This window comes from Microtus pennsylvanicus, chromosome 3, assembly GCF_037038515.1.
Source record: "Microtus pennsylvanicus isolate mMicPen1 chromosome 3, mMicPen1.hap1, whole genome shotgun sequence".
In the NCBI taxonomy this organism is placed as follows: domain Eukaryota; kingdom Metazoa; phylum Chordata; class Mammalia; order Rodentia; family Cricetidae; genus Microtus; species Microtus pennsylvanicus.
Window position 1 is genome coordinate 30,682,223 of NC_134581.1, and position 72,089 is coordinate 30,754,311.

At 40.0% G+C, this 72,089-nt stretch overlaps 2 protein-coding genes across 4 annotated transcripts; both read right to left on the reverse strand.

Moving 5' to 3' along the window:
* Window positions 1-1,003: 1,003 nt before the first annotated feature.
* LOC142845724 (phospholipid scramblase 2) lies at window positions 1,004-25,791 on the reverse strand. 2 transcript variants are annotated; one of them, XM_075964999.1, is made up of 8 exons: window positions 25,610-25,791; window positions 18,481-18,561; window positions 14,357-14,592; window positions 12,965-13,007; window positions 10,444-10,664; window positions 10,168-10,329; window positions 4,546-4,707; window positions 1,004-1,505 (listed from the first exon to the last, which is right to left on the reverse strand). In XM_075964999.1, exons 2-8 carry the CDS (start codon window positions 18,557-18,559, stop codon window positions 1,476-1,478), a joined length of 933 nt encoding a protein of 310 aa, XP_075821114.1. In that variant the 5' UTR covers window positions 18,560-18,561; window positions 25,610-25,791; the 3' UTR covers window positions 1,004-1,475. The 2 variants fall into 2 exon arrangements, with proteins under 2 accessions (XP_075821114.1, XP_075821116.1); XM_075965001.1 differs by lacking the exon at window positions 25,610-25,791 and adding an exon at window positions 19,883-20,021.
* A 6,333-nt stretch (window positions 25,792-32,124) lies between these two features.
* Window positions 32,125-55,081, reverse strand: LOC142845726 (phospholipid scramblase 1-like). Of its 2 annotated transcripts, XM_075965003.1 has the most exons (9): window positions 54,915-55,081; window positions 46,385-46,410; window positions 44,697-44,777; window positions 40,368-40,696; window positions 38,705-38,747; window positions 36,836-37,056; window positions 36,560-36,721; window positions 33,422-33,583; window positions 32,125-32,433 (listed from the first exon to the last, which is right to left on the reverse strand). In XM_075965003.1, exons 2-9 carry the CDS (start codon window positions 46,395-46,397, stop codon window positions 32,374-32,376), a joined length of 1,071 nt encoding a protein of 356 aa, XP_075821118.1. In that variant the 5' UTR covers window positions 46,398-46,410; window positions 54,915-55,081; the 3' UTR covers window positions 32,125-32,373. The 2 variants fall into 2 exon arrangements, with proteins under 2 accessions (XP_075821118.1, XP_075821119.1); XM_075965004.1 differs by lacking the exon at window positions 46,385-46,410 and having other exon boundaries at window positions 54,915-55,052.
* Between the last annotated feature and the right edge of the window lie 17,008 nt (window positions 55,082-72,089).

Here is a 72,089-nt window from a genome sequence, read left to right on the forward strand (position 1 = left end):
TCTCTCCAGCCCCTCTCTCCTTTTCTGAAGTTTCCCTTTTCACAAGCTGGAGCCTTTGATGGGAGGACTCTTGCCCTCGAGTCACCTGGTGCACAGAAGGAGGGTTGTTGTTGATGATCTTCATGTCTTTAACAATTGTAAATGCTTTGTTTTTCTGTTGTTCACAGTTCTGTTTAGATGCTTTTCCTCATGGAGCTGCCCGTTGTTTGTTTCTTTTCACTGAACTCCTTGCTTTTTCTCACAGAAGATCTGAATGTTTGTGGTGAGAAATCACAGTGAAACAGTCTCAACACCCTGCCTTGAAATGTCCTCTTCCCTACAAGGTAGGCCCTTACTTTTGAATTCAGGTTAACTCAAGTTCTCTGGATACTGTCCAAGTAAAGCCAGGCTCATTGTCAGAATAGAACATGAATGCCTCAGTTCTGATCTTAAGTGTCCATGTCGCTCCATGAAACTAGGCTTTTAGAGTTCAAATTTTCCACTGCCTTTTGGTCATTGAAACAGTCACTACAATGGCCAGTTCAGGACTCCTAACAGCATTTTTGGATTTTTTTCTAGCCCAAAATTTCAAACTTTTCTACATTCCTCCTACAACCCAGGCACAAAGACTTAAGAGGCAGGTAATGCGTTTTACCATAGGAACAGCCCCAAATTTTGGTAAAACTCCCTGATTAGTTATCATGGTTAACTTGGCATAAAATAGAGTCACCTGGGAAGACTGAACCTCACTTGAAGAACAGCCAAGACCAAAGTGTCCACAGGTCATATCCATGATAGTGTCTCTTGATAAATAATTGAATATAGATGTCAAATAGTATACCAACAGTAAAGTAGTAGATAGTGAGTCCTAAAAGTTAGAGTTTCTTAGCAGGAAAACATGTCGTTGTTCATCGAGAAAGCATTTAAAATTGGCAAGTTATGGACTTCTCAGTATGAAAATTTATACTAGAAATTGTAAAAGAGCATTTAATGTTATTTCCTACAGATAAAAGAAAATACAAGCTACTTTTTTCTTATTTGCATTTATTTTATTGAGAAATATTCCCCAGCCAACAAAAATAGTAACATTTAAAAAGCTTTCAAACTATTATTTTCAAAATAATATCACGTTTCTTGTAAGAAATAAACTAACAAGATTTGACAGAATTAAGTGTAACTTTATAATTAATACTAGCAAGTTTAAATTTAACAGAAGATGAAAAATAAACTACAATTAGGATGCAACTTTTCCATAAAACGTTATTTCTAAATATATATTTTTATCGTGAATTTAGTGAATATTTTAGGTGTGTGTAAAGATATGCATCCATGTCTATTTCAAACATGTAGAAAATCAACTATCATTCGGAAAACAGAACCGTATACATTAAAGAAAAATAAAGCCATCTGTTTCTCATTTACACGGTCTCATCACGTAGATGTCAGATCTTCTCTGTCTTCTTTCATTCTTCCCACCATGCTACTGAGTTTTGTTCCTACTCACAGCCTTCAAAAAACATGTAATCCTAGGTAGAAACAAAGCCAGAGAGTTTTTCAGAGACAAAGAGTGAGAATAGGTACAGATATATAAGGGCACTCAATGCCCAATGACGCAATGTCATCCATGTAATGAGTAAATAAATAAATGTTGGAAAGTATAAATAAGCATGACCTTTCTCTTCTGATTACAATAGCAATTAAATTCCATAATTCAATTTATTTTTTCAAGTCTGTATCAGTTTAATAAATTCCCATGTACTTTCTCTAAATATTTATTTTTATATTTCTCTTGAAATCTATCCATCTTTCTTCCTAAGTTGCAATTTTTTCATCAATGATATGAGTTTATGTTTGTCAGTGTTGTGTTTCTATGCATTTCTGTGCCCATGGAGGCCTGAAGAGGGCATCAGATCCCCTTTAAATGGACTAAGAGGTGGTGGTGAGTTGCCATGTGATGCTGGAATTCAAACTAGGTCCTCTGGAAGAGCTACCAATGCCCATGACCTCCCGCCCATTCCTTCACTTTTTCTAGTTTCCTTCTAATAATGTAATGTCTCAAGTAGCATGGTCAACTTTAGACTTGGGGCAAATGCAGACTTTTCATTCAGAATGAAATACAGATCAAGCTTTCCGGCGAGGGTCAGCAACTCTCTTGTAAATATGCCTAGTGTTTCCCATACTGTTTCCTTTCTATAACTATTAAATCTTACAGAATTTATTACTTTCCCATTTTTCCTGTTCTTCTATTTCACCAACAGTAATAACTCAGTTCTTTTGCTGATCACTTATATATTATGACGCCTGTGTTGCTGCTTTTTTCAACCTGTTCCTCACAGTTCCCTCAATATTTCTCTTCAAACCTGTATTCACAGCTATTTTATTCTGCTAGCTTTGAACCAAGCAATATCCAATTTTAAATAACTTACTCAATATTTATAGAAAACTTCCTGATGTTTAAAAGATTTTGAAAACAATTTTCTTTGAATCAATACAAAAATGTGATTATATTTATGGAATATGGGTGATGTTTCAATGTGTGTGCATATTGTATAAAGTTTAATAAATATATTGCCATAAAACAAAAAATATTTATTATATATTGTAGTGGAAACTTTTGAAATTCCTTTCAATGGTTTTGAAGTCAATGCTACATTGTAGCCTCTCCTTTGCCATAGCATTCAGAATTTTATTTTTCCAGCAATAACATTTCTTCTAGAGAAAACAATTGCCATTCCCCTTTCCAGTCCTGTTTCATATCAACATAAACTCTGCAGATTGTAGTCTTCCCTACATGAAGGGTCTTTCACATCCACAGACTCTGATTTAAAATGATTCCCCAAAATTAAAGCCAAACTTACCTTTTCATTGTAAAGAACACTTAACACGCACACACACACACACACACACACACACACACACACACACACACTTTCTTTACATAAAATGTTGGTTTTATTTAACCTTTTGGCAAACAAACAAGCATAAAACAAAGCATAACTCAAAGAACAGTTCTGTAAAAAAAAATCTCAGCACCTACTCATTTTGTTTCAATAACTACTATGAGCAATCTATATCTACCTGTTCCTTTACCATGTAAAGAATAGGTAACCCCATTCTCCTAGCCACATTATTTAAAAGCAAAAATCTTTTATTAAACCAGCTCCTATTCAAGGGACAGCTATGGACAATTGTTTTTAACTAACACACCAACATAAATCCTTCATACAGTCATTGTTTGTATTCACTTGAATTCTCATGAATGGCTTTTATAGTTTCCCTGAAATGACATCCAAACACGACTCCCAGTAGGTATTATGATCACATCCTGTTTTCTTTTAGCTTTATTTTACTTTGTATCTGCTTGTTAAAAGAACAGACTGTAGGGCTATACAGGATCTTGTTTTGTTCTTATTGCATCTCCAAACCAATGTTTAAGATATCTCATGCTTCAAACCTTGCTACATAGTAGAACCACCTAGGAACTCTACCCAGACTATAAAAGCTTGGATTAAACCTCAGAGAGTTTAATTTAGTAGAGTTGGGTGCAGTCTGGGCAGGGAGAGTTTGAAGTCTCCTAAGTGTTTGTTCTGGGTAGCTAAGGCTGGGGACTACTGCTTTCGTCCAGTAATGGTCAATCTTGGCTGCATATGAGAATCCACATGGGTTATATGAAACTACTGATCATGAATTTATTTGAACTGCCAAGATACCTGTGTATATAAATATATAAATTATTTTTTCTTATCAATCCAGGAATACTCTAGAAATTGAAGTTAAAGGCATGACTAGATATATAACTTTTTTATAATTTGTGGTTATATATTACATGATAATTTAATGATTGGACAAAAATTACATTTTAATTAGATATTTTCTAATTAAGTACAGATTTAACACTTCCCCTAATATCTAATTTTATGTTTTATTAAGAAAAAAAATCCTGAAAGACAAGAACCCCTGAATAATAAAATTTGTGTTTTGTCTTATGACAAGGTATAGTCTCCTCAGAGAGAAAGTAGTCATCCACATCTGGATTTCAGGATTACATGCAATTAAAGAGCTATAACAAATTAGAATCGCATATGAAACCCATTAGTATAATAACATCACTTTGGATACGCAATCTGCCCAATCATTATGTATGATGATATCTTGTTTGTGTTTTAACAAATAAAACACTTTGGTGATCAGAGTGCAGAGCTAAGCCACTAGAGGCCAGGAAGTGGTGGCACACACCATTAATCTCAAGAATTGGGGGACAGACAGATATGTTAGTTCAAGGCCAACCTGGGCAAGACAAAATTGATCCAGTCTGAAAGAGAAACAGAGCTCATACAAAGGTGATCCCAGACCTTTAATCCCAGCACTAGGGAGGTGGAAACAGGAGATCAATGCAATCTGAGGAGCAATGTAGTTTGAGAAGCAGTACAGTCTGAGGGAGTCAGTCTGAAGAGGCAATCTGAGAAAAGGATTATCTTTTTGATCTGAGCATTGTTAAAGATCATTCAGAATTCATGCTTACAATTATGGAACAATTCTGCTAAGGATTAGCAGGGACAGACTTACTAGGAGGAAACATGCTCCGAGGGTCACAGCCTTCATCTTCACATCAAGGTCAAGCGGGAACTGGATCCCAAAGTTATCTGAGTCTGTGAAGGCCTCTTTCACACACCCCGACCACTGCTTGGATATCTTGCCGATTCTGGATTGTTCATCAAGAGATCTGATCTACAGATGTAAATAAAAATATAAGGATTTGTGGAATGCGTATAGAAAACCTCCTTTCAAAACTGGAGTAAAGTCAGACAAATATTTTATTAAAATTATGTTCAAAAGTGTTTCTCTTCTGAAATTTCTAGAGTCTAATAGATGAAACTCCTGTTCTATATACTCTGCTTTGAGAAGTGTAGCTTTCACGCAGGCTGACCACACAAATGTGGCAGAGGCTCTTTGCCACCTCTGGGTGGTGGACAGGAGGAGCATGGAATACATAAAGCCATGAAAAACCTAAAGAATAGCTGGAGACTGGAAGGGACCAACAAGAAGCTCCATGGAAGGATCTCAAGGCAGAGATGGGGTTGGACTTGATAACAAGTGGGGAGTAAAGAATACAAGAAGAAAAGTGTGTAAAATAAGATTTCCAATGCAAAAAAGGTTCTAATTTGGAGGCTCTGTGGGAAGAAGGCCAGGTGTCACATTTTACAGTAGAACAGGTAGGACACAAACTAAAGCTACTCCACAGAGGGCAGGTGAACGCTCACCAAAATATGTAAGCACAGACTTAAGTCTAAGCAGGAGGAGGTATGTCCTTTCCAAACCTTCAAAAGGCATCAGAGCAGGAAGCAGCCTTCTTTAAAGTTCTTGCCTCAGATAGAATCTCAGGAGGGATTTCCTTTTGTATGCTATAAATATGTTTTATTACCATTGGTGATTAAAGAAGCTGTTTGGCCTATGGTTTGGTAGAGTAAAGCCAGAGGGGAAATCTGAACAGAGATTAAAGAGAGAAAGTAGGCAAAGTCAGGCAGACACCATGTAGCTGCTGAAGGAGTAACATGCCAGCACTGGTAAGCCACAGTCTAGTGGTGATACACAGATGAATAGAAATGGGTTAATTTAAGATGTAAGAGTTAGCTAGAGAAATGTATAAGCTATTGGCCAAACAGTGTTGTAATTAATATAGTGTGATTATTTGGGTCTGAGTGGCCAGGAAACAAACACATAGTCTCTTACTACAAGAATTCACCAAGCAAACATGATGGAGGAAGGTCATTGGTTAATTAATAAAGAAACTGCTTGGCCCTGATAGGTTAGAACATAGGTGGGTGGAGTAAGCAGAACAGAATGCTGGGAGGAAGAGGAAGTGAGCTCAGATGTCATGCTCCCCTCTCCCGGGCAGACACGATGAAGCAAGCCGCCAGGTCAGACATATTGAATCTTTCCCAGTAAGACTGGTGCTACACAGACTACTAAATATGGGTTAAGGCAAGATGTGAGAATTAGCCATTAAGAGGCTAGAACTAATAAGCCAAGCAGTGTTTAAAAGAATATAGTTTGTGTGTTGTTATTTTGAGGCATAAGCTAGCCAGGCAGCCTGGAGCTGGGTGGCAGGAACGCAGCCCACAGCTCCTTCTACACAAACATGGGGACATTCAGAGGCAGTCAACATCTTAATATGGCTGGAGGAGGATGGCACCTTACATGCTCTGATGTTTATCTCTAACGTGAACGAAAAGTCATAAACCATTGCTCATAGAGTAGTTCTTTCATTTCACACCCACATTGGGAAGAGTGCACTTTCTCTTCCTTGAGAACTAGGTTTTCTCCTATGTCTAATTTGATGCCAGGGTGTGGCAGATGACTTGAGAGTTTACCAAGGCTAACTTGCTTGGCCTTGATGTGCATCCAATGAGCAGTTATCACCCACTGAGCTGCTGTGGGTACAGTCCTGGGACACACTTTCCTTGAGCAGATGGGAGGTCACTTCCTGTTCCATGTGAGAATCATCAACATGAGTTTCCATCAATGCACAGAAACTCGGATGGACAAAAGGCCATGATGTGAGCATAGCAATGTCAGTTTGAAGTCATGAATCATTAGAGTTGTATCAGATATGAAATAGTGATAAGCTGCCCTAAAGCAAATGCTCTTTTGTAACATCTTAGCATCTTATATGCAATAGCTGTTGTAAGCACTTAAAGCCAGACATAAAAACTTCACATATGTTTGAAGTGTGAATTAAATTATGGAAGATAAACAGTCATTTATTAATATCATAAACCCAAAACTAAGATAAACACATGAGTAGTTACCATATTTTCACAAAGAAATAACTTAAAATTAGCTGACTTTATTTTCAAATGTACATGTAATTTTATTGGAGGGATGAACAGAAAAGTAAATTGTAAATTACAGACAAAAGTAACCAGAACAAAAGGATTTTTAGCTAAATTTGAGAAGTTTTGTTTTGTTTTTCATCAAGAGAGTGTGTGTTTGTGTGCATGTGAACTTGCAGATCTTGGTGCAGGTGCAGGAGTCTGAAAACAACTTGAAGATGTCATTTTCCCCCTTCCACCACGTTAGTCCTGTGGGTAGAACTCAACTGGGCAACCTGGTAGTTGCTAAGCCACGCCTCCATGCCCAGGCACATTTTAAAGGAGACACCTGACTATCTTTGAACTAATGCACTGGCCTAAGGACAACTGTAACTGTTCTACTCACAGTTCTAATGCTATTGTTATGGGCTAGTAATATTTCCCATTTCTAAGACATGAACACTGCCAACACATACTCTGCAGGAAACAGAACAAGTGGGTGTTTCTAAGTTCTGTCAAAGACAGGACATAGATAGCATTCTAAATATAACATAAAGGAAGCAACTCATTTAAGACAAGGGGTATTGGGTGGCATCATGAAGACGGAGGGCACAATAAAATTTAAAATCTTTAAGGATATCACAAAACTCCATTTTTTAAATTAAGCACATGACAGAAAAATTTCCCTTAATAGTGTTTCTTGATTAAAAACATAAAAAAAAAATCTATCATATGTTGTGACTACTTACTACCTTCTCTGGTGCTCACACAAGCATAATGTTCTGCATAAAGAATTATCATTACAAATGTTCTTGAGTGTTTTTTTACACACACATATCATATACATATTTTTCTGTCACAGGTATTTTCTTGAAACTCTCAGCTCTGCCCTTAGCCATGGATTCTGTAAGAGGAGAAAATTACCTATCCACACCCAAATTCTCAGAGAAATCAAATCCATAGGAATGGAGGAAGAGGCGGTAAAAACTGAATGAACCTGCTCCCATATCCACCCTTCCTTTATCCCAACCATCCCATTTCCCCAACTTCCCCCCATCCTCCCCTTCTCACTTTTCTCTCCCCATCTCCCCTTATTCCCATCCCACACCACCCCCAAGATCCCAATTTTTTGCCCGTCAATCTTGTCTACTTCCCATATCCAGTAGGATGAGAAGCCAAGGACAATGGCACTGGGTTTTGATCCTACTTCATGTTCTGGCTTTGTGGGAGCCTAGCCAGTTTGGATGCTACCTTCCTAGACCTGGATGGAGGGGGGAGGACCTTGGACTTTCCACAAGGCAGGGAACCCTGACTGCTCTTCAGACTGGAGAGGGAGGGGGAGAGGAGTAGGAGGAGGGGGAGAGGAATGGGAAGAGGGGGAGGGAAATGGGAGGCTGGGAGGAGGCAGAATTTTTTTTTTCAATAAAAAAAAGAAGGTCTGAGATGGCAGCCCATGGTCTAGATAGGGGCCAGCAGTCATGTTTTCTTTAGACTATGGTTTAAAGCAACAACAAAATTAACTGAAATATTTTTAATAAATATCTTTTCTATGGCTCTTTCTTCCAAAAAGAAAAAAAACTCATTGAACCTGTAAAACAGAAACCTTGGGGAGACTGGGATTGGGGTACCAGAGTTTCCTCAAAGGGGCAGCTCTACTCAGCCTTAGAGAATCTTTCCTTGTTGGGAAATAAGTTTAGGTTTGGCACATTTTGATTTTCTAAAAAAAAAATGTGGATTTTAGATTTAACAAATTCCCCATCCTTAAATACTTGCCAGTAAAATGGAGCAACGAGGCTGGTTAGGACGTTATAATGTCAGACATATTAAAGTGCCAATGTCCTAATTTGCTCCAAGGGTTTATCAAAGCCCAGAGAAGCAGAACTATGCCTTATGCAAGGGCCACATGACCAAGCCCTGCTGGAGGCCTATAGATGCAAATACTACTGAGTTCTATGTATGTGAAATTCCTATTAATGTATTTGTGGTATAGAGTTTATTTTTATGGGGAAGGGAGAACTGACCTGCTTTTTTTAAAAGAAAAAACCTGCTAGTGAAACAGAAAATATAATACTCTTTGAAAAACGTTATGGGAATGGGTGTCTCCCTCAAAAGATCTTATTCTTTGTTTACTCTTCCTTGATGAAGTAAGTTGAAGAGTGCCAGGCAGTGAGAGGAGTCACGTGGCTCCTTTAGGCTACTGAGAGAAGACTGTGTGCCCACTGTGCTGAGAAAGCATAAGAGCAGGCTTCGAGACGGCCCCTCAGAGGCTGTTGTGAAAGACCCTGTGGAGGGTGTAGAGGAAGATGACTCACATCCAGGCATGATGGAGCAGGACAGCCTGAGGTTAGTTCACACTACTGGGAATAGGGTGTGATTTACAACTCAAGTCCTGTTTATTTGAGGAATATTCTATTTCAGATTTCCAAGCCAGAGTTCAATAGTTCAAATGGAAAATTTGGAATCTGAAACCGCAGAGAAAAGAAAAGACATGGCTTCTATTCACCACACTGAAACTTCACAACGTCAGTGGGGTTTTGGCAGGAATTCCAAGTGACAAAATTTGTGTACTTTCCCAAGAGCTGGTGAGGTTTATAATGCAGAATGAAGGAGAAAAGGACCCTAGAATTATTTTAAGTGTTTTGGTTACTCTTAGGTGAATAATACTGTGTTAACAAAAGGAAGAGTCTCTCTGCTTTTGTCTCTCTGTCTCTCTCTGTCTGTGTCTCTGTCTCTCTCTCTCTCGTGTGTGTGTGTGTATTTATGTATTCATGTTTGTGCATGAGTGGGCATACTATGTATGACATGCTGGGTATAGAGGTCAGAGGTCAAAGTTAGGTGTCTTCTATTATTGAGCACCTTATTGAAACCCGGTCTCTCTCATTGAGCCAGGCTTTTCTTTCTTTTTGTTTTCTTTTTTTTTTTTTTGAGCTAGAATGGCTGACCAGCAAGTCTTAGGAAGTGCCCCCCCTCACACATACCTGAACTGGGAGTAGAGGTGGATACCAGCACACTAGGGTTTTCCTGTGGTTGTTGGAATCCCCTTTCAGCTCCTCATATTGTACACTAAACAGGGTAGCCATTCTGCAAATCACTAGCAAAACCTATAGAATTTTTCAATGCTTGAAGGTTTTCTTTTCTTTTTTATTTATCTGAATTGACCTCTGTTTGCAGGACACTGAGAATACTCTACATTAACCTTTAATCAGAATAATGATCTTTGCTCTGAATAATCAAATGACCATTATCTAGATGGATACACATCAGCTCACACTAGGTAACACATTAAGAACATCCTTAGGACTACATTCCTTTCATTAGGAATACAGTCTTTTCATGTCAGGAAAGCACATTCTAGGAACGTTGTGATATTTCTTACCTCAAAGTCAATGTCTGTACAGCAGGTGCATGCAACACACGGACCAACGACTTTTAGAACATTCTCCTTCTTCTCATTTTGAAGAGTCAGTTTTGGCAGACAAGGGTGCCAGTTCTGAGTCACATAACCTATGGGTACACCAGGAGGAGCTTGGATTTCTATCTACAAAAACAAAAGTGCATGCTGAATGGAGCCATGGCCATACCACACAGGGTTAATAGATTCTGGAAAACTTTGTTGCTCTCCTCTCATTTGATATGGAAACTTCACACTGACCTCCTGGAGACAGCAGGGAAAGCAGCAGCTACTGCATCTCAGGGGTCTCTCCAGAGTCATGACCTCTTGGCCCAGATTGTCCAGGATCCTCAAGGTGAAAGGTCTAGCTGCTTCACAGCAGTTCCGAGTGCAGCAGTCAGTATCTTCCACAGCTAGGTAAACCATCTGCCCGAGGCTGTTCTTGATTTCAAATTTATTATTTGTTTCAAAGCCTGTTAAGACTGAAAGCACACAGGGGAAGTCCCATTCACCACTTTGTTAGGAACAGCGACTCTCTCCTAGCAATGGGAAAGGTGCCTGAGACTGCAGGAGCAGCAGGAAGTGGGAGGGAACCAGTAGAGAGATGCTCTGGACCGGAACACGTAGGACACAGCAGTGGGAAAGGAGATGAACATTAAGGTATGAAGGAAAGACGGAAGACACCCATATGCGAGACTTCCTCAGGGATGAAGCTGCATGTCCACCTCCATGGACTGTATTACAAAGGAGCTTCAGTGTCTATGAGGTGCAGTGCTGAAGGGGAAGGTGTGTGCATAAAAAATGCCCAGTCATCTCTTCTGGCAGAGTGTTGCTTTAGGACCGAGAGGGACTTTTCTAAAAGCACAGATGGAATAGTAGTAGTAGTAGTAGTAGTAGTGGTAGTGGTAGTGGTAGTGGTAGTGGTAGTGGTAGTGGTAGTGGTAGTAGTAGTAGTAGTAGTATGTGTATTCTGTTAAGTTCTTTGGACTTTTTTGGGGAATCCACCACCCAGCTCCCAAACGAATCACACACAGAGGTTTATTCTTAGCTACAAACATCCAGTCTTAGCTTGGCTTGTTTCTTGCCCACTTTTCTTAACTTATCCCTTCTGTCTTTTTCCTTGGGGCTTTCCTATTCTCTTACTTCTGTGAATCTTATTCTTACTCTGTGGATTGCTGTGTAGCTAGGTGGCTGGCCCCTGATGTCCTCCTCCTTCTCTGGCTACTTCTCCAGCAGCCCCTTCTCTCAGCTTTCTCCTTCTATATATTCTCTCTACCTGCCAGCCCCACCTATCCTTTCTCCTGCCTCTCCTATTGGCCTTTCAGATCTTTATTAGACCATCAGGTGTTCTAGACATGCAAATATTCCCAACACAGAGATGTGAAAATGAAGAGTGAAACTGGAAAGGAATCAGAAGAGGACATTGGCCCAAGGAATCAGGAAACAGGCTGTTATATATTAAGTCTGCTTGCCCTAACAAAAATAGCCTATAGATTCTTTGAAATGCAGCTATGGGACTATGATAAAAAGCAAAATCAATTCTATCTGTACTTAAGTAATTGTAACTGACCTTAAAACCCGGGACATGTTATAGAAAATCAAACAAATACAATATAATCTATATATATATCCTTTGAAAACTCATTGAATTTGTCTTTGTCTTATGAACCTGTATAAATAAAGAAGCAACCTGATTGCTAATCAATCAGAACTGCAACATTTCCCCCACCATCGAGCCAGACCCACTTCTTTTCCTCCCTGACACCTTACCTGCTGTCCAGACCTGTGAAGGTGTTTTCGAAAATCGAGCCAACTTTTCATAATGCCCTGCTAGCTAGAAGACAACACTGGTTCATACATCTTTCCCGGCTGCTTTCTGGAGGGTGTGGTGATGCACCTAGAGGCGTCTTAAGTTCTTGCTTCTGGAGACACTGGCCCCAAGGAGGCTTCTGAAAGCTCTTTTCCCACTCATATCAGGTGTGTTCTGTGAGGAGCAGCCTTGGGGGTCTGTGTTCAGTCCACCCTGAGACCACATGGCCGTTCCCCTCAGCTGGGAATCTATAGCTCCCATGTACAGATTCTCTAAGACTCCACTGTACTTCCAGCAGAAGCTGGGGTTACTAACAATTTTGTTGTTGTTGTTGTTTGAGACAGGGTTTCTCTGTAGCTTTGGAGCATGTCCTGGAACTAGCTCTTGTAGACCAGGCTGGCCTCAAACTCACAGAGATCCACCTACCTCTGCCTCCCAAGCACTGGGACTAAAGGTGTGTGCTACTAACAATGACTTTACAAATGGTCCCTGTCTTGATTCTTACAGATCATTCACTGTGGGAGCCAAACCACTGTCCAAGGCTCAGCTCAAGTCTCATAGGTTATGGGCTGGCAGAGAGTGGCAAAGAGGTAGGAGTCAGGTGAAGGGCTAGGAGAATTTAGTGCAAGCAGAGAAAGAGAGCACAAGCGTCACCTGATTCCTTTCTAAGGCGTGGGAACACACATCTGCACAGGAAGTTTGATCACCTGATTCCTTTCTAAGGCGTGGGAACACACATCTGCACAGGAAGTTTGATCACCTGATTCCTTTCTAAGGCGTGGGAACACACATCTGCACAGGAAGTTTGATCACCTGACTCTACTAGTGTCAGGAAATTATGTTCATAATCTCTTTACAGTGAAGAGAAACCTCTGTAGCCTCCTGGCTGAACTTCCCACAGAAGAGTGCTATAGGAGAGGCAACTCGCAGTCTCCTGTTTCTAGAAATACCATCAATAGAAGGGATACACACCTTCCAGAAGTTCAGTTTGCTGATGAATCAGAATCTGATCTATCTGTTACAGAAAAGAGAATGAGCATGGGATTATTTATCAAGTCTCAGTTGGATCAACATTTTACACTTTGCATTTTATTGCACATAGCATTAAATTTTTATATTTCAATGGCAAATGTTTATTTAAAGATGTATTTATTTTATGCATATGAATGTTTTGCCTACATGTATGTAAGGATGCCCCTTGTATGCAGTACTTTCAGAGGCCAGAAGTGGGAGTCAGACTCACTGGAACTGGGGCTGAAGATAGTTGTGAGGGGCCATCTGGGAGCTGGGAATCAAGCTCCCAGATGGCCCCTTACTTGATGTGTGTGAATTGATAACAATGTCCTATTTGCAGCTGAGTATTCACAACAATGAAACATTTCTAAGCCTGACTTTGAAAGCGCATAGGACATGTTAGTGCCATGTGTGCAAGGCAGACTGGAGATGGCTTGGATATCTGGGGTGTCCATAGACTGAGTACATCCACAGCCCTTTTACTTCACTGACTTTTCATACCAACCTACTATTAAACTTCATATTTTTGCTGAAATTTATTATCACTGAACTATAGTTCAGAAAGACCCAGACTTTACTCCCTCACTAGAGGCATTTATAATATTTGATTTTCTAAAGAATAAAAGCAGCTTTGTAGTCTATAAAAATACATATATGAAAAAAATTACTCTTCCCAGGCAAAGGTAGCACTTGGGAGGTAGAGGCAGGTAGATCCCATGTTCAAGGCCAGCCTGATCTACAAAGTGAGTTCCAGGATAGCCAGAGTATGCAGAGAAACCCTGTCTCAAACACAAAACAAAACAAAAATGAAAAAAGAGAAAACTTAAAAATTGCTCTTTTTTATGCACCACTAAAGATAATAACTAAAAAAAAATTTTTTTACAGTTTGTTTTCTCAAATTCCAAGGCTGAGGGTCAGTCTTGGGGGGAAAAGCCTTTGTGCTCATTACCAAAGTTCACATATAAAAAGTAAATTGCAATGACTGCTCCTTGGTTTTGAGGCTCAACAAAGCAGTTAAGATCCTCTGACACTAGTTTCCCCTTCCAAAGAACAGTGGCAATTATCTTGTGCACACATCACAAATTATCTATAAGGATTGTACTTGGGACAATGAGTAGAATAATGTATAACAAATTCTGCCTGTTGGCTGTTATCATAGGCTGAACTCACAGGAAAGAAAACACAATTATCTCACACATTGATAATTTGCTTAACTGAACTTCATTTGGGGGAACTGAGTTACTAGAAGACACAAAGGCAAATGCTACACTCTGGGGAATTTGTTGTCCAAGCACATTAGAAGTAGAAACACAGTTTTGTCTTTTGTGAGTGCTGAGCATGTGAATTTACCTGACTTAAGTATTCTAGCCCAGGTGGGCAGTTCTGAAGAGGTGGCGGTGCTGGCATCCACTGGGTATTCACGAGGACGATAGCCTGGCTTCTTTGAATAGGAAGCTGGGTTGCATTATAACCTCCACTGCCAGTTGTTGCGACTGTGTAGCCAAGCTGAGGCCCCGGGTAAGCAGGCTGGGGACCTTGGTAGCCAGTCTGGAGTGCAACAGGGTGTCCAGTATGTGCCGAAGGTTCTGGAATCGAAGCAAAACAACAAGAACAACAACAAAAAAGACTCACAACTTCATAGAGAAAAAGAATCATCAGTTCATATAGATTTGTCCTGTGATCTCTCTACTCACAAGGTCTGGTCTATGGCGTTTAAGGCTTCTCAATACAGTATCTGTGGTTTATCCCTGCTTCTAATTATAAATATGAAGAATAAACAGCCAAGTTTATTGTTACACTAGTCACATCAGCCAAGATGTGGAGTCAGCCTACATACCTACCGACGGATGATGAAGAAAATTTAACACACACACCTACACAGATATAGATAGTGATATAGATACAGGTATTATGGATCTAGATATGGATAAGGGTGGATTCAGCCATAAAGAAGCATGAAATCATTTGTAGGAGGAAGTATGAAACTAGACATCACCATATAACGAGCCACAAGTCAGAGAGATGCACCGGTGTTTCTGTCACCAAGAAATGACTCTGGATCATAGTGATTTTCTGTTTATTTACATTTTTAGACAAATTTCTTTTATCTGAACTCTGAAATGAACTATAATATATTTCTCTTTATAGCTTCTACTTGTGTATCACCCCTGGAGTGCGTGTGGACACACATGCACACAGGTTTAGAGCAACAGAACAAAGCTCACAACAATTTTAAAAATTAAATAAGCAGACCAAGTAACACATTGCACTGTGAGACCGATATACCCGAGTATCATGTCCTTTGCTCACAATTCATCCCCCATCAGCCTTGTGTACCACCCCAAGATCTTCCCACTGGGTTCTGACCAGTCCCCAAAATAGTGCAGTTTGCTTTTGATCTTATATAGACATGTTTTTTAAATCTAGATTCCACAAATATAATTTTTTTTTAAATAAGTAGGATATCTGTCTTTGGAAATCTGGCTTGTATCACTATCTCTGTTTTTGTTGTTGTTATTATTTTGCTTTTTGGTATTTGTTTGTTGAAATGGTTTTACTCTACTGCCCTGGCTGGCATGTCTTTAACTTGCTATGTGGGCCAAACTTGTGCCAAACTCACAGAGCTCCATCTGCCTCCCAAGTGTTGGGATTAAAGGTAGACACCACCACACCCAGCCTGATTTGTATCTCTTAATATGGTGCTGTCCAGTTTCATCCATTTTCTACAAATGACATAATTTTCACTCTTCTTTCTGACTGAATAAAACCTGTGTGTGTGTATGTATGTCTATGAGAGCATATTCATGGGCTTATTGAGTGTTGTTCAGTCATCTGTTGATAAGCATCTAGAGGGACTCCATATTTTGGCTATTACGAACAGTATGGTAATAACTATGGATAAATGTTTGCCTGTGGTATGTTGACAGATTCCTTTATGAGGGGATCATGCGATAATCCCATTTTAATCTTTGGAGGGACCTCCAATGCTATTTTTTTTTTTATTGACTGTGTTACTTTCCCAGAACTACAATAAGTCCCCATCCCCCATCATTGAAGAGGATTGAGGGGGCCCCTGCAGGTGTTATACATAGAAGGGAACCATGCAAAAGAAAGAAGAAAACCCAGTGCACATTGACTTCATCAACCTGCATCAGACTTCCAGGTGATGTGGGAAAGTCATATGTCTATCTGTTGCTTTCATTGGTTAATTAATAAAGAAACTGCTTGGCCTGATAGGTCAGAACATAGGTGGGTGGAGTAGACAGAATAGAATCCTGGGAAGAAGGGAAGTGGCGCAATGGAGCCAGCCGCCAGGTCAGACATGCTGAATCTTTCCTGGTAAGACACCACCTCATGGTGCTACACAGATTATTAGAAATGGGTTAAGCAAGATATGAAAGTTAGCCAAGAAGAGGCTAGATATAATGGGCCAGGCAGTGTTTATATGAATACAGTTTGTGTGTTGTTATTTTGGGGCATAAGCTAGTGAGGCAGACGGGAGCCGGGCCCCAGGAACACAGCCCGCTGCTCCTTCTACATCCAGAACTCTGTTAAAAGGCAGTTTATTTTCAAGGTATTTAAGCCCAGTATTGTGGGATATTTGTACACTGTGATAATGTATTGCTGTAATTGGTGTAATAAAAAGCTGAACTACCAATAGCTTGGCAGGCAGGAGAGGTGGGTGAAACTTTCAGGCAGTACAGAGCGGTGAGGTATCAAGTCACTCAATGAAACATAGATTTAAAAACATGGGTTAAGTTATAAGAACTGGTTAGAGGGAAAAGCTAAGTAAGCTAAGGCCAGGCTTTCATAATGAATAATTAAGTCTCTCGTGTTGTTATTCGTAAGCTGGTAGTCCAAAGAAGAATCCATCTGCACAGTACAATATGAGGAAAGTTTCCTGGTGTAATACAGCTCTACTGAACAAGAAAGCAGAATTACTTTGAAACTCAACTCAGGAAATGCATCATTTCTTCCAAAAAAAAAAAAAAAAGAAAATGGATTCTAGAGATAGACTTCCTGTATCTTAAGGGCCTACGGAAGGGCCTGGCCTGTCTCGATGATAAAGATGCTTAGAAGTCATGTGGGCATTAGCCACCTCTGGTCCTAATTATGGGAGTTTGGCGGAGACTCTGACTGTAAGGGTCATTTAGATTGTTAGTCACCTCCTGGTTGTACTAGCTTGATATAGCCTGGCCTGACAAGATCACAAGGCAGTTAATCATTTCCACTTCTCAGGTTTCAGGATGGAAGAACAGGTTTTTCATCTTTCCCAAACCAAGCTACCTTTTCTAACACACTCCATGCCTGATACGAACTGAATTTATCATGTATGCCGATTTTAAGTTAGCTGTAAGGCTAATTATACTGTTCTATGGGTGTCTAGGTTAAATTATGGACAATCTAGGAATTCTCCAAGTATTGTATGTAGGAGAACTCAGAACAGCGTTCTCAACCCAGGCCCCACATTACCAACACCTGGCTTTTTGGAAATTACCAGCCATTGTTCAGAGGTGTGGTTTAATTTCCCTGTGAATGTTCTCTGTATTAGTATTTTTAAATGAAAATTAATGACAGCCATGGTTGTGAACTGCTGCCTTAGAGCTTTGGAGCTTAGCCAGTTCCTATTCCTTTAATTGCCAACATCTGGATTAAATCAGAGACCCCTGGGGAGTTTTCTAAGACAATTACACAGGCTCGTCAGCTCCCAAGCCAATCTGTTTACTCAGAAAAGAAAACTGAATGCTTGTACCCTTCTGCTCAACCTTTGATATGAAGCCCCAGAGTGCTCTTTGAGGATCTGGAGAGCCTGTTACTGGTAAACCCAGGTATCCCATCAACATTGGCCTTGACAAAAGTCCAGTAATGCTGACATTTGCATTTACCTAGATCTCTGAAATAGTTTACTGCTGGAAAAGATAAATGAACATCTAGTATGTATTGTATGTGACTAAAGAACGGGGCAGCATGTATGAAGTCATTGCATGTGTTGCAAAGTGAAAATGAGGCTTACTATGAAGTGGGGACATTTTTGCTATAGGTCGCTTTCAGTTTAATGTTTTTATTATTGTTCACAGAGTACAATTAATTCTAAATACATGGTTCAAAAACACCCACAGTTAAATCTTTTAGACATCATCACATGAAGCACTATCAGCACCGATGAGCAGCCAACAAACATTTTACTTACTATCTGTATCAATATTTATTGTCAACATTGTATTTCACGAGTAAATATAAAATGTGCATTGCATTAGTTCTTCACAATGTTTACTGTCCTTCAAAAATAAAAATTATTTCTTTGGAAAGCATGTATAATCTAAAAGCAAAACCTAGGTCACTAACATTTTTTTCAATCTAATTTTTTAAAAAAAAATTACTAAAATAAAGACATAGTCACCACCTTTTTCTCTCTCTTGGGAACATCAATTGATTACTGTTATATATATATTTTTTTTCTTCAAGTATTTTACCTTGGAATGCTGCTGGTGGATACTGAGGGACATACCCAGCTGGCAAGTGTGTTCCTGGGCGGGGAGCTTCCATTGGCATGCCTGCAGATCAGAGAGAGTACACGTTTATCTGTTTAAACGAGATGTGCATTGGGAAGATGTGTGAGGCTGAACCGAAACATGCAAAGACAATTCAGCACATGAAGATGTGCCTGTAAAAGAACCAGCACGGGGAACAGAATCCTGTGTGCAGCAACTTCTCTTCTAGGTAGCTTGAGGCAGCTCTGTGACGGGGCTGAATTCCCAAGATTTGTCATTTGTGACATTAGACCAAAGATAATTTTAAAAGCATACATAGACATTGTAGAAAACAATAAAACTCCCTGTATGTGATGATGGTAACAGCTAGAAATGTGGGATTGAAGCCAGGCGGTGGTGGCACACTCCTTCAATCCTAGCACTCGGGAGGCAGAGGCAGGCAGATCTCTGGGAGTTAGAGGCCAGCCTGGATGGGCACCAAAGCTACAGAGAAACCCTGTCTCGAAAAAAAAAAAAGAAAAGAAAAGAAATGTGGGATTGTTTTTTTAATAACTATTTTCACTAATTCTTCGAGAATTTCATACAAAGTATTTTTGACACCTTCTCTCCAATTCCTCACTGAACTCCTCCCAGGAGAGCTCAAACTGGAGGCAATGGTTTACTAAACTATGAATGAAGAGTCTGTAATCATTGCCCTGAGACTTAATTTTAGGGTCCTCATGCCTTCTGTTAAGAGCACTTGCTGCTGTTCAGAGGGCTCAGTTCGGCTCCCAGCACTCACCCTGGGCAGTTCACAACTACCTGTGAAGCTGTGAAGCTGGTTCCAGTGGCTGAACACTCTTGGCCTCTGGGGGTATCTGCTCACATAGACACACACACACACACACACACACACACACACACACACACACACACACACACACACACAAATAAGAAAACAAATCTTTAGCACATCTACTTTTGTGTTACCATTTTAAAGCTTACCCTGAACCTCTACTACTGGGGCTGTGTTGTTATATGTTTGGTTTTGTTGTCTCTGTTTCTTTGTGCTTTGTTTTGTTTTGTTTAGGGAGGGGTGTTTGGGACATGATTTCTTGGCATCTATGAAACCAGTCCTGCAACTCCCTCTATAGACTAGGCTGGCCTTAAACTCACAGAGACAGAGACCCACCTTCCTCCCAAGTGCTGGGATTAAAGGCCTGTGCCACCCATTCCCCACTCCGTGTTTTTTTTTTTTTTTTTTTTTTTTTTTTTTTTTAATTGTCCACAGTCAGCAGCTCCTTAAGCAACTCAAGGGCAGCCCTCTGAGCGGGATTCTGTTCCCTCGGGCACCTACTCTTTCAAAACTACCAAGGAAAGCTTTATCTAAATCTAAAGAACTCACAGTTTAAGGCTTGAGATGGAATTCTTCTCGGTCAGAGAAGCTGAAGAGCAAGCAGCTAATCTTCTCCCTTGGCTGGCGTCTTCCAAACAACGCCGCCTTCCTTTACTCGGCTCCCACTTAAAAATCATTCCTGCGCCTGGTTCCTCCCTACCACTTCCTGCCAGATACTTGCTGACACAGCCTCCTGCTCGTAGGTTAATTTTATTTTAATCAAACACACCTTTTAATTGTTAACAAAAGCGGCAGGAAAAGAAATGCAACTTTAAAATATTATTCCCCAACAGGGCTGAAGTGTACAGTTTCTGTTTGGGTGAGAACTTCACCCCAGCCGCTGGCATCCATATATCTACAGTCTAAAATAAAATGTTCAGGAGGAAGCTCCACTCCAAGTCCCCTCCCCCATCCCTCTCCAAACCTTGCTTCATCTTCGAAAGCTGCCAAATGATGACCCCCTCCCCCAGAGATGCTCAATACCACTCCATGGGGTATTTAAACTGCCTCCCCAGAAAACAGACATGTGGTTTTTCCAGTCTTCCTTTCTGTATCCTCTCTTGAGGGCTGGAAAAATCATCCCAGAGAGTTGTATCCATCAAACCCAGGCCTTTTCTAATTCGGTCTGATTTGGATTGTTGCATCGGCAGAAAGGCTTATTGGAGCAGAGAAACTTTTCAGTTTCTAAATCATAACTAACTGACTTCTAAAAACTATGCTATTCACTTACAGTCAAGTAACACATTACTTCTATATATCTATATACCTATATATAGAATATATATATATCTTCTATATATTATGTCTTGAATCATCTTACTATGCGCACAAATGTTTTAGTACACTACTTCTTCATAGACACATCTCTCTAGAGAGTCATTTACCCACCTCAAGCAGTCAATAAATATAAAGTGGACTATATAAAGTATCTATGCTACTTTTGGTTACACACTGGGTGATGATGGCTCTGTCCTTACAGAAATTATGATCTAGTAGACATTACACTTTATTTTCTCCTCCATTTCTTGCTGGGTTCTTGACTATAAATTCAAATGTTTCCATTGTTGAATTATAGAAACATGGCCTTAACATAGAAGGAACCATTCTGGCTTCCAAACTGATATTTTTGACATGGTGCTCTTCTGTGGACTTTTAAATATCACTCAACTCATTCATTTATGTGTGTTCATGAGAAAGGCTAGATTGAAGTCATTCTCCTTTTTGAAACCAATAGAAAGTCTTTATTAGCAGGCCAGAGTGGTTTTCAGGGTTCTACTGGGTGATCAGTTTCCTGATATAGAACCGAGAGCCTTTCTCAGGGTGAGCTTTTAAAGCACAAAAACCACATCTTAAGTTTGCATACTTTAATAAATAAGAACACTTAGACAGAAGCAGAATTAAAGAAGCCAAAAAGCAACGTTAGTACATTTAAAGGTTTTCCCTGTTCTCTAGGATGCAATTCAACTGCACTGATCAGACTGCTGAAGCGATGAGCCTGACCCAGAGAAAGAACCACACCCCTCTACGCCTTCCAACTTCCCAATGCTCTTACATCCCTGAGGTACCCTTTAGTTTACTCCTCTAGACCCCTATGGCAGGCATGCTATATTAGGCCAGTAGTCTCCACATCATTTAATAGAATCAAGCAAGGTATGTTCTTTGTACTAGAGGATAGAAGATTACCAGGTGTTAAATTGGGAGCATAGTCCCCAGCCCCTGGCTTCTGTCCCGGCCAACCTGACCTGGGAGTTACTTTGCTCTGGACTCCAAATCCCAGCATGCCAGGTCCTGATCCCCAACAGGGTATTTAAGTGGGACCCCAGAGGAGAAACACGTGGTCTTTGGGTCTTCATGGGTTCTCTGCTCTCCTGTCTCCCCGCCATGGGCTCTGCCACCTGAGAGCGTCATTCTTAATAAAACGATGGGCATTTTGATTTGGTTTGATTTGACCTAATTGAATTTCTTGCGCCGGCGGAGCTGCCCTTTTCTTATTATTTTTTAGTTAACACCAGGGAAGTGGCTATACAATTGCATCTATATGTAAATATGTTACTAGGTTGTATGCCTGTCATCTTATAATTTTATTTTTTGAAAGTTTCCCTGGCCAGGAAAGATTGTAGCTGGTGACAAGTGTTATTGTTGACCTCTGGAGATAGGTAGATTTAGGCTGCAAATTCCCTAAAGCATTTGATAACCTGTATCCTAAAATTCATTACAAATATAGCCCCACTGAAAAGTTAGTTCATAGAAAATAGTGATTGCATCAGTAGTCTCTTTTCTGCTGCTGTGAACGAGTGCCCCAACAAAAAGCAACCTAGAGGAGGAAAAGGTTTCCTTTAGCTTATGCTTCCAGGTTGAATCCATTCTTCTTTTTCAATTGTTCCATAACGACTTCAGCAGTATAGAGTCCACGGCAGCCATAAATTCAGGAAACAAAGGATCCCTTACTCAGATTCCTGTAGCAGACCATAAGTTGTCGCAGATCTCTGACATAACAAACTATTCCCCCCTGCTTCTCAGTGGTAGATGCTTAGTCCTGGTGCTTAGCCCTCCCTTCTGTTAAAGCCACACCTGTAGCTCCACTCCCTCCCTGGGTCTCGGAGCACATCTGAAGGAAACACTCCAATTCTGATGAGACATATCTGAACTGGAATGGCACAGGTTAGTGCCCTGTAACAATCGCTGTTTCAACAATATAAACGGCACACCTAACTCGAAACAGATGGACTCAGCAGGTTTCTGAGGTCTCTGAGGTTTAGGTAGCAAAGAAAGGATTCTAATTTTAGGAGTCCCAAGAGGAATTCATGTGAAGAGAAATTAAGATAATGGGTAGAGGTTCCCATATACCAAAAACATAATAATTACAGGTTAATTTCTGTATTAGCAACATAAAAATAATAGGATTATTATATTATCTGGAAGATAGCACCTTCCTTTTACATACGTCTATTTCTATTTATGCACTATTTGCAAAATTATTCTCATTTATGCAGAACTTATATTTAGACATACAAATACACATACTTATATATTACATATATATATGTACCTGTGTAAAACAAAAAAATTAAATGTGACCTTAGCCAAATGCTTCTTTCTAAATTGAATTGAGCCATTGTGAAGCTTCTAACATATAAAGTAACTTAAGTCAACATGCATTTACATTTTAAAACTTTTCTGAAATTTTATACAAAGTCAGTCAATGTTGAAGTTGTTAATAAAGATCAACTCCTTGGGGGAAATCTAAGGGCGATGGTTTAATATATTTATCAAGGTCAACTTGATTTGAGACACATTTTTTTTTTTTTTTGCTATTTCTACAAAGGCAAAAGGAAGGAAAAAAATCCTTCTTTTTTTTCCTCTAACAAGGCAAAATCTTTTGTTAAACGTGTAATAGAGGTGCTGTAGAGATGGTTCAAAGGTTAACAGCACCAGCTGCTCTTCCAGAGGTCCTGAGTTCAATTTCCAGGCACCACATGGTGGCTCACAACCATCTATAATGAGATCTGGTGCTCTCTTCTGGCCTGCAGGCAAAACACCGTATACATAAAAATAAATAAATAAATAAATAAAAATCTTAAAAAAAAGTGATAGATTACACATTTGCTTTAAAAATTTCTGCGGAGGAAAAGCACAGAGCGTTATGATGGGTGCTCACTTAAGTCAGTGTGATGAAAATTTGCAAAGGTGTGAGTCTGAGGAATGTTAGAATGGACTCGTTGTTTAGAGTTATCATTTTTTAATTTGTGGGACGAGAATAAACCTTGGGTATGTAAAATGTACACAGAAGCATAAAACTGTTCATCTGAAATGTATTCTACATATACAATCTGTTTACCAACAAACCTAATATTTAGCTTTCTCAAAGGTTTTAAGGGAAAAATGTATAGCATTGGATATTGTTGCAATATCATCATCATCTCTGTTACTATAGTATCGAGAATAGCATTGGATTCTGTAGCATAAAAAAACACAAAATAAGAATAAAAGATAAAACACTGTGGCAGAAAACATAACTAGATTTAACTTAATAGTGGGAATATTGAAGTTGTTTATAGTCTTTGTCCATGGTTTAAACAGTTCGATTCGACCTGTCTGTAAAGTTTCAATCTGTCCCATTTTTTTTTTTAACAAGACCGTTTTCTTTACTGACGGTCCTTGGCTAGTGAAGGTTTTGCAAATTTCAACAGAAATTTTAAGGGTCACTGCCCGTCATTCTCATCTTACCTCCATGTCGGAAAAGCACCAAAGTCTATCTTCTGCAAGGAGAGGTGGAGGTAAGTTGTTTTTTTTTTATTTTATTAAAAAAATTTTTTTTTTTACATTTTCAATTCAGTTAACAGTTGAATTAGAATGAAAATTGTGGAACTTTATAACCACATATATGAGATGGAAATATTTTTCTTCTCTTTTAAAAATCTCTTAGGTTTAGCTATGCTAAGCTGAGAAGTCTATTGCAAGTGAGAAACTGAGAATATGACGAAAAAATGGGAATCTGTAAATTGTGTGTCCTGGAACTCGCTCTGTAGACCAGGCTGGACTCAAACTCAGAGATCCACCTGCCTCTCTCTCCCATGTGCTGGGATTCAAGGCCTGTGCCACCACTGCCTGGCAGTTTTCACCATCTTAATGGTTCTCTTCTCTCCTCTAATATACCTGCTTGATTCAGGGTTCCACGGACTTGTGAAGGAGTGTGTGCCTGATGTGATCTTTGCCAACAGGATGTAATATGGAAGGCTAGGCGTACAGAGAGAAGAATGAAGAGAAAAGAGCCATCTACTACTTCCTAACCATTATTTATGACATGCACATCCCTATTTGGTATCCTCTGCCACAAATGGCATGGGGTACATTTGAAAACACCTTCACAAACCGCATCCTCTGGTCAGGGTAATGACAAGCAGAAGTATGAGGTTAGAAGCAGTCACCGGACCAGAATTGATATGTTAAACATGTTTAATAACATCTGCTGCGAGAGATAGAAGCAAGCAGATTCTCAGAGAGAATGATCCTCCTGAGAGGGATAAGGTGTCTGAAACAGATAAGAACAATTGCTGGGTCTTAGTGCATGTGGGCTCTTTGCATTTCAGTTGTGGGCACTCCATTGTCTGGTTAAGTAAGAAGATAGCATTACCAGTCCTTCTGGAGAGTGGTCCTTGAAGGGGAGGTTGTCTGGGACACTAGAAGTTCACCTCTAATTTGTGTGACAAATCTCACAAGGACTAGGTCCAGCTACTAGCAGTCAAGGACTGATTATTTGAGTTGTGAAGGGGGTGTTTTTGTTTTTGGCCTTTTGTCTCTGTAATTAATATTTTTACAAATGTACACAGATGCCTCCCATATCAGGACAAGGCTGATGACCTCCGTTGAGCTAGGACTCTTCTCCGAATTAAACAGGAAAACTTGTTGACAACCTAAAGACCAGCCTCAAGTAGAAAGCCAAAGAACACCTCTAAATACACGATGGAAAATGGAAGGCCGGTCTCTTTGTTAAAAGATGCAAGGAAAAATAACCCTAAACCCCTACCTGCCTGCAGGCAAACCTTACTGAGCTAGTTTTACCTCTCCAGCCAGAGTCCCTTCCTTGGCCCTGGGCCCACTTTCACTTTCCAGGCCTCTAGGACACCTTTCTCAACCTCTAGCCCACTTCTCCACCCTCAGATTCCTCTTCCCGGGACTTCGGAATTTTTGTGTCCTGCGAGGGCCACAGATCCTCTTGGGACAGATAGGGCTTACCGTCGTTAAGCAGCAAATCCTGGAACCCAACCAGCAGTGGCGCTGCTCTCCTGACCCCTCTGTGAAAAGCAAGCGTGCTGCACTCCACTAAAGGGGGGAGAAAAGCTCCCAGAAGTGACTCAGCTGCTGGTGCCTAAGGTTTTGTTTTCCTGAGTTTTGCGTATAAAATGATTTCCTTTCCCCACCGGAAAGTTACGCCCCTGTAGTCTAGGTAAAGTTCAACCAAACAGCGAGCTGAGCTCTGGGGCCCTCACTGCCCCTCCCGCTCCCAGCTCTGGGCTAGAAGTGATCTGGTCTGTGCACTTTTCTGAAACTCTAGGAGCACTCATGGAATTTCCTTTCCTCTGACCTCCACTGCTTTCTTCAGACTCTGGGACTCGGGAATGCTTTCGCTACTTCTCTGTTTAGATTTGCTTTGCTTGGTTTATTTGTCTGGGGATGGGAGAGTTTGAGAATTTATCCCAGAAGCCCTCAAATCCCCAAGTTCCCCAGAGTACTTGTAGGGGCCACCATAACCAAACAATTCTGTTTTTCTTTATGGTGTTTTTGTCATTGAAGAACCCAGTAATATGAAGAAGTGTACCGTTTTACCCAATACTCCTTTTTCCCACTGATAGCCGCTTTCACTCTGCCTTGCCTTCTCTCAGATAAGGAAAAGACAACGCAAACATCTTGAATTAACACCCTGTAATGAGAGACTGTAAACTTCAACTCTTGGAACACACTCCCCAAAAGATTGCACATCCAAAGAGCTGCACTGTCCTAGGAGCCCCTCTTACCCTAGGTCATAAGTCTCAACTCCAGGAACCATGCTGCCCAGAGGCTGAAAATCCTGCACCCCTACACATGGCCCTTCTCTATGAAAAGATATTCAATGCCCCTTCTTGTGGTCCTGGCTAGTCAGGTTTTGTTCCCCATGGTGCTTGCTTGCTTTTTTTTTTAATAAAGTTGATTCTGGTTTATATGAAAGACCCCTGGAGTGAGGAGACTTTCACTCAAGTCTAGGGATAACACAACCCCCCAGGAACTCAAGAGAGACCGTCCTTGCTACAAGCACACGAGGTTTATTGATAGGACAGGAACCAGTGCACTGGGGCCAAAACTCATTTCCCAAGCAGGGGTAGAGGGTTCGACCCTGAGTAGCTGGGAGAAGGGGTACTTAAGGGAAGAAACCATAACCCAATAACCCAAAGGGGATAGGGAGGGCGTAATTGGAAAATTCCGAAAATACTAGTGATAATCACAAGGGGTAACTCCTTGTTTCTCAAGATTATAATCTAACTTTATGGTCAGCTAGTTCCTGGATTAGAGTCACTGAACCGGCTAACCTAGATTTTTAGTTCTTCTCTTCCTGCTAGATACTTTTGGCGCTACTCTTTCTGCTAGAGGGGTCTGAATTTATCCGGGTCTTTCATATAGACTTCGGTGATCTGCTCCCTATTATTTGCACAATTCCAGGACTCAAACAGTCATAATCACGAGAAAGCTGTTGTTGGGATGAATGGGTCTCTCTGACATGGAGTCTCCCCATAATTGTAATGGGTCTGGAGTCACTCAAAGATAGATTCAACATGACCATGAATTAATCTTAATAAGAGGAGGATTTATTAAATATTGGTGTTGGATACTCTTGGTGACAGGACTGTAGCTTGTAGTCATATCAACCCAGCCCAAAACCACAAGATTACATGTATTTTGTCTACTCGTAGGCCGAGTCTAATTTTAACATAGTACGCATTGCGGTTGTCCTAGTCTCTAAGCAAAGTAAGCAAGTTTGATTATAAGGGCAGAAATAGCAGTTCAGACTTGTTGAGTCAAACACAGACAAAGCTGAGATTCTATTAACATATCAAAGTGGATGCTGGCCACCAGGATCTTCATCCCTCATCTCTCAGGGTATGACTGGCATACTTGGCCCACTATCCTTAAACTTCTCCAGCTGGTGATCTGAGCTGCCCTTCCCTATATAATCCAACCATTTTCGTTACCTGGTCCATTCTTTGGTCTATCCTTTACCTCTTGGCCAGTTTCTTAGCCCAGGCTTCCCCTCTTGGTTGGCAGCCCCTATTTCCTCCCCTTTCTCTTCACGTGGCCCAGCTCAGTCTAGCCCTGTTCACTATGAACTCTTCCAGAAGTCTCTGCCTCTGGCTTGTGCTCCCCCTCTTATCTATAAAAAACCTTCTCCAACATACCAAGGAGCAGCCAGGACATTTTTATTTCTTTTATCTTTTTATTCACTTATGACCTCCTATCTTGCTAGAACAGCTAATTTTACAAGATCTGCAGGATTGGGGGTGGGGGGAAATAGACTGCAAAGGTACAGCCTGTACAAGTTAAGGACTTACAGGCTAGAGGCATTTTTTAAAACTTGTTTGGTGTTTTAACCATAGTAAGTCTAAACTTTAAATGTAACTGTTTACCATCCAGTTCTTGTTAAGTCCACTAAGTAATTGTGGGCTGTTTTTCCTATTTCCTTTTACTCCTCCCCATAGAAAATGACTACAGAATTCTTTTAATTTCTAAACAGATAAAAATTCTAGAGAGGGGCTCCTAGTTAGATTCCCTGACTGGCACACAGAGGGAGCAAGGTCAATGACTACATAATAGAGTTGGCAAACTTCCAAAGGGCTATTTTCTTTCTCACCCGCCTGACCCAAAACAAAACCCTGGCAGCTTAAAACAAGGGACTGGGGGCCATTTTCTCTTCTTGTGAGAGCCAAAGTTACATTCTGAGTTTTAATTGCTATGCTTTAGAGATCCCTGAAACAAAAATCCCTCTGACCAGCGAGCCCAAGGACAGCCGGTGCCTCAAATACAAGAGACTGTCAAGGGAGGTAACAAGCCACACATTTCTACTCCCTAAACAAGTTTGTCTGACCTGTCTGCACTGGCTGTGCTTGATCACATATGGGTGGGAGGTTTACAGGCAGGAAATATCCAGGCTGTACGCCTGCCCCTGATTGAACCTGATAGGACATACTTAAGCCTCTGCAAACTGTGACTTGGGCCACTTTTCTGGAAAACCAGAGAAAAATATGGCCAGAATCCATCCACCTGGCCAGTATTTAATTAATGCTTGCTTCAAATTTGGCTTTAAATTGTGGTAGTGGTCCTAGTCTCGAATGGTGGGATTTAACACTATCCTTAGGCCCCCTGCTTATGAACTTGCTTAACAAGTTCAAAACCTAATCAGAACTTGTTTACTCAGCAGTTGTGGGCCAGTCCTTCCTCCTGTCTTTCTTCAAACTGACAAACCCTTAATTAGGAAAGGAAGACTCTTTAGAGACTAAAAACAAACAAACAAACAAAAAAAAAAACAAAAACAAAAAAACAGGCCTTGGGAGGAGAGTGGGTTTTTTTGGCTTCCTGAGTTCCCCCTCTCCATTTTGGAGTATCTTTTCCTTCTTGTGTCTACTAGAACCCTGTGTTTTTCTTACCCCCAATAACCAGCAGCCTTTCCTCAAAGGCTGATTCTGCCAGCTGTGTTTGAGTTTTCTTCATCGCTACCTGTCAAGCTTGCCTGTTAGTTTTTTAACTGACATTGAAAATGAACCTGTAGCAATGGGACAGATTTTACTCCATAAAGAGTAAGTCATACCCTTAAATAAATTGAGAGACAACATTTCATTTGGAAATGAAAGCCACACCAAGGATGTAGTGGAATTGGTAGAGGGCATAGTAGGTCTGTCCTGTCCCTTTAAGAGACAAGTCCTGCCCATTCCCTTCCCTGTGCACCAAGGCAAGTGGATCTTCCTTCTGCTTCCAGCCTAAGCTCTCTTTTCCCATCTATTTCCTGAAAAGGTAGCTTCTCTTCTTTTTCCCCACTTTTCTCTCTCTGTTTCGCTTTCTCTCTGCCTCTCTCTGCTCTCCCCCCTTCTCTCATTCCCCTTTCCCCCTCCATAATCCACTAAATAAATACCCACCTTCTCTGCATGGCATGCCTATCCATGTCAGTCTCTCACCTGCCACATCTCCACATGGGCCTGGTCTCCTACCTGCCTGGGACCCACAGAGGCCGCAGGTGGTGCGACCAGCTGCCTCTTATTGTCTCCCACCCACCACTGCCCTAAACCACCTTTAGTGGCCCACTGCTGCCTCTGGGGGAACTGCACCACAGTCTTTTACCATTGCACATAGCTCTCCAAAAGGCTCCAGGTTCCACCCTCAACACCCCAGATGTTAGGAATATTTCCTAACGCAAGCTCTCTGCCGACGCAAAAATTCCCAATTGAGCCAAATCAAAACAAGCCAAATTAAGAAATATTCAGGTTTAATGGGAGATCTGTGCTCTCGGGTGGCCCAGAGGGGGAACCAGAAAGCCACAGAAACACGACCCCCAGGAGGAAGAAAGGCGTCTTGATGGGGTTTATTTTCAATGTGTTCCTCTTTTGGGGGGGATCACTTAAATACCCTGGGGATGGACCTGGCCTGCTGGGATTTGGAGGCCAGTCCAGGCCTGGGGGCTTGGATAGATGCGAGGGGCAGGGGCCTATGCTCCTAACCTGACACCAGAGATGGGGAAAACTAAGCTAGGGTGTAGTGAAACCATGCAACTAGATCACTCTGTGGGTAGGTAAAAGATTTATTGAAAAATCAAACTGCTGGATCTGTATCTGGGTAATTAGAACACAAATGGCAGAAAGAACCTTGCCAGTTTAAGGACACAGGTAGCAGCAGGTGGAGGGAGGCATGAGACACAGAACAGCCTGGGAATTAGAGCAGGGCAAGAGGAAAAAGAGAACTCTAACAGCCTACGAGCAAGACGGGGACTTTGATCATTTGCAGGCTCCTTTGGGTTAATCAGGAACTACACCATCATTGAGAGGGTGGATTGTCATGAGCCACCTTTTTGAGGTGACTCCTGCCGCAATCCTAGCCACAGTGGGTTTGTATGTTCCAGGGTAGGGGCATGAGGATTAGAAATGTTAGATTTGAAGAACAGCGATAAGAAAGAAACACAGAGACACAGGATAGTACCAGAAGGGCAACCCAGCACAAACTGAATGCTGAATTTTTAGTTCTGAGTTCGCCCATGATTAATTTCCCATATACTTCTATGCCCCAATACAGAAGGGGGGAAAGAAGACAAAAGACTGCTTTAACAGGATACAAAGGACAACCAGAACAGTTCCTTGCTCCAATCCTGAGACATCAAGCCATAATTCCAAAGTAAAGTATTTGATGTCTGGAGCAGTGAGCCCACCCTAGACTAAGTGTAGGCAGCCACTCCCTAAGTCAAACCTCCTATTTCAAAAGAAGGAGCAGAAGTATTCTCTGACCTTTGGTCAGGGTGAGACAGATCTACCTCTGTAGGCCATCTTAATGTCCGAAACACCAAGTAACCACACCCTAGGTCAGGATCTCTTGTTTTGTAGCCACACTTACTGTTAACAACTTTGAAATAGAAAATAAACAAACAAAAAAACCCCTCAAATTCTATGACCTTCAGACAAGGTGAAATAGCCTCACCTCTGTGAGGGCCCCCACAAGGAAATAATTGCTTTTCCTGTAATGATTTCTAAGGAATGAGGCCTTCAGGTTTCTGTGTATCCCCTAGCAATCCAACTGTTTACTGGGTCAGAGTCCAGCCTAAGCTGGCTCCATCCACACTGTCGTTTAGAATGTTGCCATCAGCACTGCCATTTGTAGGTCCACTTTGGACCTAACAAAAACAGGTTAAAATAGATCTATATGTTTTTATTTGGGGCATTTGACTATTATTGTAATCAATAACTGTTGAGGTTTATATATGTTCTATTTACTGAACATCTGAGCAGTAACCAATTTTTCCTAGAAATATTAGAATATAGGAGCTAAACATTCAATGAGAAAATAGCTTCAACATTGTGCCACTATGAAATTTTTTAAGTCTTTAAAATGAGTCTTCCTTGGGCAGAAAATTGTGACTTCCTTTATTCATTGGAAGTCACTTCTGGGTTGTCAATAAAAGTCTTATCAGGTGGGGTGTGGTGGCATAAGCCTTTAATCCCAGTATTCAGGGAGCAAAAACAGAAGAATCTTTGTGATTTCAAAGAGCTTGATCTATATAGCAAGTTCTAGAATAGCCAGGGCTACATTATGAGACCTTGTCCGCAAAAGGCACAAAGGGCACATATATACATACATACATATATACAAACATACATAAGATATATATACACATACATACATGGTATTATTATTATATATTGAACTCTATTATCACTATGTAATGAAGGTATTATTTGGTAGAAAAGTATATAAATAGAATTACATAACTAAGCTGAATTTCTAGAAAACACAGTTATTGTTTCCTTAATAATAACTATACTGAATAATAGTTAATTCTAAGGTAAAGGAAACAGAAAGTTTTTAAGGCTTTAAATAGTATTTATAAATAACATCAAGTCTTTTGTATAAATTATAATTACATTTAATATGTAATTTCATCTTAAATTACAATAACATTTAAGTTTTTATAAAATACAAAATAAATCAAAGATTGTAAGTCAAAGCATTTTTCTTAGACAATCTCATTTCTATGTGTAAACATTCATATATTTTCCCACTAATTCACAGTGAACACTTTAAGGATGTATAAAAACAAATACATGACAAAAGTATAGAACATAAACTATAATTCGAAAGCACAATTGTACAACAGGAGGTATAGGCATCATAGGTTAATCGACACAGTTATTTCAATAAAGAAAAAAAGCCCTGTGTGTTCTTTAGATAGTATCCACCAGAATGAAGTCCTTAAATCTCTTAGGAATCTCAAGAAACTACTGCCACACTCCTGCTCTTTGGTCCTCATTTCCAGTTTTTTCAAAAAACATGAAATCCTGAATAAGACAAAAAAAAAAGAAAAGAGTTTTCAACAACCAGAGAATAATCCCCACACAAAGGGAGGGTATAAAAACTCAGCAGCATCAGAACAGTGGGAAAATACAGCCATGCGAGCTCTGCCTTGCCCTCTCTTTTTCAACAGCAATCATTCCACCCCTTCTGCCTTTGCTCTGCTCCAGAGCAGTTTCATTAATGTCCTGATAAATTCTCCAGATACCATTTTTACATAACTCGCCCCCCCCCCCACCGAATTATTTTTTCTTGCTCCCTCAACTTTTGCTACTCCTTTCTAGGAATGGAATATCTCTAGCAACATGAGTTCCAGGTTCAGCTTTGGACCTGGGGCTGCTGCAGCATCTCAGCAGGAGGGGTGCAGCTCACTGGCCCTGGGTCAGCAGCTCTCTCTTGAACAGGCTCACTGTCTCCCCAGACCATTTTGTCCTGTGCGGCTCTAACCTGACATTTCCTCCATGAGTCCTATCAAATCATGGAGACTTTATTTCTTGGATCTCTTTTATTTTCCTTTCCCCTTCTAGCCATTTGCTAATCGCTTGGCTTGAACAACTGCACTGCCACTTCCTCTCACGTCACCAGGATTTCTCACACAGTCACCAGGATTTATCTTTGTAAGGATGGATTTCCAACAAGTTTGCCTAGTTTTAAATGAACAAGTTAATTAAATTCTTCATGACCTTGTCTGTGCCAAAACAGCTGCCATCTTCCTCCAAAGCACCAATTTTGAATCTTAGAATACCTCTAAGCCCAGAGACCTCTGTCTTAAGGGCAAACAGTCTCCTCAATCAACTGTGCTAGAGTGTGCCCAGTGTCATCTTAAATGGAATTTCAGACCAAATTGAATGGTGAGTACTGATATAAAAACCTGTTCATTTCATACGCCATTTTGGAATACAAAAATTTGGTGAATGATTTTGGAATGACTCTAAGAAAGCCACCAATAAAGAGGACCAGTGGGAACAGACTTACGATGAGGAAACACGCTCCAAGCATCACAGCCTTCATCTTCACATCAAGGTCTAGTGGGAACTGGATCCCAAAGTTATCTGCGTCTGTGAAGGCCTCTCTCACTAAACCAGACCACTGCTTGGAAATTTTGCCAACTACAGATTCTTCATCTAGAGATTTGAGCTGCAGAGAAAAAAATAAAAGTCATAAGCATTTCCAAAAGCTAAACAGCAGACATGCTTCCAAAGTTGCGATTCAATGAAACAAATATTGCATTAAATTACATAAACTGTAGGTCCTTACAACTATTAATTGTATACTGACAAAACTAACATTCTCTGGTTCCAACAGGAACAGACAATACAAATTCTTACACTTAAGGCAAAACAAATTTCAATAGAAAAAGCTTTTAATACCTCACTGATACACTGTCTAGATTATTTCTATTACTGGGAAAATAATAATACAACTGCTGCTCAATTGCCACTTCAAGATGCTTTGCTTTCTTGTATGCTTGACAGTTTAAATTGGGTAGAGGCTCACTGCCTCCCATGGATGGTAGGCAGGGCAGGGCGTGAGACGCAAAAGCCAAGAAAGACCAGCTGTGATTGGAAGGGACCAATGAGAAGCTCCAAGGAAGGCTCCCAGGGCAAAGGTGGGGTAGGACTTGATAACAAGTGGGGAGTAAAAAAAAATGTAAGAAGTGTGTGGAATCAGATTTCCAGTGTGAAAAAGATTCTGATTTGGGGGCTTTGTGGGAGGAAAGCCCAGGGCCAAATTTACAGTAGAACAGGTAGGGCACAAACTAAAGCCACTCCACAGAGGGCATGTGGATGCTCACCAAAATATGTACACACAGGCTTGAGTCAAAGCAGGAGGAGATGTGTCCTTTCCAAACCTACAAAATGCATCAAAGGAGGGAGCAGCCTCCTTTAAATCCCTTGCCTCAGACAGAATCTACCAAGGAAACATGGGGCCATTCAGAGGCAGTCAGCATCTTGGTGTGGCTGGAGGAGCATGGCACCTTACATGCTCTGATATTTATCTCTAACATGAACGAAAAGTCACAAATCATTTCTCATACAGTAGTTCTTTCATTCCACACCCACATTGGGAAGAGTGTACTTTCTCTTCCTTGAGAACTAGGTTTTCTCCTATGTCTAATTTGATGCCAGGGTGTGGCAGGTGACTTGAGAGTTTGCCAAGGCTAACTTGCTTGGCCTTGATGTGCATCCAATGAGCAGTTATCACCCACTGAGCTGCTGTGGGCACAGTCCTGGGACAAACTTTCCTTGAGCAGATGGGAGGTCACTTCCTGTTCTACGTGAGAGCCATCGATATAAACTTCCATCAATGCACAGAAACTCAGATGGACGAAAGGCCATGATATGAGCATGGTGTTATCAGTTTGAAGTCATGAACCATTAGAGTGGTATCAGATATGACATGGTGATGATAAGCTGCTATAAAACAAATGCTCTTTTGTAACCTCTTAGTACTCCATGGTCAATAGCTGTCATTTACATATTATAGTCAGGCATAGAGGGCGACATAAACCAAGACTGACAATACTGGAGATACAAACCAGTAACTAGCAAATGCAAAATGATTTTACCATTCATACATTCCTGTTATAGTGTGTATTGTATAAATCAAGAAAACTAAATGTTTTAAAAGAAACATTAGTAAAATAGAAAACTATGATAATATCCTATGTCCCTCTCAAAAGATCTTGTTCTCTATTAATCCTTCCCTTAATGAAGCAGTGAGATAAAATGAAATAAAGGCTGCAGAGGTCATGAGATTGCTTTCGGATAATGGCTTCTCAACCTCCGGGTCACGATCCCTATGGAAGTACAATGTCACAGGGGTTGAATATCAGATATCCTGCATAGCATATATTTATATTACAATTCATAACAGTAGCAAAATTGCAGTTATGAAGTAGCCACAAAATAATTTTATGGCTGGGGGTCAGCACAATGTGAGGAACTATATTAAAGGATGACAGTGTCAGGAAGGTTGAAAACCACTGGGCTTATGCATCAAGGCTCCTTGGTCATCCAGTGAGAGAGCAGAAGAGTGGGTTTCTGACTGAGATTTAAGATGCCTCATGGAAGACCTTGTGGATTGGTGTGCAGGAAGAAGGAACACATGTAGCCAGGATAGAGCAGGACAGCCTGAGGGTAGTTCACTCTACTGGAAATGGGGCGTATTTTACATCATATAAATATTATTTCTGGGACCTCCCATTTGATATTTCCAGAACCACTGTTGACTATGGGCAGTGGAACCAGTGAAACAAGTAAAACCTTGAAAACATAAAAACTTTTATTAAACTAATCACATTGAAACTGTCACTAATAAGGCATAGATAATCTGCATTTGGGTCTTCAGTATGTGTGTAAGAAGGTAGCATATATGCAAATGACTGTCATCCACCTCTTCTCAGGAAAGTGCATACTGCAATATTGGTCAGAACTCTAAAAATCAAAAGTGCACACTTTCCATAGAACAGCAGAACAAGGGAAAAGGAAAGAAAGAGCCTAGGAAACCCACTTTAGTGGCTTCGTTGCTCTTCTATTTAAAAAGCGCGACACAAAGTATAGAGATACAGAAGTTAGTGTGTTTGTGTGTGTATACTGTGTATGTAGCTATGGATGTGCACATCAGCATGCATTTGTGTGGAAGCCACGTCTTTAGACACAGGGTTTACTGCTCGCAACCTTATTTTTGAGCCTGAGTCTTCAACTGCTGATGCAACTCAGCAGCAAGCCCCAGGAGTCCTTTGTCTCCATCTCCCCAGCAGTGGAACATAGGCATGTGCCTCTATGCCATGCTTTGCACTTAGATGCTGCAGATCCAAACACAGAATATTACACCTGTACAGCAAGCACCTGGTCAACTGAGATATCTCTTCACTAAAACATACAAAGATTTTAAATGGTAGATTTTTTTTATTACTTTTCTTTCCTTCTTTTTTGCCCCCACTCTCTGCTTTTTATCTACACAGACCTTTAATCAGAGTAATCGTTAATCATTAATCAGATGAGCACACATCAGTTCCCACTATTTAGGTAATGCAGTAGGAACATCCTATAGGAATATATTCTTTCATGTCAGGAAAGCACATCCTAGGAACATTGTGATATTTCTTACCTCAAAGTCAATGTCTGAACAGCAGGTGCACACGACACACGGACCAACAATTTTTAGAACATCCTCCTTCTTCTCATTTCGCAGAGTGAACTTTGGCAGACAAGGGTGCCAGTTCTGAGTCACATAACCTATGGGTACACCAGGAGGAGCTTGGATTTCTATCTACAAAAACAAGAGTGCATGCTGAATGGAGCCATGGCCATACCACACAGGGTTAATAGATTCTGAAAAACTCTGCTGCTCTCCTCTCATTTGATATGGAAACTTCACACTGACCTCCTGGAGACAGCAGGGAAAGCAGCAGCTACTGCATCTCAGTGGTCTCTCCAGAGTCATGACCTCTTGGCCCAGATTGTCCAGGATCCTCAAGGTGAAAGGTCTAGATGGTCCACAGCAGTTCCGAGTGCAGCAGTCAGTATCTTCCACAGCAAAATAAACTCTCTGCCCGAGGCTGTTCTTGATTTCATATTTGTTATTTGTTTCAAAGCCTGTTAAGACTGAAAGCACACAGGGGAAGTTCCATTCACCACTTTGTTAGGAACAGTGACTCTCTCCTGAGGTAGCAATGAGAAGGGTGGCTGAGACTGCAGGAGCAGCAGGAAGTGAGACACAAGCAGTGGAGAGATGATCTGGACCGGAACACTTAGGACATCGCAGTGGGAAAGGAGAAGAACATTAAGGTAAGAAGGAAAGACGGAAGACATCCGTATGTGAGACTTCCTCAGGGATGAAGCTGCAAGTCCACCTCCATGGACTGTATCACAAAGGAGCTTCGGTGTCTGTGAGGTGCAGTGCTGACGGGGAAGGTGGGGCTAGGTGTGTGCATAAACGCCCAGTCATCTCTTCTGGCAGAGTTTAGCTTTAGGGCTTACAGAGTGATTGCTATGTTCATAGTCTATGCATTGAATCCATGGTTTGTGGTATGTATACATACTTTTCCCTGCCATTTGAACAAAAGCAACGAGAAGGATTCTTCTAAAAGCACAGCTGTGAAAAAGGAGAGTGAAAACATAGGGGAATCTGCAGAGGACATTGGGCCAGGGAATCAATAATGTTTAGCTCAGAAATGAATTCAAAGTGGAAAGGAGGTGTTAGACAAGAGGCATGGTGCTTAGTAGCCACCCCTTCAATGCACACCCTACAAAGGTTATGCTATCAGGGGCGAACAGAGTGATGCTAAGTCCTCCCACCCACAGAGCTTCAAGTGATGGGCCTTGCTGTTCTAACTCTCACACTGGGATCTTCTGTTTCTGTCCAGCTAGGAAGAGAGCATAGATGTCCTTCCTTGTTCATAGCCCTCTCATCCTAGAGTCACGGTTCATTAGAAATATGTCCAGAACCACAAGTAATTATTTAAAATTTGTAGAAGCTCAAGCACCATATGCTATCTATGTGCAAGGACTTCTGGGCATCTGGAGATGTTCTTTGTTATGGTGAACTCGTTGAAGTGCCTTTGGTGGGGCTGAGACAGTCCCTGAACCCTACATTCATGGAAATTTCTCTCAACATTTGGCTGTCACTCAACTGATTTATAGCAATCAATTATCATCCTATCTATGGCTGTTTTAATATCTTAATCTCAGAAATCTTGAGCTTGGCTATGAAATTTAAAAATTTTTACAGCCTCTAGTTTTCCTTGTGATTACTAAAAAAGTAAAAATTTAAACAGTCAAAAGTTTTATCTTTATATCATTTTTCTATACTTAGATTTGAATACAGAAATGTCAGTAATGTGTGATGCACACTAAAAATGTAAATTCTGAGTAATTTCATTATCTAAGTGTTATAAATAACATGAAAAATTAAATGTCATTTTTGTAAAAATAAGAAAATTAAGTACATCCTGTTTTTAAAAGACCTAAACACTGAAAACTAATGTGCTTTAGAACTACATATATATATATATATATATATATATATATATATATATATATATATATATAATCTTAAAGCTTATAAATCATTGAGGATCTGTATTAAAGGGTCAGAGCACTAGGAAGGTGGAGAACCACTGCAAGACAGGCATCTGTAAGTTCCTGGCTGAACCTCCCACCGAAGACTGCTCTAGGGAAAGCTACTGGCAGGGCTGAAACTGTATGAACTGCTTTTACTTCCAGAAATACCATCATTACATGGCATACGTACCTTCCAGAAGTTCAATTTGCTGATGAACCAGAATCTGATCTATCTGTTACGGAGAAGAGAGGATATGTGCTTGAAATTAGTTATCAGTGTTTCGTATTTGTATTGCTTTTCATTTAAAAGATAATATTTTTAAAATTTTCAAAATGCTTCTGGAAATTCTTTACTATAACATTTTAGTCAAATACATCTGATTTATAACAAGTTTCTGTATGTATAAAACATCATTCTTTCTAAAAGTTTCTCAAGGAATATTTATAACATTTTAATTTATTTATAACTTCTGTTCTACAAAGTGGAAAAATATCATGTGTGACCAATGTCATCATTTGTAGTATGCGTAGATTTTCCCTGGTATATGTAGGATCCTAATTTTATAAATATCTATTTTGAAGCTATTTTATGACCAAATAATTGATGAGTTTCCCCATCCTACACTTTTGAGTAACTTGTGGAAAATTAAATTCACACAGAGTATCTATAGAGACACCTGATTGACTGAGAACTGGATAGTCATCACAAGGCTATTTGTTTATAAGCTTATAATTGGATTATAAATATACTTTATATTTTTATTGGACACTTTTACTCCTATTTCACCTAATTTCCTTTATCAAATAAATGCTAAAAGTCATACTTCTATATTCTGAGATATATGATCATACCGTGAACCCCGAGTTTGCATTTGCATTAATTAAATAAAATCATTTTTGGGTTACGAAACCAAGTTAGCAACTAGTTGACAGGAAGTAATCATAGAGAGCCTCAGAGTATCTGACTAGGTTCTTTTGTTTTGATAGAGTGAAGGGATGCTCTCTTTCGGAGATACCAACAAAGTGAGAATGTCAGCTAGTTGCTACTCAACCTCTCTGAGCTAGCAGGTTTTCACCCCAGCATTTGACTCCCGAGTCTTACTGGTAAATAGAACAACAGAGATTTAATTTAAAACTATATTTGGCAGCAGCCACAGAGCCAGGCCACAGTCTGAACAGTTGAGCCACTGCCAGGGACAGAGGCCAGTAGCCGCAAAACTGTGTTTGTTGGCTAAACAGCAGCAGATTAAAGTTTAGCGTCTGTGCCGATGGAAAAACAACACTGCAGCAACTCATTGTCATGTAGTATAGCATAATCATGGCTTTATTTTCTATCTGTCTGTCCTTTGCATCATCCAAAGGACATAAGCAACAATTAGATAGGCGTTTTACTGGAGGTAAACATGTGAGTCATATAGTAGGGTGTGAATTGGGGGTCACCATTAAAGAACATCCAGTTTAGTACCAAAGTCCAGGTCAGGAGGCAAGACCCACTATTGTGGACAAGGTATACAATTTTTTATACCTTCGGAGAAACATGGTAATTATAACTCCTGTATATCAGAGACTTTCCTATGATGATTCAGTGAAACAATACATGAACTGAGTAGAAAACTGAACTGAAAATAGTGATTAATAACCATTTTTAGGTAAATTCAAAATTACAGAAAACACAATTACTATGCACACTAATGTTCTCCTTAAAAACTGAATCTGACCTAGAAGAATTACAAGTATCTAGTGGTACAAAATGTTATTTTTCTACTTCAGACTTTTATGCATTTTTTTGTCCCATACTCTAGCTTAGACACCCAAATTATTTGATTCATGAATAGTTCATGCAATACACTTGCCTGAGTTAAGTATTCCAACCCAGGTGGACAGTTCAGTGGGGGAGGTGGTGCTGGCATCCACGGAGTTCCTCCAGGCCCACCTGGATGACTGTACGCTGGCTGATTTTGGACAGGAAAGCCACTTGGGCCAGCACCTGGATAACCTCCTGGTGGGACTGGGTAGCCAGCTTGGGGCCCTGGATATGGACCCTGGGGCCCTGGATATGGACCCTGCGGCCCTGGATATGGACCCTGGGGCCCTTGAAAGCCAGCCTGAGGCCCTGCATAAGGATTCTGGAGTCCTTGGTAGCCAGGCTGGGATGTGGGGTAGCCATTCTGTTCTGAAGGTCCTGAAATAGAAGCAAGTGAAAAAAGTCATAACTGCATAGAAAAGTCAGTTCATTACAAGTATCCCAATTACCTAGAGCGTTCTCATCTCAGAAATCCTATCGATACAGGATTTATATGATATTGTAATTTTTATCTGTCAGAAAATATGTTCTAATAATTGGCAATGGGAGAGAAAACAAGTATGTCCACAACATAAACCTTCTGGCATTCTGTGAAGACCCAAAATGGAAGCCTGGAACTAGATTTTCAAGAACCCAGAACACTCCAAATAGAAGATGATTCTGGGGTGCACATCCTATGTGTACAGACTCGGGAAAGAGTTTGCCCCATCTCCCTAAGGAAGAACTGAGAATATAGAGACCATCTGCTTGACCTGGGAAGGAAGATGGTGCTGTGATCTGGTGGGTGTGTGGAATCCAGTAGTGTTACTAAACACCATCCAGCAAAGACAATACATTCCAGAAAAAGAAAGAACTGTTTAACCTAAATATTATCAGATATGGCTGAGAAATCCTAGTATATAGTTAAAGACAAATCGTTCTTTGTAGTACATTTCAGATACTTGTTTGCCAAGAGTTTTAGTCCAGTGTATTCCTCTAAAATTCTCTTTGTCCATTGAAAAAAATGATTTACAACTTTATGGTATATAGCAGCATTTCAATTGTATTTATATAAATAAAGTTTGCATGGGGATCGGGAAAGTAAAAGCCACACTGGTCAGCCTTACAGACAAGGCAATGGTCACACACCTTTAATCCCAGTAGCCATACTAGTTGCCATAGAAACCAGGCAGTGTATGCATTTAACCCCAGTGGTTCACATCTTTAATCCCAGACCTAGAGAGGATTATAAAACGGGAGAAGAGAGTTCTCTCACACTGTCTCATTCTGCGATTTCTGGAGACAGGATTGCCACTTCTGACTAAGGTCAAGGTAAAAGCTGGCTGCTTTGCTCTTCGGATCTTCAGGTTGAACTCCAATTTCTCTCTCTGAGTTTTTATTAATCGTGCTTTGATGGAGGAAGGTCATTGGTTAAATTAAAAGAAACTGCTTGGCTCTCATTGGTTAGGAGATAGGTGGGAGGAGTAAACAGAACAAAACGCTGGGAGGAAGAGGAAGTGAGGTCAGACCCGACAGCTCTCCTCTCAGGAGCAGAAGCCTCAGGAGAGACGCCATGCCCAGCTCCCAGGCAGACGCACGTGATGAAGCTCTGACCCAGGATGGACTTAGACTAGAATCTTCCCGGTAAGACCGGTGCTATATAGATGATAAGAAATGGGCAAGTCCAGGTGCGAGAGTTAGCCTAGAAGAGGCTGGGTAGAAATGAGCCAAGCGGTGTTTAAATGAATACAGTGTCTGTGTAATTATTTCGGGTAAAGCTAGCCGGGCAGGCGGCTGGGGTGTTGGGGACGCAGCCCCGCCACCGCCCTTATTACTACAGTGCTTCAATGGTAATAAATTTAAACCTTACTATTTATTACCATAAAAGCTCTAGAAAATACAGTTGATTAACCAAAAAGTATAACAAAAGCAATTTGATAAATTATTGTCATCTTCTGTGTATGGGGGTTTTCATATATATATATTTCCATATATATATGGAAACATATATATATATATAGAAACATATGTGTGTGAACATATATACTTGTGCCTGTAAATATATAATATATATACCATGTATATATATACACTTGTATGTGTAAATATATTATATATAATATATGTATATACACACCATGTGCATGCCTGGTGCCTGTGGCAGTCAGAAAAGGGCATCAGATACCCTGAGGTTGGATGTATAGACCATTGTGAGCCAACATTTCGTTACTAGAAATCAAATCCAGGTCCTCTGTAAGGGCAACAAGTGCTCTTAACCACTACATAAATGCTCCAGCCCTGAGGAAACTTTTCAATAATTAGTAGCTAGAGAACAGGAGGGAACTAATACATGTATGCTGAAAAGTCTCCAATAAGAAATTACAGTGAGCCTTCTATAGTGAGTTATTACATAGGAATGGAATACATATTCAAAGGATTATATGCACCTATAATTCCACATTGAAGGACATGCAAACTCTAATACTTAGTATCCACAGTGAATAAATAAAAACACTTTTGACAAAAATCCATGCCCCATTTAAAAACAAGGCTTAGAAAATTTACTATACCTCACAAGGCTCTTTAATTGCCTTCATAATTTCTGACTATCACAGCAAAGGGTTATCAAGAAGTCAGGGGTACAAGGAGAATGGATTCAAAAGGGTTACAGTCAGCTTTCGGTACATTAACAAACAAAAATTTGGTGTAAGGGAATCTGTGAGCAAGATGGTGACACAGGAGGTGATGACTTTATGTGGCTGATGCCCATCCATGAAAAAGGAAGGACGCACTGTGTGAAGGGCTGATGAGAGGTGTTGCAGGTGGAATGAAAGAAAATGTCAAAACCCTCCCCTTGAGACACACATACCCACTTTAAGCTAACTATGAGGAGGACTGAACCACTTTCTAACTCTCTGGCTTACATCTTAAACTTACTGGAAAACCTCCCAATGCCAGTTCATTGGGAACACAGCAGAGGTTTTCAAGCCTGATCTCAAAGTAGAAAAACCTGGTGGTTCAGAAATTACCAGTCCCTGAGTTCACAGGTCGTCTACTGGTGTTCCTGTCCTAACACATTTAAGTTACTCTTAGGTAAAGCCATGGTTGACAACCACTACATTAGAACCTTGAAACTTAGCCGGACCATATTCTTTCATCATAAACATCTGGAAAGATCAAGTTCCCAGGGTTGGAGAGATGGCTCAGAGATTAAGAGCACTGGCTGCTCTTCCAGAGGTCCTGAGTTCAATTCCCAGCAAACACATGGCGGCTCACAACCATCTGTAATGAGAACTGGCATCCTTTTCTGTCATGTAGGCAGAAAACTGTATATATAATAATTAAATCTTTAAAAAAATCTAGAATTCTCAGAGAAGTGAAGAATCTCTTTACTCAGCAAAGAAAACAAACTGCATAACCCTTGTGTCCAAACAAAGCACCTTAATGGTAGTTCCCAGGTTGTTCGGAAAATCAGGGCAAAACATCTTCTTGGGCATTTGCACAGATCAGATAATGATGACAATTGCATTTGCTAAATGAAAAGCTTTCCATTATTTTATGCATTGGTTCAAAATAAGACATAAAATTCATAGTAAATGATGATATGATTCCTCTACTTTTGTGAGACATGGAAAACAAGAATCATCATAATTACAACAGAAAATTGTTTCTTTCCTCTTTTAGTAGTGGGGATTGAATTTATGTTCTCACACATACAAAGTAAGCATTCCACAAATTAGCTTTGTCTGGGCTTTATTTGTGTGTGTGTGTGTGTGTGTGTGTGTGTGTGTGTGTGTTTCATCTTGTGTCAGACTTTTTCTAAATGCTTGAACTTACCACCTACCTGCCCCCTCTTACTGTGCTTCTGCAATTATGAACCCGCATCTTTTAAGCTTGACAAAGAGTAAAGGTGTCCATTATAAGTCTCACAAAGTGGAACCAAGAATCCTAGGTAGCTTCCAGTGGTAAGTAGTTTTCATTTATTTGTTGCTTCGCTGAACACAATTAATCCCCAGTCCCGTAGGACTCGAAACCACCTGTGGAAAACTTTCCTCGTTTTCATGACATTCTCACAGCAATTCTCACAACTGATGAGCAGTCAATAAAATTAATTCTAAATTATGTGTTTTATGTGAAATATTGTTGCTCAATATAAACATACTCCAGAGTTTACAGCTCTCCTTTATAAGTCATTTTACTGCCCTCTATAAAAAATATCCCTATGGAAAACACATGGAACAAAAGAAAAAAGAAACTGCGAAGCTGCCAAAATTCCTTTAATAAAATTTCATGAAAAAGAAGTACTAAAAAAAGATATACGTGCCCACCCCCTTTCTTTCTCTCCCTTTCAAGTTTCAATTGATTAGTGTTATTTTTCCATCTGCAACAAGTATTTTACCTTGGAATGCTGCTGGTGGATACTGAGGGCCATACCCAGCTGGCAAATGTGTTCCTGCGTGAGGAGCCTCTGTTTGCATGCCTGCAATTCAGGGAGAGGTACATGCTTGTCAGTTTAAGTATGATGTGCATTGGGAAGAACAGTAGACAGTGATGAGATAGTGTGATGCAGATTAATGAGGCATGATCAATAAAAACCCAGAGACAGATATTGGGGTTCAACCTGAAGACCAGAAAAGCAAAGCAGCCAGCCCCTGGCTCTCACCTCCACCTCAGTTCGAAAATGGTGATCCTGCCTCCAGGAAGCCTCAGAATGAGACTGAGACTGAGATCCTCTCTAGTTCTGAGATTAAGGGCATGCAGTCCTACTGCCTGGGTTCTATGGCAAGCTAGTATGGCTACTGGAATTAAAGGTGTGTGTTACCACTGCCTGGTCTGTAAGGCTGACCAGTGTGGATGTTTTACTTCTCTGATCTTCAGGCAAGCTTTAGCTATTAAAACACAAATGAAATGCCACTACACAGAACTGAAACAAGCAGAGTAAACTCCGTATATGAGTTCTGCCTGCAAAAGAGTTAATGTAAAGGAGATCTTTGCTTCAATCACGCTGTGAAAATGGATTCACACGCTTGAAAGAATGGCATGTCTTTTATGTTTTTTCAAATTTAACCTAGGTAGCTTAGAAAAAAATCATAAACCTGTGAGATAACTATCAAAAATATTTTATTTTTATGTATAAATGTAGATCTGTATATATGTTATGTAAACTTAGTCATATACATTTTATTTCTCTTCAGCTACAAATGTACCAATATGCATATAGCTATATGAATATATTGAGTGAAAAAGTGATGGTGCCAGCTATCAAATGAATTTCTCTAAGCTGAATGAACTGCTAGCATGTAAAATAGCTCAAACATATCAAATTATATTTCAATATCTTTAATTTTGTTTTATGACAATTTAGATCGATACAAAATTCATTAAGAAAACCAAGCGGTTTGTCCTGAAAGTTGTCGAATATACTCATCAAAACTAGATTATGATGAGATATATATAATTTTGACTGTCTCAACAAAGATGAAAGAGAAAGGGAAAATAGTTCTGAGAAAATGATTTGGCTAGTAATATTTTTTAAGATATGCAATGTTTTTCTTCTCAGAACTTAAATACGGAAAAATCTTATATTGTAGACTTGATATATTTATTTGGAACTTTCCTGAGAGGGAAAAAAGAGAAAGAACAATATGATCGATATTACTAAATCCTAAAGGATGTGTATATTATAAAACACACATCATGAAAGTATACATCTCTACACTTAAGAGAATGAACTGATATCAAAAATGTTATTCTTTGATTAGTATGATTAGAATAACCATTAATGTATACAAATTGTGTCCAAAAGCCCAGAAAAGTCTCTGGATAAGACCTAGTAAGCTCTGCACAATGTACATATCTGTATGTCTAACATACACCTTCCTCTGTGGACTTGCTGTCACTAACTAGATGGTACCACTCCCTTTTGTGCCTGTCTTCTCCATGTGAGAACACTAAATAATACATTAAGGATAATAGCGTAGCAGCAAACCCAAAGAGCAATTTCAAGAGCTGAATAAAACATTACAATCAAGTAATATCTTATCAGATGATTTTATGAAAAGGGAATACTCAACATGGATTACTTACTGTGCTTTTCCATGGTTTAACCCGTTCTGAAAACAGAATATCTGATGTTAGTAGATTATTTACAGATTTATTGGAAAGTTGTGACTGCTCCAAGGTGCTCATGAACTCTGCAGGCACAGGTCTGGTCAGTCCTCCCAGTTCATCTAGTCTAGACTGATCTGCTTACTCAAGCTTTTGGGTTTGATCCTCATCCCCATACTCTCATTTTTAGTAGAATTTCAGACGTTTTTGGTCATGATGGTGGACACATTTTTTAAGGGTCTTTGGAAACAGGATCCAAGAAGGAACACTGTGAAAGACACACCCAAAAGGGAACAGAGCTAAATGGGCAAACTTCACAAACAGCCCTTCTAAAAGAAGCAGGTGGCTCACATACGAATCTCTGAGCTCAGCTGTAGGAACCGTCTAACAAGATAGCAGGAGAGAATTCCAGGGCACAGGAGTGGACTTTAAAATCCAGGATCTATGGACCTGCCCCACTTGAGCTCCAAATTTAAGGTTTAGTATTCGGTTCTGTGGATTAAAAGTTGCTTCTTACTAAGGAATCTGGTTGAGATTCTCATGGTGACAGCATTCTTGACAATCCTAATGACCCCGCCATCTGACTACTGAAGAAACATGCAGTACAACAAATTTATACTTGGTCCTGTGCCCAGTAATTGAATCCCATCTTAGCTTTATCCACTACTATCCAGGTACCACATTCTGTAACTCTAAATGGCAACAACTCCATGCTTACTGATTACAACGGAAGCAAAGCAGACAAAAATTCTGTTCCTTAAAACTTTTATCCTCCTGAGTTAAACTGATGCCTCCTCGTGTCTGGCACACTCCAGTATTTGCTACCCTTTTACTAGCTTCTTTACTGTGCAATTCTGAGTAATAAAGCAGCCAATAAATGTGACTATATAAGTAATTATAACCAGTATTCTCGAGAAACAAATACCATCTTCTACTTCATTTCAAAATTGTTTATCACTGGCAATTTTAGGTAAAAAAAAAAAAATCCTATCTTTTTGTTTTGTTTTTGTTTGTTGAGAAGGGTTTCTCTGTAGCTTTGGAGCCTGTGCTGGCTTCAAACTCACAAAGATCCTCTTGCCTATGCCTCCCGAGTACTGGAATTAAAGGCATGCAACACTACTGCCCAGCTGAAATTTCATATATTAATGAAATACTTATTTCTAAGTATTACCACACCAGTTTTAAGTACCTTATATGCAAGATGTTCAGCAGTAATCAAGTAAATCTCAATAGGTTTACACTAGAATAAATCTAAAAAAAATGTGCTATCCATTTAAATTTCTTTTTTTACTTTAAACAATAGGAACATGATTTTGTATTAACTGACCAGTAGCCAGCTTCAGTGGCTATCATCAGTCCTTAAGGGCAGAAATATAAGTATTTAATTTTTTTCTCCAATTAATCCTAGGGCTAATTGTAAACTAATAAGCATATGTAATTACAATAGAGTATAAGGTTATATGTTATATCAGGCTATGTTAATCTTTCAGAGTCCACTATATGAATATATATTCTTACTTTATATATATATATACATACATACATGTATATATATATACATACATGTATATGTATATGAAATCTACACACACACAATGCCATGATCATCTATCTCAACATCAAATTTTCATTATGAAAGGTTATGCATTGAAAGGAATATTAGTTTTCATAAAATATGCCAAGAGTAGCAGATGTATCAAATTAAAAGACAAACCTTGGAGTAGAAATAGGTGGTATCCTTTGTGTGTTAAATGTCCTTAAAGTTTTTTACCTGCACCATTTCATTTATATTTTTCAGATTTATTTATTCTTGTTGTCTTTGTTTAAATAGTTTTGCATGCATGTATGATGCCTGAAACGGTCAGTAGAGGGCTATGGATCCTTTAGAACTAGAGTTATTGGTGGTTGTGAGACTCTGTGAAGGTGCCAGGACCCAGACTTTTAACCATTGAGCTATCTCTTTACTAACGTCCCCCATTTCTTATGGCACTCTTTAACACATTCAGCTTACAAAAGCCTATAGCCTCAACTAAGTACAAACTTTAAGGGATTGTAGTTGTTAGCCATTTTCATCTTGCTGTCAATCAGAGAACTTTACCTTTCTTACATTTTGGTTTTCTGTTTTGTTTTGGTTTGACTTTGGTTCTTTTGAGACAGGGCTTTTCTGTGTAGCCCTGGCCATCTTGGGGCTAGCGGTGTAGGCCAGGCTGGTCTCGAGATCTGCCTACATTTGCCTCCTAAGTGCTGGAATTAAAGGCATGCACTTCCTCCACCCTGCTCATGTTTCTTTAGATTTTGAAGATAGAGCCTAGAACTGGAAAAAAAAATCCTTTCATAGTTTTGAATTTCAAATATACAATAAGAACAGCTCCCTCTCCATAAACCATGCAGTGTTCAAGATAAACCAGCTCAACAGCTGAAGTTTGAATTAACAATTTAGTTAAAACATTTTTCTTTTCATTGTGTGTATGCTATGCATATTTGCATGTGCGTAGACATGGACTGGAGTTTAAAGGGCTGGAATTGACCCCGGTATCTTCCTCAGTTGCATTTTACCTTATTTGCTGAATCAGGTTTCTCACTGCTAGTCTGTCCAATCAGCTTGACTATGGGATCTTTGTTTAAAAATATTCCTTCTCAGAATGTGTTTGTTTTGGCCTAGGAATTTCTGTGAGGCCCGAAATGAATGGCATGCTAGAAAGACGGGAATTCCTAAGCCTTGTCAGGTTGATCTTAAGAATGTGGTGACATAAGGTTCTGTCTGCATAATGAGCCAACCAAGAGGACACTGACTTCATTTGTCCTGGGGGTTAAAGAACATTTCCTCCTTGTGCAAAAGTCCCCAAACAGGGCTCTCTTGTCTCTCTTTGATGTCTTCTTATTATTTTATTTCATAATTTTGAGGCTTTAGCTATGATCGGAAGGAGAACCACTTATTAGAAAAACTTCTGTACAATAAAATGTGGGTTCTTATTCACCTTGGGTGCTAACATCATCTCAAGATTTAAAATTACATGTGTGGGATCTAAAGCAAATATTAGGCGGCCACTAAGACTGTCCGTGTGCCACTTAAAATACAGCTTCGTGTGTCTAAGGGACGAAGGCATCTACCCTGTGTCTGCTCACCCGAACTGCTCCCTTTAGCTGTAGAAATGATTTTCTGCCTTCACTTTAGCAGAGTTCCGTCCACACAGCTTTGAAAACAACCCGCAGCTGTATTCCTAGTTGAAGCGTGTCATTCATTATTCCAACCTGATGACTTTTAAATAATGTTTCCTGCTCTTGTTTCGTCCGTCCCCCCCATACTGCCCCAAGACAGGGTTTCTCTGTGTAACAATTCTGGCTGTCCTGAAACTTGCTTTGTAGACCAGGCTGGCCTCAAACTCACAGAGACCCGCCTGCCTCTGTCTCCTGAGCGCTGAAATTAAAGGTGTGCACCACCATTGCCCGACTCTGCTCATGTTTTTTGAAGTTTCAGAAAGTTTTTTTTTAATTTTTTTTTATTGATAAAAGGAGAATAAAGAAAAGAAAGAAAAAAAAAACAAATTTCCACCTCCTCCCAGCCTCCCATTTCCCTCCTCCTCCTCCCATTCTTCTCCCCCTCCTCCCACCCCTCTCCCTTTCCCCCCACTTTTCTCCCCCTCCCTCTCCAGTCCAAAGAGCAGTCAGGGTTCCCTGCCCTGTGGTAAGTCCTAGGTCCTCCCCCCTCTGTCCATATCTAGGAAGGTGAACATCCAAACTGGCTAGGCTCCCACCAAGCCAGTACATTGTGTTGGATCAAAACCGCGTGCCAAAAAGGAAATAATGTTCATGATGTACCCAAAGGGGGAAAAGTGTGTAACTCACACTAGGGAGTTACAATTTCTCCAGAATGAATAAAGAACTTCAAGAAATACCCAAATTAATAAATTCTTCTCCGTAACTCTATTATGTGACACATTTATAGGAAACTGAAGCATTGTATACATATTAATGAAAGTAAATATAAATAAAATTATTTATACTTTCTGTTTTGTTGTTGTAATAACAAATCCCCATTTCTTTTCTGGGGTTTCTTAAATTAATAATTTTAATTAAAACATTTTTTCTTTTAATTATCAATGAGGCACGCATGTGATTGTATATATATGTTTGCATGTGTGTAGACATGGGCTGCAGTTTATAGGGCCAAAGTTGACATCTGTTATCTTCATTGCACTTTAATTTGCTGAGCCACACCTTTAGCTAAACTAAACTGGAACTGGCCAATTCCATAGCCAGACTATGAGAGTCATTGTCTCTGCTTCCTGCCTGCGTAGGGATTGCAGGCAGTGGCCACACCTGCTGAGTTTCTCTGTAGATCCTCGTGATCTCACCTGTAAACTTCCTGCTTGCACAAGTGTGCTAATCTACTGAGCCATCTCCTCAGTTCCTTTCTGATTTTTTTCTTTTTTCATAACTGTAAAACATTCCCACCTGGGACAGGGAGAAACCACGAGGACCCATGATCATGTTTTCATAATCCAAACACAGTACAGAAAACCCCTGTCTCTTGGGATCTTGAAATTCCTATTGCTTTTAAAAGCATTTTGGACCCACACTGGAGCACTGGACTGAGCTCCCAAAGTCCCAATGGGGAGCAGAAGGAGGGAGAACATGAGCAAGGAAGTCGGGACCACGAGGGGTGCACCCACCCACTGAGACAGTGGGGCTGATCTATTGGGAGCTCACCAAGGCCAGCTGGACTGTGACTGAAAAAACATGGGATAAAACCGGACTCTCTGAACATGGTGAACAATGAAGGCTGATGAGAAGCCAGGAATAATGGCACAGGGTTTTGACCCTACTTCATGTTCTGGCTTTGTGGGAGCCTAGCCAGTTTGGATGTTCACCTTCCTAGATATGGACAGAGGGGGGAGGACCTTGAACTTTTCACAGGGCAGGGAACCCTGACTGCTCTTTGGACTGGAGAGGGAGGGGGAGAAGAGTAGGGGGAGGGGGAGAAGGGTGGGAGGAGGGGGAGGGAAATGGGAGGCTGGGAGGAGGTGGAAACTTGTTTTTTTTTCCTTTTCTCAATAAAAAAAAAAGAAGAAAAAAGCATTTTGGAACATTATAACATTACCCACGCCTATAAAAAGATTGCAAATTATATTGAGGTTATTTAACTATAATACTTATTAAATGCCTACGAATCAATGCCTCTTTATAAATTATCCCTTGTAGGAGATAAACCAGCTCACATTTTCTCCACAGTCTAACCACCAATGTATGTCCTGACAAAATTTAGCAGCATCTCACAGCTTCAAAACCACCACTAACATCTCAAAGTGCTGAGCAGTTGAATAAGATCTCATGGTGAGAAAACAAACAAACAAACAAATGTAGTAGTTCAAACAGCAAGGCAGAACCACAATAAGCCACCAAGTGAAAAAATTTTCAGGTACTTTTTTTAGTTAAATTTTTAGGTAGGCTTTATGTGTTTGGAAAGGTTTGGAAAGCATTTAACATACACACATTTCAAGTGTTAAATTGTGGGTTTGATGGCAGTCAAACTGGGGCAGATAAATATGCACATATATTTCACAAATGGGTGCTTCAAGGTATTGGTGAACATTTGGGGACAGGGCACCCCTGACTGTAAACTTGTTCAAGTACATTGCTTAGCAGTGCAATGTCCCTTGTAACAGGAAGTTTCCCTGTCAAAATCCACATCTCTATTTCACCCTCATGAAAAGGAAACAAGTTTAAATTCTGAATGAAATGCTGTAAAATTTGAAAGAAAATAGATTATACACCAGCTGAAACCCATGGAAAGTGTTGCAGTCAAAAGTTCTACTAAAATAAGAAGTAAATTTAAAGAAGCAGAAATTCATCTGGAAACCCAGTTATGCTTACTAGGTTCCTGTATGATTTCAAAATGCCCCTCTGGGAAGCCCAATGCTCTTACGTTAATTTGAGATTTTTTTTAATTACTTATAAATGGAGTACCTAAGCCCAAGGAACAAAAGCTGTTGTTTAATGCCAGCCACTCAGTTCACTAACTAGCTGAATTAACGTGTTTTTTTCATTTTTCACATCTTTGTATTCTTGCCTTTGGCTCACTGAAAAAGAAAAAAAAAGACTTCCAACTTTCATTGAAATTTGTTAGCAAATATCAAAGCCTTGGATTCCAGTTTATTCTTGTGGTCAATTGTTTAATGGCTAGGTAGGCTTTTTTCCCAAGAATTTAATTTCAAAATTAAAAAAACTTTTGTTGACACACACTAATTAGAGCTGGTTTTATCAAGCCCTGCTTATTTAGTGCTATACTACAAGAGTGTGGTGTGTACACACATGCATACTTATATAAATATTTCCTGAAGAAGTATTCACTTTGTGAATATCCTGTGTTTCAAAGTGTGGGGGGGTATTTGTTCTGGTGGAAGCTCCACCTCAGTCCTCTTACCCCATCTCTCTCTCCCCAAACCATGCCTCATCTCAGAAGGTCCACCAAACAGGGCTTGTCCCCCAGAGATGCTTAAGCCTACAGGGTATTTAGACTGCTCCCCAGAAAACAGACACATGGTGTTTCAGGCTCTCTTCCCCTTATCATCTGGGAGCGTTTTACCCATTAAACCTGAGCCTTTTCTAATTTGGTTTCATTTGGTCTGATTTTGAATTGTTGCATTGGCTGAGAGGTTTGGCGGGGTGCAGAAACTTTTCAATGTTTATGGACAGGATAGAGTTTATAGTGTCTGTACTAGACATATAGCATATATACTGTCTATATAGACAGTATGAAATCTATGTCTATACTATAGACCATGCAAAGCTCTATACAAACACTTCACCAGCAAACCTAGGGACTGAGAAGAGATCTAAGTATATCCTGTAGAACATTCAGGGAGCCCTGAGAGAAAATAATGGCGCTATTAGAAAGGTTTAGTGGGGCATGGATTTGCATAGGAGGGCAGTGGTGCCCTCGAGATAGATCAAAGTCACATTCAAAGGAAACTATCATCAGCCAGGCCGTGGAGTTATGGGTGTGGGTGTGTGCAGTGAGCACTACAGACAGGTGGGAGGAGAGCAGCAGAAATTCTGAAGCTAGAATCTCCATTCAGCGGAATGAATGATTTATTAATTTAGAGAGGACGATGATAGGGGCACATGAGACAGTCACCCAGGTGTGTCTCCACCTTACAGTAAATTCCTTCAAGGATGCTCTCTGGCCAGACTCAGAGACTCTTGTGTCTCTTACCACCCCTCTATTTCCCTGTTTGTTCTTTCCTCAAAGTGGCCCAGCTGCCGATAGCCACCAGATAGAAAGCTCTGTTGACTAAAAGAGCCCCAACCTGCCTGGAATGGTTTCCATTAAACTTCGGTGCAATTAACCATTTAGCTTGCCAAGCCGGAAGAAAGCATGATTGTTTGTCTTGGAACTAGGAGGTGATCGGACCCAAGTTTCAGTAACAAGATTACAGAAATCAATCCACACAGGAACCAGGGAGAGAATTGTTGGTGTGGGACTTTGCCAAGTATTGGATAGAATGAACATTGGTTTTGACTAGATTCTTTATTTCTATATGCAACTTATTAACTGATGCCAAAGTGACTGAAACTCTTTTGTTATTGCTGTTTTGTCTTTCTTCCTTCCTCTCTCTCCCTTCTTCTCTCTCTCTCTCTCTCTCTCTCTCTCTCTCTCTCTCTCTCTCTCTCTCTCTCTCTCTCTCTCTCTCTTGTTCGTTTGTTCTGTTTTTCTCCAATCAGGGGTTACTCTTGTCTAGCCCTAGCTGTCCTGGAACTTGCTCTGTAGACGGGGCTAGCCTGGAACTCAGAGATTCTACTTCGCCCCCAAGTGATGGGATTTTAAAAAGTGACACATTCTTAAGTCTTGTTAACAATCTCAGAGAAGAACTAGTATACATGAAGAAACTGGGTCAGAGTTCAAGGCTATGGTGTAACAGAAGCCTGAATGCGCAGCTAGTGGTCTTGCCCACTCTGTTCCTTACTTTCTTTGTATTCCCTACTTCGGTATTCTAGAATGCTACCCACAGTTTGGGTTCTAGCCATAATCCAAGGGAACACTTCGGTTAAAGAGCTAGCAGGTGAACGAATCGTTTCTTTTCTTTTTTTAACTTTTCCTTTCCTTCAGTGGGAATCCATCATAGACTCAGCACGTTGGACAAAAGTGCTACCGCCAGCTACAAGTGAGCACAGCTTCAAGCCCTGATTCAGGGCTGCTCTGGGCTGTAAAGCAGTGTGCTAAGCTGAAGAAAGTCCTGTAGGGACTTTCAAGGAAATTATACCAGTTTGGTTCCCTGAGCAACGGTGGAGACATGGCCTCTGGGTGAGTTCTCTCTCCACTTCCGGGATCTCTAGCCCAGGTCTTTTGGCCACTTTCCCCAGTTTCCATACCATACAAAGGGTCCGCAGCCCTTGCTCCTGCTCAGCCTCCGCCCCCCAAACCTCCCGCGCCCCATTCTGGTACCCTGCTCCTATGCACACACAGATCGCGAGCTCCGTCCTGGGTGGCACAGAATGCTGGGCTCACCTGAAGCTCCTTTTATTTGGCAGCCGGGGAAGCTGAAGTCAGGGATGTGATCAGCGGGTCCTAGTAGTCCTGAGTCCCAATCCCTTGCTAGTGGCGCAGCTGTAACTCAGCCTTCCCAGAAACCTCGCGAAAAGGACTGAGTGACGTGAGGGACCTGACCTCAGCCTGCGCTTCAGAATTCTCCAGCTGTGCGCTGAGGCCAGGCAGTCCACTTTCTCCGCCCCGCCCACAAGCAGCTGGTGGGTGCTTAAAGGAAGTGGGGTTTTGATGACCTTGGAAGGGAGGGTCATTCGTTACCGAGGGAGTGGCCTCTTCTGGGAACTTTCTTTCCCATGCTCTCTCAACCTCTCCATCTACGGGGGTACTATGCAGGAAGTCAAGTTACTTTCCTGCTTTGCATCTTTTCCTAAGTGGTAAATCGGTTACCACATCTGTTCCATTCCCCCGCCCCCCACCCCCCGATTGCATCTCAAGGTTGTTGAAATCTTTCCCTAGCAGCATTTTTCTCGTTTTTTTTTTTTCCTGCCTTAAGGCTTTTCTTTTACAATCGTTTGGTGCCTTTTGGTGTTAGTGGTCTTACTTTCGTTTTCTTACAGTCTGTAGAAAATTACTGTCCTTGTTCTTGAACAATGGCAATGGGTTTTTGATCCTACTGCAGGTACTGGCTTTGGGGGAGCCTAGGCAGTTTGGATGCTCACCTTACTAGATCTGGATAGAGGTGGGCGGTCCTTGGGCTTCCCACAGGTCAGGGAACCCTGATTGCTCTTCGAGCAGATGAGGGAGGGGGACTTGATCGGGGGAGGGGGAGGGAAATGGGAGGCGGTGGCGGGGAGGAGGCAGAAATCCTTAATAAATAAATAAATTTAAAAAAAAAAGAAAATTACTGTCCTTACCTTGAAAACATTCAGGGCTGGTCTGAAGGGTCGCTTGCTTATGGGAAAATCAGCCTCTGCTTTTGTGTAGTACAACGGTGGTTCTCCAGTTACAGCCGAGAAGAAACTACAATTGATGGTGGTGCTTTCAAAGTTTCTAATTTAGTGTGCTCGGTGTGGTACGTGTCTAAGAAAATTCCCCGTGACTTGGGAGGTACCTTTTTCCTGCCTCACATGTTATGAGTCATTTGGTATTCCCTGGGGCGCTGTGTTTATGAAACAACGATGGAAGAGGTTCGCAGGTAAATTTTGATTAGTGAGCTCATCCTTCCTTGCCTGTGATTGGTGCCTTTCTAAGTATATTCAGCTTAAAAAAAAAAATCCGGAAATCATCTTGGGCAAGGCTAACTACTCGTGTATGTGTATATATTTCTGGACACACATAAACATGTGTGTATTGGATTTATTGTTCTTTCATAGAAAGCAATGATGCAAGGCATTTCCATGTTACTGTGAGCCATAAAAGAGCGAGTCTTGAGAAAGGTGAAGCTCACATATGAAAGGACCCCGAAAGTGCCGCACAACAGTTCTTGACAAATGGACCCTGAATTTACATAGCTCAAGGTAATTCATGGTTTGAATTGACTTGCTGTTATGAACTGAGGATATTTAGCATTATTCTATACCCGATTTCCTACTCAGGCCAAAGAAGGGTCCTTACTACTGTCTTCTTCTGCATAAAAGCGTTCATTTCAGTTTTATAATTTGGTTATAGTTATTTGTGAGTCTTTCTTTTTTTTTTAAGCTTAAGCAGTTGAAATTTATTTATAGGTAAAGCTAACGGTGCTGAAATCATTAGTACAATCTGTCTACGAGCCTCCTTAGTGCCCTTGTGGGTGGTGTTTCCTAGGTTAACTGCTGTTACCAGGACTCTGAGACTGTCTCTGCACAGGGGAATAGATGGGAATGGGATGCACCTGCAGAGTAGTGACTCAAATGAGTTTTCTTTCTCCTCCTCATGTCTTCGTGCATCACATTCACCTAAGTTTTTACTTGGAAAAACTAACCTTAGTGAATGATTTAAATGTTGTGTCTCTAGAATTCATTCCTTATGAATAACAGGAGATCAAAAATAAAGCATTGAACAGGTAACCACTGAATGGACATGTCCCTGTTTGGTGCTGCGTGTGGATACCTAGCAGTATCCTAAGAACCAGGGTCTAGTCTCTTTAGTATACAGCTTTCTAGGTTGGTAGAGGCTTTATCATATGGTCTATTCACAAAAGAATAGAAAGGGCTTAGGCACACACAGAGGTTTGGGGAGCCATACAATGAACTGATAACACTTATCACTTCTATTTGCATCCTGTATCCTGAATGGGGGTAAAGAGTCACTCAGATTACAAGAAAAGCATGGAAATGCAGTGTGGAGTCTTCTCAGAAAGGAAAATAAGGAAGTTTCCTACTGAGCAGTTAAAAAAAAATATTGTACCATCGTCTGGGAATTTCCACTAAAACTAAAACAAAAACTCCTCTTAAATAAATGAGCAACCAAGCATTTAAGCATATGTACTTATAAATCTTAGGTCTTTTTACTTAAAATTATTTCCTGAAGTTCGTAATAAAAAATAATTTCAAATGAACTAGATATTTAGTTCAATGTATTTAAGATCCTATTGCAAAATGGAAATTTGACATTTTAAAATAATAATGTATAGAAGTACATGAAGATTATTCAGACATTTATTACAATGAGGTCATATATATTATACAAAGAAGCTATTTATTATGGAAGAAGAGGAATGCTAGCTTTTTATAATAGATGGCTCAACTAAATTTTAAAGAAAAAAGTAGGAAGTAGCCATGAGCAGAAGGCAATACTGATGTGAAGAGACACAGTGGTGTAACTGAAGAAAACTAATATATATAGCTTAGCAGAAGGTATGGTATTGGCAGAGCTCCCTCAGCTTGCAACAGAGACCGAAACTCATGTTCCCTCTTCTAACAGAATGCAATTGTTACTGAGCAATGGTTGTAAGCCCTAGAAATATATTTCCTTGTTTCTGGGAGTGATTGAAATAGTACCGGTGCCGTCTATGAAACAGAAGCAATCTGTTACTTCCAAGCCAGGAACCTAAAAAGGAGATGTACCTTCATGGTACATCTTGATAACCATGTATGAGGAAAATAAGTTATAACTGCTAGCATTATCTAATCTAATGCTGGAGAGCTGAAAAGGAGCTGTTGTGTCTAAAGTCTTGTAAAGAAAACATTCAATTTTATCATGAGAGGTGGAAGACGGTGTGATCTAATTTTAAGGATGAGAGAGAAACTATTAAGTCCTCGTATATAAAGAATAGTCTATGTGGAGGACCTAGTACTTGTTAGAGTAAAAAAAATGAGCATAAAAGAGATTATTTTATTGACATTTCAAGACCCAAACAGTGTGAGGCTAAACTGAGATACTGAGATGATACTAGTAAAATTTGAAAAGAGTGGGCAAACATGAATATAATCAGAGCCTGTATGAAAATGTCACAATGAAAATTCATCCTGTAAAATTAATATTCACTGATAACGAAAAATAAGTTGTTGGTGGTGACTAAATAAATCAGAAGAGGGAAAGGAGACTTGTCACAGGGATGTTCCTACCTTAAATAATTGACCATGCTCAAATTCCAAAAGCATTGCAAAGGAGATTTGGTGAAGAGCCAGACTGACAGAATTTGCATTCTTGTAGGGTATCAAAGTGAGGGCAACTTTGTTTTTAAGATGCTCTGGTTACGTTGGTTTTTGTTTTTTCTTTTTTGGAGTGAGGAGTCAGCACCTGACTCACAAATTGTGCCCACCTAACAGACTACTCCGTACTCTAAAATGTCACAGTGGGGCATGGGTGGGCATTGAAACTTGGGTCATACCCATCCTTAAAGAATTTGGCTCTTTCTAACTGTAAGAGGGAAGACGTGAACAAGGAAGGGTGTGGTTAGGAGAAAAGCCTGCTTTTCTGAGACTCAATGAGGAAGGGATTTACCATTATGATAAAAGCTGTAAACTTGAAGGAAACAAAAGAAGTGTGACTGAAGCAAGCTACACCTTGTGACAGTGGAAGAGGCCTGCACATAGCTGTGTTGACCACAACGTCTAGTTTATTGTGTTCTGACCTCTCCAGTTGCATAGGGGAAAAGAAGGTACAATCAGGAATCACACACTGTGTAATTCTTTGCCGTAACTCAACCCTGTGACTGGATATCACGAGTGTGAAGAAGGTAGAAGCTCACAACCGTACTTTTTACCCTGGGAGCTCTTTTTGTAAATGGAGACTGCTTGTTTGTTACCTGGCCACCCAGACCTGAATAATCAATCACACAGAAACTATGTCAATTACAACACTGTTTAGCTAAGGTCTCAGACATAGTTCAAGATGGCTCTTGCATCTTAAGCCATTTCTGTTAATTTGTGTATCGCCACAAGGCTGTGGGCTACGGGTAAGTTTGCTGTGGTATTCTTCTCCTTCAGCAGCTGCACGACATCTACTAGACTCCACCTACTCTATATCTCTGTTTTTATTTCTCACCTGGCTTTACTCTGCTAAGTTGTTGCCCGAAACAGCTTCTTTATTAACTAATGGTAATAAAACATATTCATAGCCTACAGAGAGGAGCCCCACATCACCAGTCCACATTCACTCAAAATGCAAATCAACAAAAGCAAGCAAGATGAATTTAAGGCCTAAGGATGCCTACTTATTTTTAAAAAATGGCCAATGACTTCCTGGAATATAATTATCATTAGGTTTAGTGGGAAGTAAGAAATTCTAAGAATGAACAGATGTTTTTACAGATTTCCTGAACATCCTAGTCATGATTTAGTAGCTGCCAATTGCTATAAAAATAAGGTCACAATCTTACTGAAATGGTGAAATGGAATCTGTATTTTAGATGTTTAGAGAATAAAGGAGAAAAAGATGAAATATAGACAATGACTTCAGAAAATATAAATACCATTGTTGCTAACCAAGTTTACATAAAAGCGATTATAAGCATTTTTAAGGCCATTAACAATAGTTGTATGTCAATGCCTCTCAAAGCAGGAGTACTTCACTATGTCCATAGAACTAAACATTTTAAAAATATTTATTTATTTATTTGTGTGTGTGTGTGTGAGAGAGAGAGAGTGAGAGAGAGAGTGAGAGAGAGAGAGAGGAATCCAGAGGACTTTGGATCTTATGGAATTAGAGCTACAGGCAATTGTAAGCTATTAGATGTGGGTGTGGGTTCCTGGAACCAAACTTGGCTCATCTGCAAGAGCAGTACATGCTTCTAATCTCTGAGTCATCTTTCCCAAGCCCAAATTTTTAAATTGGAAATATAAACCTTCCTGAAAACATCATAAATCAAACAAGAATATAGACATCTTGTTAAAGTTCTATGGGCAATTTGGGGTCTTCTTTCTGCAGATTGCAATATTTAGATATCAGGTATATTCTTCAGGGCCCTCCAGAAAACCCTGCTCACTAGGATATATGCATTTCTACAGAGAGTATTCATTGTAAGTGATTATCATCCTGTGATAAGGGAGAAGGAGAAGTTTTATACTTTGCTCACTTTTGTCTGGAGGCCTAAGAGGAACCAATGGGTTAGTCCAATCCAATGTTAAGTGGATTCTTAAGCCAGAAGAATCCACTGAGCCAACAGCATGGGCCCCAGTTAGAGCCCCAAGTCTTGAGAACCTGGATAGTGTCTTTTTCCCTCTGTCTGTGTTCTATTTAGCCCAACATTCACTTGAGCCCCAGTTCAGTAAGGAAGAGCCTTAAATCTTGTGCTGGGTACAATTGCAGCTCTTTACTCCAACAGTTCAGCAAGCTGATATAGGTTGAATTAAGATGCCCTAAATGCTAGCTAATTCTTCAGTCATTGAACTTGGGACTGAGCAGCTCAGTTAAGTGACTCCTCAGTTCCTCCAATGGCCTTAGCTTGAATACACCAGAATTTAGGTAGGGAAACCTCTTCATCTTAGAAATCACAAGCAGAGAAATCCATCCAACATAAGGGCAAACTTTAGGAAGGGGAAGAGCCCCAGATCTGTCTGGTATAAAAAACAGCACAGGAGCTCAGAATGAATCAAACCACAGAGAACTCTGTAAGGGAGGCTCAGGTCTGATTTAAGATTGGAAGAGTTTGCATCGAACTAGGATATTCTGGGGATCACCTGCTTTTATGTCTGGAAATAGTAACTACTGAGCAGAAAAGGATGCCTGAGTGTCTAAAGTCACGTTACTACGCTTAGTGTCGCTAGCAAAGATAAGACATGTCCTCTTAAGTAAAGGGTCAAATCAATGTTTTTTTTTTCTACTAGAGAGTAAGCTCATTGAAGCCTTGCTACTTACTTGTTAGATGCCGCGCACCGTGCCCCCCTAAATACATTTAAACTGCCCCCCAGAAAACAGACATGGTTTCCAGTCTTCCTTTCAGTCTCCTCTCTGGTGGACTGGAAAAGCATCTGGGAACGTTTTATCCATTAAACCTGGCTTTTCTCTAATTCAATTCGATTTGATCTGAATTGGATTACTGCATCAGCAGAGGGGCTTATCGGGATGCAGAAAATCTTCTCTTATTGGAGATAGGCCAACTTGATTTGATCAGTTTTATTACATGTAATGTCTGAAAGCCTGTTAGGCATGTTGTATGGAGATGGTCTAAGCGTCTGTCTTTTTCAGGGCCGGATAACATCAGAGCCATAGCAGGTGTTCCCCCTGGACAGCCCTGAGCGCTGTTTCCATAATTTCTTCCACCCTGCAAGGACCTAAATTTAGTTAGAAAACTAGGTGAGTTTGACAAGGAATCTGTTAAATGTAACCGCCCAAAGCATTAAATGTGAATATTATCTTGATAACAATGAGAGCCCAGATGCTACTGGTTAATGATGGAGCATAATTGGAAACTTTCTTCCTTTGCCACACTGCTGAGTGGACAGAGAGTCTCAAGAGGCTAATGCTGAGAAGCAGGCAGGGGTGAAGACGGAAAACAAAATGTGTCTGCATTACTTTAAAATATGTCTAATTTCCAAACACATTTTCAGGTCCTTGGTAGTACACTTTTTCTACAGTAAATTAGCTATTAATGTGTTTGTTAGATTTCTGAGGCTGTATTGATGAGAAATCCCTTGCTTGAAATATTCAGGTCAAACAATATAATTCTGTGTTCTTTGGGTTACATTTTATCCTAATTTTAGTGCTTATGTACATTTTACAGAGAGTTGACGATGTGACCACAGCTGAAGGGATTGAGGCTTGTTTACTACTCTCCAGGACAATTCTCTTAAAATGAGGATATCTAAACAGAGGGTGGTGGCGCACGCCTTTAATCCCAGCACTTGTAAGGCAGAGGCAGGTGGATCTCAGTGAGTTTGAGGTTAGCCTGGTCTACAAAAGCAAATTCCAGATCAGCCAGGAATGTTACACAGAGAAACCCTGTCTTGAAAAACCAGAAAAGAAAAAAGAAAAGAATGAAAAGATGATAATATCTTACTTCCTGCTTTGCTAGCATAAATGCATCCAGTTATTGTAACAAGTCTTTTTCTGTCCAACCATCCAGCTCCCAAATAATGACATGGAGACTTTTTATTCATTATTAAAGCTTGGCCTTTGCTTAACCTTTTTCCTAACTGGTTCTTTTAACTTAAATTAACCCATTTATATTAATTTACGCTCTATCATGTGGTGTTACCTCTCTTCTATTTTGCACCTCCTGTTTCCTCTCCCTGTCTCCTGGTTTCTCCGGCCCCTCAATTCCTCCACTTCTTCCTTTCTTGCCCTGCTATTGGTCATTCAGCTTTTTAATACACCAATCGCAGCAATACACCTTCGCACAGTGTAAAAATATTCCACAAGTTATGGAAAGTAGCATCCAGTTATATGATCCCAGCAAGCAAGTGCTTCCATTTACTTACATTTCCACATGCTTGTGTTGACAGAAACCACACAGTTTTTACCTCTAAGGGAATAGAGATAATTTATTCTATAGCCAGAAAGGAGTGACCACATCCCTATACACACATTCAGTTCCTCCAAATACCATGTTTTATTCTGGATATGCTTGCAGGAGATTTTAATAGTTGCAGAACAAAGAAAGTTAAAAAAAATCAAAGAATTCACAAAATATAACGGTAGAAGCACAGGTTTGGGGGTACCAGGGAGTGGGGGAAGGTTGTACTGTGGGGTTCAGATGACAGTCTCAGCTTTTGTACTAGTAAAAGCTAGTGATCTACTAAGAATAGGGTTTAAGATTTTGAGAGTTATAGGATGTTAGGTCAGGTGCAGGGGTGGGTGGTAGATAACTGGAACTCAAAATAGCCCAAGAGAATTTATCTTATGTTTGTATTTCTTTGTGTTTTTCTTTTTAAAATAATTTACTGTCTTTTGATGTTTAAAATGTAACATTTTATTCATTTATTGAAAATATTGTACATGCAGTATCATGTATTTGATCATATTAATGAGTTACTCCTCCTACATCACTCCTCACTCCCACCCAACTTCATGTCCTTCTTTTGCCCCTTTCATTGAAAATACATTCTTTTCTCATATATTATACCCTGATATAGTTTCTCCTCTCTTTACTCCTCCCATTTTTCCCCAACTCCCCTTCCATCTCCTTTTCTGTCTTTCATTAGAAAAGGACAGGCTTCTAAGAGATAGCAACACAACATGCCAAAATAAAATATAATTTAATACAAAACAAGCACATTGAAGTTGGACAAGGCAAACCAACAGAAGGAAAAGATCCCAAGAGAAGACATAAAAATCAAAGACACAGTCATTCACACACTCAAAAGCCCCATAAAATACTAAGCTGAATGCTGTAATGTGTGAATAGAGGACCTGGTGCAGACCTGTGCTTGCTGCTTCAGTCACCGTGGGTTCAGATGATCCCTGCATAGTTGGTTTAGAGGACCTCGCTTTCCTGGTGACCTCCATCTCTTGGGATCTTACACTCTTTTCGCCTCAACATTTCAATATCTCATAACTTCGATGTTTTGTCTTGTAGTATCTTTAACAAATTCAGCCTTTCTCTCCTCATCTCTCCCATTTCCTCCTCTTCTTATCTCTCCATTCTCTCCTTTTGAAACCGTTAGTTTACACTTGTCTAAGAGACATATTCTATAACAAAATATCCATAGGCTCTGTGTTTTACAATGGGAATATAATTTTGCCATGAGATAAATGTAGCTAGTTGCCTCCCCTCAGCTGTATTAGCTTTTCCTAGGCTCCAGGAACAGGCCGTCCAGACAAGGAAAGGCACAGCGAAGGCACCTCTGGCAGTGGAGACATCACATTCTGCCTTGGACCATGGCAGGTCAATGGCCTTGTCAAGTCTTTGCCAACTTATTATCAAACTGGTCAATCTCTCAGAGTTTCTGACTTTAGACATACATCAGAGCATGTGTTCATATTCATGTGTAAGGCCAGGCTAAAATTTGTTAAGTTAGGAAGTCACCATATATGACCAAATACAGCTCATGAATTGATGGTATTGACTAAACTATAAACTCTGGGAAGATGATAACGTTTCCAAGCCCTGCCACTCTGCCTCAGTGCCTGCCTTGGTCATCTCCTAAGTGTAAATAACAGTGTCACCAATATTTGATTTGATGCATTGCATAATGTATTTGCTGACATAGATTGAGTGCTCAGTATCAGTGTGACATAAATCAGTATGGAAATATTATTTCATTTACTGCTTCTTTTATTTATTTTTTAACCCATTTTTCTCATTAAGATTATGTTTAGGAAGACAATTTTCAGTATTAAATGAGTGTTTGTATCCATGGGAAAAAGCTCAGTTACACAGAGAGCCCAGGAAGAGAATAACCTGGGAAATAGTAGCAATGTTCTAACTAGCTGTAATCAGAACCTCCTGTGGCTGTGGCTAGGTGAGTTTTTGCCATGGAGATATACCCCAGCATACAACCTGCACTCTCTGTGATTAAAACTCTTTCGGAGTTGTGAAATGCACATACAGTTCCATCAGCTGGGAAATTGAATGATTTGAAAAAGTATGTGTGGAGTCTAGTTATTATCTCATGGCTAAAGTGTCTCAGTTTAGGTACTATCTTTGTGCTGTATTGTTGTTAATATATTATATTAAATGTTAATATATTAAATGTTTTGAATCTAGCCAAAGAAGATAAAGGTGAACATTTTCCCCTCTTTCTGCTTTACTAATTTCTTTACTTATATTGTAATTTATTGTTAATGTGATTTTGCTAAGAAATAATATGCTAAATTTAAGTAAGCCAAGTTTCGATGGCGTTGTTTGTTTTTGTTTTTATATAGGATCTTAGAATTAGAGTGGCCTCAAGCTCCCCTCTGTAGCCAAAGATAGCTTTGCATTTCTCTAATCCTTCTGTCTCTGCTCCCCAGAACTGGGATTGCAGGCCTGAACTTGCCTATGGAGTTCTGGGATTTGAACTCCAGGCCTAAAATATACCATGTAATCACTCTACCTAGTGAGTGCCATGCTAATTCCAGATGTTTTCTTTTTAAAGTGAAATCTATAAAATTCCCAAATTGCTTTTCTGTGTTGCCCGTATATAACTATATCAATAACTACATATGCAACTCCTAGGAGGTTTATCGACATTGAACCACGCAAGCAGCATTTACTTCCTGGTGTTCAGAATCACACAAGTCTTAAATATACACCCACCAATGAGTCACTCAGATCAATGCACGTGTGAGATATGTTCCTTTAACTCACTGAGGTAAAGATAAAGAGGTCATCGGCATATGTGTTCGGCGGAAGTTAAGATCGACTTTCACTAACCAAACACTAATTAAGGTTCTTTTTTTTTTTTTTTAAATCAAGAACTGTGCTGTTGCTTGAGTGGGGAAATGTTGTCAAAGGCTCTGTGAATGCCCTTTGCCGGCAACTCAAGGCTGCCAGAGACTCTCTCGGGAGCAGGGCCCAGGCTGGGTGCAAGGACCCACAATGTCTTAAATCTATTGCTTGAAGCTGATTTCACACGTGCACAAACACACACATTCTCTTCGATTTTCAATTCTTACTAACTTTCAAAAATTGTTGGAAAGTTTGTCTTTTTGTTTATTTATTTATTTTAGTACCAGGGTGTGAAATTGTGTGTAAACACAGTTGAGTTTTAAATGTTCAAAACTGTCCAGCTTTTGACAATGATATACTTTATGAAAACCAGAGAGCTAGGGCACATGAATAAGTTTATAGAACTCCTATTGCCAAACCAAATTAAAAGCAAGCACTTTAATATGCCTTTAGCTCTCCTTGAGAAGGTAAAATTCTTAATCATTTTGACTGTGACTTCCGCTGAAATTCGTGGTCCATTTACTCAGAGTGGTCACCATTCACTCATTTTGATCAATTGAAACATTTCAGGATTTCTTGAAAACATTAAAAATGGTACTAATAATTTCTTTGACGTCTTGTATTTTAAGGCTTTATCATCTTACAAATGTCAAAATAGGTCTAAACTTTCAGGCTGTTGATGGATGGCTCATGTTTTCCAAGTTTTTCACTGATAGCTTCCAAAAAAACAAATATATGTACATATATATATATATATATATATATGTTTTTTAACTTAGTGTTTATTGAAACCATTTTTCATTTTATGTAATATTTAATTTTCATATTGCATAGAGGAGTATTCTGGCTATTTTTTTCTTTCTTCACTTATTTTAATGATACTTATAGTAATTCTTCATTGGCTTAAGGTGACAACACAAGTGTAATCTCCCTATATAGGTATGAATTGTTTGATTTATTTCATATTTAATCTTCGACCTCAAACACAATCTGTCACTACAACACTGTTGTATTTTAATTATTCCACTTTATAGTACTCACTCTGTAGTTCTAATTTGCTTTCATTGTTAAGAGTTTATTTTAAACTATGCATATGCGTGTATGTCTGTGGTGGATATGCGAGTGTGAGTGTAGTTCCCTGTGCAAGCCAAAAAGGGTGTCAGATTCCCTAGGGATACAGAAGGTTGTGGGCTGCTGGGTGGGGTGCTGGAAATTGAACTTGGGTCTTCTGCAAGAGCATGATGTGTTCTACACCCTGAAGCCTTCTTTCTACCCACTCACCCTTCTTTCAACAGTTATGTCCTTCCCAGACATTTATCAAGATAAGTATTTTAATTAGAATATAGAGTTCAAAGTACTTTGAACAGTTCCACCTATATCCACACCTTTGTAAATCTTTACACTTATGGACTATGAATATCTCAACCCTCATCAGAGAGGCTTCATTTTGGAGTAGATGATACTTAACCCAGAGATTCACAACTGAGCAAAGTGAAGAAAATAAGAAACTAGATCACTCCATCTACATGGGACACCTGTATCATAATCCTCTTTTCCTAAGCCTCAGGGACCATCTGAGAAAATGGGGCAGAAAGTCTGTAAAGGCCAGGAATAGTGGCGGACAACTGTGAAATAATATTTTCTGAATAATACAGGACCATGGCACACATGAACCCATGGTGGCTTTGAGTGAATACACAAGACCTGCACAAGAACAAGCTAGGCTAAATTCCAGCACGGGCGGGGAAGGGGATAGCACAGTCGCACATCTAGCTGAGCCTCTGTGGGTGGTTAATGGCTATTGGAGTTGATTTTCTTAAGGGATGCAGTCTAAGGTTGTTTTCTCATGTTCCACTGACTTCTACACCCATGTTCATACTGACAGCACTAAGTGGATCCAATAGCTTGAACAAAAGAATACATTGGGTTGGAAGGAAAAAGTGATGGGGGGGGGGAATATGGGAGGTGCTTGAAAGATTAGGGTGGAGCATGGATTTGATCAAAATACATTTTCATAAATAAGAGTCTCAAACAATACATTTTTAGAGAAGATTCAATGCCTATCTTTAGCAAACATTACATCCAAATTAAGTCTCATGGTTTCTAATGAAACAATCTGGAACTTAGGGCTCGAGTTTCTCTTCAAACTTTATTTCATTTAAAATCATTAAGTTGTGTAGAAACTTGGTAGAGCAGAAGGGAAATTCCGGTCAGACTTCCTTTGTCTTTGTCATCCTATGAGTAGAAGGAGACTGTCTCTGCATCTCCTCTTTGCATCCTCCATCCTGCTTATGTGTTCGCTCAACCTGGTCCCGAACACTTCAATCCCTGTTCTGGAAACTCTTGTTCACATGTTAGGTTGTGCCAGCATCTCAGTGTCGGGAGCAACAATTCTGTGTTTCCATAAACTGGCTTCATTTCAAGCCCCCCAAAGTGTAATTATAATCTGGGAAAACCATATCTAGTTAGCTGGATGGAGTTAAGCTGGGAGTCTTCAGAAACTGTCTATTTCCATTCTCTTTCTTCTGTCTTTATATTTTACTTTCACAATTTATGTTCACATTTTTCTTTCAGGGTAATTATTTCCTATACACCAGGCTTAGCTTGAGCTGATAAATCAAAAATGTGGAAAGAGAAAGTCAGAATAGCTTACATTAATACTTCAATTTTTCAGGAAATTCACTGCTTTTCCTCATGCATTTTATGAGTTTCTAATTTCTCCTTGTCTACCTTTTCTTCTTATCACCCTATTAGTTTTCACGAGAGGTCCAAGAAGAGCTCAACATTACATTTCTTCATCCCTTCCCCTCCCATTAGTCTCCATTCTCAAACCTGTAACGTTTGTATATTTTTTAATGGTTCAGTTATCCAGAGTGGTTTATTTTAATTCAACGTAAATATGCCACTTAATTCAATATATACTTATAGATTATAGGTGTCAAACTAACAATTGGTTTAAAAACTTGTGTTGTTTGCCAAGTATGACATAACTGGTTTGACATTTTCCCATATGCTTTTAATTGATTAATTTGACACAGTAGACTTTAACATAAGTAGGACTGAGGACCTTGATACAGCTAGTGACAAGGACCTTGCTTTTACACCGGGATTTGGGCTCACTTTCTAAGTGCTGTGTAGAATACCAGTATGTCTGCTATTCAGCAAATTCTCCACATTTTTCTTTTTACGAAGCTAAGCATACACAACACAGAATAAAGAACAACAGCCCATAGGTTTCCTTAAACCTCTCTTGGTAGATTTTCTAAGGAAAAATATCATTAGTTCATTATTGATGCTGGCTTTCTGTTGCAGATGTTTAGAACATTTCAGGCAATATATACCCTAGTTATTCCAGGCCTCTGCTTCATCTCTATAAATGAGGTTATCTTTTAGATAGCTGGAGTGCCATGTTTGAGAGAGCCTGAGACTTCCTTTGGCTGGCTCTTGCTCCCATATATCAATGGCCTTTCAGCCTTCATTATCAGCTTTCAGAGCTTGTTATTCTTTACAAAGAATGATAACTTTAGTATCATACAGCAAGGATCAGAAATTCCAAGGAGCACACGTATGTGCCAAATTAATGGCATTGTGATGAGTGTATGAGCAATTCCAATGGTTCCACGTGGGAAGGAGATAAAGGACTGTTCCTACCCAACTAAGAATGACAGAATGTTCAGCAGGAGCTTGCAAGCACTCAGCATTCTTGGTGACAGCCACATTCCAAATATCAGCATTCCTACTTTCTGCCTGGAAGGAGATATAATGTGACTTCTTCCCAAGGTGAGAATGTCCCCTATAAGCTCACACTGAAGGATGAGGATGTCCCCTATAAGAAGATCACAGTGAAGGTCTCTAAGTTAACAGTTAAATTCTTTCAATCCTGAGCGGCTAGAGAATTCTAATTACCATGAAGCTTTTTCTCATAGAAGAAATGCTGCCTCTGTTTTTCTATCATTGCTTACCCACTATCAAAGATAGAGGTAGTAGAAGCTGGTTTGTTCATAGGTTTCATTGAGTTCCATGAGTTACTCTAAGCACAGAGCTATCTTGATGGTTTACCTAATCTTCAGGAAATTCCTGGGAGGAGTTTACAACCATTGCGTCAGTTTTATAGATCAATGCTCTGAGGCACCCAAATGACTCAGAATAAAGCTCACATTTCCTTTGCTGGTGATGTAAATTGTTACTGATTTTTTTCTTTCCTCATACAGCACATCCTGACCATGTACCCCTCCCTCTCCTCCTCCTTGTCCTGTCCCATCTGTTAACTGATTTTTCAGAGAACACAGACTCTATACTCTTTTCGTCATTCTTTCCCAGACAGCCTCAGCTTGGGCGCAATATTAATGCTTGAATTTATAACTGTATTGTTTGTCACCTACAGGAAACAGGAACACTGGAACACACAGTACCATAGCCACCCTTCATCACAGACAGACATTTTTTGTCAGTTCCCTCAGGAAATCTTTGATTTTTAAGCGATCACTGGAATTTTTGCTTAAATAAAAGCCTTCTTTTTTCTTTTACTGTTGACATACCTTCTATTAAACTGCTAACGATTATTTTTAGACAACCTCACTAAACACTTGCTTAATTATTTTACAAATAAAATAAACGGAACTGAAATTAACTGCATGTAAGACAAAGTGTTCTATGCCCAATGGAAACAACTTGAAAAGAAACCCAGAAAGAAACACAGTGACTCCGGCTTCTCAGTCAGCTCCGTCCAGCAACAGTGGAGAAGAGGAGAGGTTGAGCAGGGAATCCACACAATAGAACAGGGTGGTTTCCAACAATAAGCTTATCATTGTATTTCCGGACATGAAGAGAATGGAAAAGGTAATGTACATGGATTGAAAATGAGAAGGTAGCTTTGAGAGAGAAAGCCTTTCATCATTAAACAAAGTAAGGAATTTGGACACATAAAAAAAGTGACGACATTAAGGAGTGCAGAAAAAACGGTCACAAATGTGGGTGGGATCTCTATGGGCGTGGAGGACATTTGAATTTGAGTAAAGCAAGCTAAGCTGTGTGTATTCAAAATCTCGATGCCGTTGTTTGAGCTTTGGAATTAAATTTGAAAGCTTAATGCTAGGATTTCAAGTTTCTATTTGGAGGTTTTACTGCATCTCTCCAGTTTGAGACAGTTGAACTGCCTATTCTGTTTTTGCTTTTGCAATTACATAGAATGTACAAAGCATAGGAATCCATGTCTGCATCATATAGAGTGACTGTGTGTGTGTGTGTGTGTGTGTGTGTGTGTGTGTGTGTGTGTTACAAAGAGACCCAAGGTATACTCCTAAATTGTTCTCTTCTTTCTTTTGTGAGACAGGGTCTCTTACTGAACCTGGAGCTCACTGATTAGACTAGATTTGCTCACCAGCTAGCCTAAGGAATCCTCCTTCCTGCCTTTTTATCACTGGCATGACAGGTATGTGCTGTGCCACTTGGCTTTTTATGTGGATGCAAATGATCCAAACTTAGGTTTATGTGCTTTAATAGTAAGCACTTTTCTGAATGATCCATCTCCCCAGAAGCTGGGTAGTGATTTTCAAGCCTTCCTCAGCCCTTGCATCTACCCCATTTGTTGTCTGAGTGATTGAAGTATTCTACAGAGATATTTACATGTTGGCCTTTTTTTAGGGTTTCTATTACTGTGAAGAAACTATGACCATGGTAACACTTACAAAGGAAAACATTTAATAGAGTGACTTGCTTATAGTTCAGAGATATAGTCCATTATTGTCGTGGCAGAAGCAAGGCAGCATGCAGGCAGACATGGTGCTCGAGATGGAGCTGAGTTCTACATCTAGAACAGTTTCAAGACTGCTAGCTGAGGTGACCAAGCCTTACAGAATTTTCCAGTCAGAACTTGACTATAATTCTAAATTCTCTTCAGATGCCTGTAAGATTATCAGCGTTCCCAATCAGCCAGAAGTAGCCTGGAAAACTAAGCCCACATTCCCCCCAAAATGGATTATGAATGTTTTTCTTTGTTTAGAGTGTTGGTTACAAGTATAGATAATGGATAATAGACAAGCAAGATTCGATTTAGAGTTCTTGTTTTGAAATTAAAGTGGGGGGGGGGGAGAAGTGCTGTGGGACAATGGTTTTACCCTGTGAAGATTTCTTTCTTGTGCTTGTTTAATAAAACACCGATTGGTCAGTAGTTGGGCAGGAATTATAGGTGGGGTAGGGGCAGGGCAATGAGAACAGGAGAATTCTGGGAAGAGGAAGGATTTAGTCTGCAGTTGTCATCCAGACACAGAGGAAGCAAGGTGTGACTGCCTCGCTAAAAAAGGTACCAAGCCACGTGGCTAACATAGACAAGAATGATGGGTTAATATAAGTTATAAGCATTAATAAGAAGTTGTAGCTACTTGGTAAATCAGTTTATAATTAATGTAGTTCTCTGTGTATTTCTTTGGGACTGAATGACTGTGGGACCTGGTGGGACAGAAACC

What these genes read in the sequence shown, in the direction of transcription:
- LOC142845724 (XM_075964999.1), bottom strand. Translation starts at nt 18,559, where the DNA reads ATGCCAATGGAAGCTCCCCGCCCAGGAACACACTTGCCAGCTGGGTAT. An exon ending in TTCCCTGCTGTCTCCAGGAG is followed by an intron (nt 10,330 to 10,443) that starts GTCAGTGTGAAG and finishes TTGTTTTTGTAG; the next exon opens with ATAGAAATCCAAGCTCCTCC. An exon ending in GTACAGACATTGACTTTGAG is followed by an intron (nt 4,708 to 10,167) that starts GTAAGAAATATC and finishes TTACATCTGTAG; the next exon opens with ATCAGATCTCTTGATGAACA.
- LOC142845726 (XM_075965003.1), bottom strand. An exon ending in GTTCAGACATTGACTTTGAG is followed by an intron (nt 33,584 to 36,559) that starts GTAAGAAATATC and finishes TTTTCTCTGCAG; the next exon opens with CTCAAATCTCTAGATGAAGA. An exon ending in TTGGAGCGTGTTTCCTCATC is followed by an intron (nt 32,434 to 33,421) that starts GTAAGTCTGTTC and finishes TGTCTTATTCAG; the next exon opens with GATTTCATGTTTTTTGAAAA.